This window comes from Phaseolus vulgaris, chromosome 8, assembly GCF_000499845.2.
Source record: "Phaseolus vulgaris cultivar G19833 chromosome 8, P. vulgaris v2.0, whole genome shotgun sequence".
Lineage (NCBI taxonomy): Eukaryota > Viridiplantae > Streptophyta > Magnoliopsida > Fabales > Fabaceae > Phaseolus > Phaseolus vulgaris.
Genome location: NC_023752.2, coordinates 51,748,583 through 51,820,671, shown reverse-complemented (window position 1 = coordinate 51,820,671; position 72,089 = coordinate 51,748,583). Strand labels below are relative to the sequence as shown.

At 32.0% G+C, this 72,089-nt stretch overlaps 4 protein-coding genes across 6 annotated transcripts; 3 read left to right on the top strand and 1 right to left on the bottom strand.

The window, feature by feature from the left end:
• Positions 1–3,008: 3,008 nt before the first annotated feature.
• LOC137826545 (uncharacterized) lies at positions 3,009–12,460 on the top strand. Its single transcript, XM_068632543.1, has 15 exons — positions 3,009–3,202; positions 3,285–3,406; positions 3,515–3,574; positions 4,584–4,703; positions 4,785–4,904; positions 5,004–5,145; positions 6,698–6,880; positions 8,161–8,316; positions 8,773–8,879; positions 9,045–9,135; positions 9,440–9,581; positions 10,684–10,840; positions 10,918–11,034; positions 11,854–11,980; positions 12,079–12,460. The coding sequence occupies exons 1-15, from the start codon at positions 3,158–3,160 to the stop codon at positions 12,331–12,333; spliced, it is 1,944 nt and encodes a 647-aa protein (XP_068488644.1). The 5' UTR covers positions 3,009–3,157; the 3' UTR covers positions 12,334–12,460.
• Positions 8,652–13,032, bottom strand: LOC137826546 (uncharacterized). Of its 2 annotated transcripts, none has more exons than XM_068632544.1 (3): positions 12,829–13,032; positions 12,625–12,746; positions 8,652–8,865 (listed from the first exon to the last, which is right to left on the bottom strand). In XM_068632544.1, the coding sequence occupies exons 1-3, from the start codon at positions 12,961–12,963 to the stop codon at positions 8,826–8,828; spliced, it is 297 nt and encodes a 98-aa protein (XP_068488645.1). In that variant the 5' UTR covers positions 12,964–13,032; the 3' UTR covers positions 8,652–8,825. The 2 variants fall into 2 exon arrangements, with proteins under 2 accessions (XP_068488645.1, XP_068488646.1); XM_068632545.1 differs by lacking the exon at positions 8,652–8,865 and adding an exon at positions 10,621–10,848 and having other exon boundaries at positions 12,829–13,029.
• Positions 13,033–34,555: 21,523 nt separating this feature from the next.
• LOC137824418 (transcription initiation factor IIA subunit 2) lies at positions 34,556–39,423 on the top strand. The gene is made up of 4 exons (XM_068630059.1): positions 34,556–34,693; positions 34,857–35,005; positions 35,113–35,163; positions 39,038–39,423. Exons 2-4 carry the CDS (start codon positions 34,877–34,879, stop codon positions 39,176–39,178), a joined length of 321 nt encoding a protein of 106 aa, XP_068486160.1. The 5' UTR covers positions 34,556–34,693; positions 34,857–34,876; the 3' UTR covers positions 39,179–39,423.
• A 13,465-nt stretch (positions 39,424–52,888) lies between these two features.
• LOC137825634 (E3 ubiquitin-protein ligase UPL1-like) lies at positions 52,889–69,803 on the top strand. Of its 2 annotated transcripts, none has more exons than XM_068631354.1 (17): positions 52,889–53,188; positions 53,393–53,517; positions 55,867–55,962; positions 56,047–56,250; positions 56,398–62,926; positions 63,063–64,117; positions 64,193–64,495; positions 64,574–64,778; positions 65,065–65,330; positions 65,435–65,721; positions 65,986–67,081; positions 67,166–67,312; positions 67,416–67,496; positions 67,573–67,798; positions 67,921–68,060; positions 69,299–69,405; positions 69,526–69,803. In XM_068631354.1, exons 2-17 carry the CDS (start codon positions 53,422–53,424, stop codon positions 69,626–69,628), a joined length of 10,941 nt encoding a protein of 3,646 aa, XP_068487455.1. In that variant the 5' UTR covers positions 52,889–53,188; positions 53,393–53,421; the 3' UTR covers positions 69,629–69,803. The 2 variants fall into 2 exon arrangements, with proteins under 2 accessions (XP_068487455.1, XP_068487456.1); XM_068631355.1 differs by having other exon boundaries at positions 52,987–53,268.
• The last annotated feature ends 2,286 nt before the right edge of the window (positions 69,804–72,089 follow it).

Genomic DNA, 72,089 nt, shown 5'->3' with positions numbered 1-72,089 from the left:
TTAATTAGAGTTGTAGCTGACACAAATATTTTAATTGAAAGGAGCATAACAAGGTATCTACAATTCATCTTTTCTAAGATTAGGCTTATTTTAATATATATAATAATTATTTTATGGTCAAGATGTATGAAATTAAATTTTTTTCACTACTTTTACATTTTAGTATAATAGGCAAGCAAACTCATTTGAATCTAACTATTACATTTTGGATGAGAATCACTATTTAAAAGTCTATTTTGCACTAGTCGTATAACGGTTAAGTGAAAAGGGTGAGATTCATGTGAAAAAAAAAAAAGTGCTTATATCCTTTTCAATTAGTAAGTATTGCAATAAAAACTTATGTGATGTGGCATGGAATCTAGTATTTTTTATTAGATGTTGAAACAATAACTTCTAGAAGATTATTTAGGATGACACTCATCCACTATCTCCTCCCAAATGTCATGAGAAGTAAATGAGAATCACACAAAGACCAATAGGTGACATGAGTTCTGAGACCCAATAAGCGAAGAAGATTATAAATTTAACTTTTTATTTGAACTAAAGACACATAGTACAACTACTACTAAACTACTACTTTGACAAATAAGTAATCTATCTTATTTAACATAATGGTTCCAATTTCTTTGAAGAATGTCTCGAATGAGCAATGCAGCCAAGGATATTTTTTCCTCATGGTCATTTAGATAGATTAATGACTACCATTAAGCACCTAGAATGCCATCAATGTGTTTGTGCAATTATATATAGTTTATGTGGGTATTATATAGTACTTTGGGAAACCAACATGTCATATCCACACATGAGCATTACTGAGTTAGGAAGATCTTGCTCAATTGGGGATGGATACCTTGATAAAAAAGTTGGCATTCTCCATTAATGTTAGGTTCAAGACCAATTCATGCATATATATCTAAATTACCTTTTATATGTATCTCATAAAGAGGGTCTCCATAATTGGTGTAGATGATTTATTAAATACATGACTTAATTGTATTAGTATAATATGAAAATTACAAGTATTATTATTTTCACATGTTTTTATGTAAGTAAACAAAGTCACTTTCGGTTATCTCTTTTACTTCCCTCTAAAATAAAGAATATAAATATTATTTAACATTAAGTCACTTTTAGCTTTCAGAAAAGACTGTTTCAAATAAGATTAAAAACTACGAGAATGAAAACTAATAAAAAATAATTATTTACAAATAAATAACTTTACGAGCTTTAATTTAATTATATTATTTAACATTTCTAACAATATTAATTCTAGATATTACATATCAAGAATGTATAAATAATGTATATATCGTTTGTTAGCTTTTTAGTGGAATGACTTGTTATCTATAATTTTTGTAAAGATTATGTTGTTAAAAGATATCTTAGTCATGTGTTAAGATATCTTAGTCATGTGTTATAGTTACATATGCATAAATCTTATGCTTATATTTTAAAGTTTTAAATTAAATATCATCAAAATTTGGGACTAACATTAAAAAAAAATACAAAAAACCAAAGCAATTCATAAAAGAAATAGAAACAAATAAAGTAATTATTATAATTTAGAAACAACTAAACTAATTTTCCACTCCTAAATAAAAAATAAACGAAATAAATTAAATATATGCCAAAGTAGAACACCAAATATTTTTATTTTAAAATAAATAAAAAATAGAAAGTTAATAAAAAAATATCAAAATTGTATTTAAGATGAACGTTATAAAATTGTAGTCACATGTTATGGTGGGTGTGATCATTGGGTAGCCTGGGTTACATATTATAGTTTGAAATTGAGAGTTGCAAGAAGTATTTACTTAAACTTTTCTATGAAAAAAAATTATTAAATAAAAGTTACTTTTAAAAAAATATATTATATTAATTAAATTAAATATTATTTTAAAAATCGAAATAAATTGTTAATATTTAAAATTAGTTGATAATTAAAACTTTATTAAGTAATTAAATATCAATTTAAAAATTATTTATTAATAATAAAAACTATTTAATATATTAATAATATTTTAAATTTTAAAATAATATTTAATTTAATTAATAGTAACTAATTATTTTTTATTTATAAAATTATTATTTTTTAATAATTTTCTTATAGTAGTGTAAAATTGGGTTTTTTGACCATGATGGGTTTTTTTTTTTTTTTAACCAAAATGGGGTCCGTTTAAAAAAAATTACAAATTTATGCAAATCGTGCCTAATTGGGACGACTTCATGAAGTCGTCCCAATTAGGCACGACTTCTGCCATGTCATACTAAAGTCGTGCCAACTTGGTACAACTTCTGCCCTGTCATACTGAAGTTGTGCCAAGTTGGCACGACTTCTGCCACGTCATAATTTTTTATTTTATTTTTAATTTTATTGTTTATATATTGGGTAGTAACTTATGTAATGTTAAAAATTAATTTTTTCTCATCATTACGTGTTCTGTAAAATCATTACTTCTCAAGCTATTTATTTTGCAAATTCACAATAATAATTCTCTATTTATTTTCCAAATATAATAATTTTGCATATGAAGTCGTGTCGAATTGGCACGATTTGCCTAAATTTGTAATTTTTTTTAAACGGACCTCATTTTAGTAAAAACAAAAAAAAATAACCCCATCTTGATAAAAAAACCGTAAAATTGAGATACCCAATATTTATAGGATGGTGATACTTTAACACCACCAAATAAAAAAAAATACTTACTTGACAACTCTGAATAATAATATTCTAACAATGTTTATTTTATTTTTTAATTTAAAATTTTAATATCCATTATTATATTATTAAAGTAAGTTGCTAAGTGGTATAACTTTTAAAGAACGTTAAAGAAGTATTTTTCTATTCATATTATTTGAAATGTAACTGGGACACGGAAGATTACAAATTTTGCAAGTAACACACATTTTACTTGTGTATCACACAAATTCCGAAGATACGAATTTTCTCTTGAGTATGGAATCTCGTGACATCGAACATGTCTAGTGTGATGTTTGTTGAGTGTTTTACGTATACGACAAACCATGAAACCGAACAAATAAAAGTAGACAGAAGAAAATGCTTGCCCTATAGCTGAAGCAAAACCTGACCAAACTCACCATCATCAAGAACTTGCATATCAGCTAAAACTCTGCACCAACTGGGAAGATCATCACCATGGCCTCACCAGCTGCAGTGAAATTGTATATGGAAGACGATCAAGTGAGACATTAATTGTTTTCTTACTTTTCTGCTCGAATGAAGCATTGCATAACAAATGAAAAATATTCTGAGATTATTGCAGGTGGTTATGGACAATGGCATAGTGCAGGTGTATTTATCCAACCCTGGTGGATTTGTTACTAGAATTCAGTATAATGGCATTGATAATCTGCTTGAAACTCGTAACAAAAGTGGAGATAGAGGGTATGAATCTGCACACTCGCATTCACGTTTGATGTGTGTGCTTCACAACTTTTTCTCACTGTTCATGCAACTTTTATGGTTATTTTTATTTGAATGATGAATTCATAGGTACTGGGACGTTGTTTGGAGTGTAGCTGGAAGTACAGGAACAACTGGGACATTCCAAAGGTACGTGATCTTGTTATAATTTTCTCTTGAAATTTGGATTTTAAAAAGAATTATCATGTATTTATTTATTGCTTCAAACCAAGTTATGTGTAAGGATCTAGTGAATCTAACATTGTATGTTAGATTTTCTGTTAATTACTGTTCTTTCCCCGTTGAATTTTCCATCTGATGATTGTTTTGTAAAAGGAAAAGGAGTTCAGAGAAAATCAAGGCTTTTGATTTACTTGTCTAGCCTTTTTTCTTTTGGTGAAAACATTATATTTAAAAAATGTTATTTATATAAAGATTAATTATAAGTATTTTAAATTAGAGACGACATGTGCTTTGTTCAATAAGTCACTGGTCCACCAAAAGAGGTATAGGGTATGCTAATTTGTGAAATTAGTAATCTGTTTTGTCATATTGCTAATTTGTGAAATTGGTAACCTGTTTTGTCATATGATAGATTTATGAGTTGGACTTTCACTCTTAAAAAAAAATCAATATTTTTAATAATTTTTTATTTTAAATCTATTTATTTAGTGGTAATAATTGATATATTTTTTAGAATAAAAATTAAGTAAAAATAAATAAAATTTTAATATTCTAATTAAAGAAGATTTAATATCTGATAAAGGAAATATCAATAGTACTTCAATAAATTAAATAATGTATTAAAAAATTAATGTAAATAAAGTTTTATATAAAATATTGATCACCATCAATTCTAATTTTAAAAAAAGAGATTCCCTTTAGAAGTACTAAAAATAAAAATAAAAATAAAAGAAAGACAGATTGATAGTCTAACTCGCCCCACCTTACTTATCCGTTGTATTGACGAATTAGACAAATCAGATTAATACAAATTGAGTCATTTAATAAATGATGGTAGGCTTGAGGGTCAGGTTGGTTGACATCCCTATTTTAAATCCTTGAGGATTTCAAATTAAGATTATATTGTTGTTAGTTAGAAATATTTCATATGTGTAAATAATAATGATGAGGGTAGTTTTCAATTAATGGTGTGCAGGATTGTGGGAGAAAGTTTCAGAGTTATAATGGAAAATGAAGAAGAGGTTGAAATCTCATTCACAAGTAAGTGGGAACCATCTCTGGAGGGAGAGAGAGCACCTCTTAATATTGATAAGAGGTAGGTTACAAATTTAGGATTGATTAATTAATATTAATTAATAATTAAGTAAATAATCTTATTAATTAATGAGATGTGCAGGTATGTGATGCTTTGTAACTCCTCAGGATTCTACTCATACACCATCTTTGAACACCTACAGGAGTGGCCTGCTTTCAACATACCTCAAATAAGGACTGTTTACAAGCTTAGTAAAGACAAGTAAGTGCTAATTAACCTTTATTAGCACTAATCTCATACTTGGATTAATATTGTGTTGTTTGTGAATGATTATGATTTTGAGAAATGATATTTGTGTAGGTTTCATTACATGGTGGCTTCGGATAATAGACAAAGATTTATGCCTCTCCCTGACGACAGATTACCTGGAAGAGGAGAAGTTCTTGTTCCGCCGGAAGCAGTTTTGCTAGTTAATCCTTTGGAGCCAGAGTTTAAAGGAGAGGTAACTTATGAGACTCGAATATTTCTCTAAAATAACGTGTCTATGTCGGATATACGTATTTGATATTGTTATATTGTCACTAGTATAACACTCATAAGACATGTATTGATAAAGTATCGAATCTAAAAAATATTTGTTGGATTTCTGACTATTCTAGCACGGTTCTAACACAATTTTAAAAAGCAGAAATACATTAATTTTTAAAAAATTTAAACTAATTCTATAAATTTTTAGTTTGATTATAAAAATAAGGAACAAATCATTTTGAATTAATCTTGAAAAACATCTTTATGCTCCAAACAAAACATTGAAATATACTTGTGCACATAAATTTTTATTATCAATTTATATAATTCATAATTATATAATATATATAGATATGTGTCTCATGTCCTACATTTTAGAGATTATACGTATCTCCATATTCGTGTTCGTGTCCATGTTTGTATCTGTGTCCCTGTCCATGTCGTGTAAGTGTTTGTGCTACATAGGAAGTAACTGTCAATAAAATAACCAAATAATACTTCATTTTTTTTATAATTTATAAAGTCTTATTTTTAATTGATTTTCTATTAAAAAATATTATTTTTTAAGTACTTAAAATATTTTTTCATCTTTGTCTAAGTAGCTTATTAATTGATTTTTTGTTATCATATAATGTGGTTGTTGTTACTTTTATCTTCTACTTTTAATTTGTCAATAAAAAAAATATCTTTTCTTTTTAATATCTTTGTGCTTTTGAAAAGGAAATAAGTGAGTAAACCAATTAATTAAAAAAAATAACAAATTGATCAGTAAGTTAAAAATAATAAAACAGACAAAAATAACAGTTAACTAAAAAAAAATAACAAAATACTTAAATAAAAATAATAAATATTTTTGTAAACTCAACAAAACAATTTTTTTAATAAAAAATCAATTAAAAATGCCAACATTTATAACTAATTAATCGGCAAAATAATACACTCTAAACCTTTATACTAATAATTTTCTGTGTGCACAGTATCCACCTATATATCTTTGAATTCTGCATTCAACTTTGATCTCTCTTTTCTTAGTGTTGAATATCGATAATTTGAACTTTAAATTTCTTATACATTTACTCAATATTCCTACCACCTGAATTACCTATTTGTGGCTTCATTTTTTCTAGTTCATTCACTCGGAAATTAATCTCATTCCTAACATTTAAAATTTTCTAGAAGTATTAAAAATCATGTTAAGTAATTATTGAAATACTAAAAAAAAAAATCTCCAGATTAACCTTTAAATTTTCTTGAAATACTTCATCTTAGAGACTAAAATGATAGATATACAATACTTCAAATATATTATTTTATACTAAGACGATACAAATGTAATACTTCAAAATTACCAACATTATTTAATTACTTTAGGGACCATTCGGGAAAGAGGATAATAGCTCAAAGTTGAAATTAGTGACTATTTTGAATTGTTAAAATGATTTGTAATTAAAAAATATCTTAAAGAATACATAGAGAAATTAATAACAATATAGATGGTTAATGAAAATGATTATTTATTGATTAAGGTGGATGACAAGTACCAATACTCAAGTGAGAACAAAGATCTTAATGTTCACGGGTGGATAAGTTCTGAATCTCAAACCGATCCATTTATAGGGTTTTGGGTAATCATACCAAGCAATGAGTTTCGATCCGGTGGTCCACTAAAACAGAATCTTACTTCCCATGTCGGCCCAATAAGCCTAGCTGTAAGTTTTTTCTTTTTCAACTCAATTATACATTTCAGATTGTTTCTTTCTGCACTTCCATAGATTCTTCTGTCACTTCATACAAAATGTGAAAATATCTTTTTATCTTTTTTGTGCCACCCTATAGAGTAGCTTTCGGATTATGTAATCCGGACACGTATTTGAAAAAATACTTCCAGATTATATAATCCGGAAACTAATCATGCATCTGAAAAAGAGCTTCCGGATTATGTAATCCAGAAGCTAATTACAAATTTGAAAAAAGTCTTTGTACAGAGGGATATTTTTGAAAATACAAAAATTTATGAAAGTAAGAGAGGGGTATTTTTGGAAATACAAATTTTATGGAGGTGAGAGAAGAATATATGTTTCATCATTGCCAAATTCTTCTCCACCAAATCAATTTGAGCTGCACCCAATTTATAAGTGGAATGAAGAAAATGTTTCTGCAAAATAATGAAAATGACCTTAAATAAAAGGAGATATAGATAAAATCTCTTTTCTAAAATATATTTCTGATTTGGATTTTCAGAATACATTTCTGAATTTTGGAAATTTTTTACTGGGATTCATTTTCAAATTTTGTGTTTTAAATTTTCTTTTTCCAAATGTATTTTTTGCATTTCATATTTACATTTTCAGAATAAAATTGTAATTTTCGAATTGTATTTTTTGAATCCCAGATTTTCTAATCTGAAATAAAGAGTAATTTTGAAAAATTTAAAAGATGATAGGATGTAGATTCAAATTGGTATGGTGCAGTAAGAATCTACCTTCATCATTTAATTAAGGTTAGTTGTTAGGCAATTGCTTCTTGCACCCATGTTTTTAAACCTGCACCCATTGTCTTGTGTAAAATGATAAAAATATCTTTCTTATTTTTTGAATAAGTAGGGGTGCGGTTAAAAATACATTTTGAATTTGATATTCCATAATACAGGATTTAGATTTCCATCACACTTTTCAGGATTAGAAAATATCTTTTCCAGAATTTCTATATATTTTTTTCCAAATTTTTTTTAGAATATATTTTATATTAGAAAATTGATTTTCTAGAATGTGATTTTGATTTTCCAATTTTATTTGCAGAAAAAAAACTCATTCTAGATTTTCAATTCTAAAGTCAATTTTGAAAATTCAGAAGTTGATTGGATCGAGTACAGCATCAATTGCCTAGTTGTTAATGAGGGCTATGTTTTCCAGTGAAACATTGTTAGATTTATCGGTATTGATGTGGTAAATAAAAAATAACATATAATATTGTTTGATGCATGTGTCAGATGTTTCTGAGTGCTCATTACGCAGGAGAAGATATAGTTCTGAAACTCCAACCAAACGAGCCATGGAAGAAAGTTTTTGGACCGACTTTTGTTTATCTTAACACTTTATTAGAGGGTGATGACCCGCTTCTGCTATGGGAAGATGCTAAATACAAGGTCTTTTCACTCTCATTATCAACTTCTTAAACTTCTACACTTTTTCTTTCATGTAGGAAAACTACACAACAATTGCTATTAGAACGTGACACTATTCTCACAAAATATTTTACAGAACTTTATACAATCTATAAGAAAATTTGTAGGAAACACTTTGTACGAAAAAAGTTATAAAAAAATTGTAAGAAGATGAAAAGAAGAAAGAATATTCTCAGTGAGTGTATTTACCTCATGTATAGTAAATCTATATTAGTGGAACAAGTTTTATTTCCAAATTACAATTTAATTAGATAGGATCCTATCATTATTAAATTAATAATATATAATAATTAGTATGATTTGATAATTATTATTTTTTTAATAAAAGTTAAGTTTCTTAAAACATGAAAATGAAAAAAAATGTAAATGAATTAACACTATACGATTCTGTCCCTCACCACCAAAACTGGGTTTTAGACGAACGCAGAGGTTCAAAGTTGGCCCTATGATTTTCCAGCCTCCGAAGATTTTCAGAAGTCTAGCCAACGGGGCAGTGTCTGCGGCACATTACTAGTCAAAGACAGGTAAAAGAAATTATGAATTAAATTAACATTTAACTTATAATTTGTGCAGGTTAAAAATTAGCTTTGAAGATTAAGGGAATTTTTATAGTTTTTTAAATGTTTTTATAAGAAACACCTATTTAAATTTAGACAAAGGGTTTCAATACTCTGACAATTTTTTATCAGGTTTTTAAGTGATGAGAAGATAATAGCAGAAGGCGCTTATATAGGACTGGCACCACCAGGAGAAACTGGATCCTGGCAAAGAGAATGCAAGGTTTTACCAATAATTTTATAGATTAATTCGAAATAGATAAATTGTGTCACATTAATATGATTTTATTATAATCATAACTTTTTCATAATGATTTCATCTCAACTTTTATCCATTTTGATAATTTTTGTAATTTTACTTATTTTATTAATTAACCATGAAATTGTCCTAGTTTGGTGAAAAGAATCTCTTAAATAACCCTAGATTTGAGTTTGATTTTCTTTTTCTGTGAGCCAAATAATCAAACAGTTGAAGATATAGTTTGTGCTAAGCAATCTTATCTTTGAAGGGCGTTTTGTTTGGTCAGGGATACCAATTTTGGAGCAAAGCAAACGAGAAAGGGTACTTCTCAATCAACAACGTACGCAGTGGGGATTACAATCTCTATGCATGGGTTCCAGGTTTCATTGGAGACTATTGGAGCAATGTTCTCCTCACCATAACACCAGGTTCTGTTCTCTGTTTAGTGTCTCTAATTCTTATGAATTTATTCTCATATACTGGTTCATATAATGGAAACTAAAAAAGAATCAACATTATCTAAATAGAAAGAGTCATAAATCTTTTACATCATGGTATAGTATTTTTAAATAGATTCCAAGAATTCCACAATTGGCATCTTCACTAACCTTAACCAAATTTAGAAGCTGAGAGTTTATATAAATCAAATAATGTGTTTAACCAGAATGCCACCACTCAATGTTGGTATATTTAATTTAATGTACATCATAATTCGAAAATAAAAAAATAAAAAAAAATATTCACTTTATAAGATAAGGATATGTGAAAGTACATGAAAAATGTTGTTTGAAATGTCACCTTAATCACATATAAGATGAGCTTGTAGTAATATACTATTTGTAGTAATATACTAGTAGAGATAAACTTATCTTGTAAGTGAGTTAACAAGTTAACAAATTAACTAATTAAGTTTAAATAAAAAAAGAAGTTTAAATAAAAAAATTGTTGGATATTTAATATCAATTGAAAATAAGATCTTATAATAGTTCGTGAAAACAAATATTATATTAAGTGAAAATCTCTATCTTAAGAGTCCATTACATAAATGAATACATAATGAAGATAAACTTCATCTTACAATTGAGTACATCAATTAAGAAAAACTTCATCATCTTACAAGTCAATATATTAATATATAAATGAAGAAAAACTTAATCTTAAAAAAAGTTTCATCTTACAAGTCATTACATAAGTGAAGATCTTACAAGTCAGTATATAAGTGAAGACAAACATCATCTTATAAGTCAGTATATAAGTTTCACTCTTCTTATAAGTCATTATATAAGTGAAGACACTCTTTTTATAAGTCATTATATAAGTGAAGACAGATTTCATCTTAGAAGTCTTCATCTTCTAAGTTTCACTCTTCTTATAAGTCTTTATATAAATGAAGACACTCTTCTTATAAGTCATTATATAAGTGAAGACAGATTTCATCTTAGAAGACTTCATAAATGAAAAGAAAAATCATCTGAACTGAGTTTGTTTTTATATGATGAAGAAGTATGATTAAAGTAGTAGAATATCCAGGTTGTAAAATTGAAGTTGGAGAGGTGATTTACGAGGCTCCAAGAGATGGACCAACACTATGGGAGATAGGCATTCCAGATCGTTCTGCTGCTGAATTCTATGTACCTGATCCCAATCCCAACTACATCAACAAGCTTTTTCTCCATCATCTAGACAAGTCAGCTCCTATTTACACAAATAACAATTCATTCAACATTTTTACCTCTTTTCTTAAATTCTCTTCACTCTTCACAGGTATAGGCAATATGGGTTGTGGGAAAGGTATGCAGAATTATACCCAACTCAAGATTTAATTTACACAGTGGGTGTAAGTGACTATACAAAAGATTGGTTTTTTGCACAGGTCACAAGGTACGTTGCTGTGTTACAACAACAACTTTTTTTAAAACACAAATCTAAAATAAATGCAATTCTTTATTACCTTCATCCTATGTTCATTCTAGAAAACAAAAACAATTAAAAGTTCAATATGTCTCTCAGTAGTCAACAAAACAAAGTACTATGGAATGTTTGTTTCAAAGCGTTGTAAAGAATTCACACAAGAAAATAGATTGTAAATATTATATATGTACATATATTGATGTTTGCTATTTCAAAGACATTTTTAAACATTTCTAAGAATTAAGAATTTTCAAGAAAATAAAATCTTCAATTGCATTTCCATGATAAAAAATGGTATCTTATATTATATTACGATGGAAATAAAAGTTAAGGATAAACTAATTCTTCCCATTTTCATTTTTCAAACTGCCTTTTCCTATATTTTTCTTCAATTTTTAACTAGTTTTTTGGAATTACTAAATCTCAATCATATATGTTCATGTTAATATTTTTAGATACATCAAATATGTTTTTTTCCAATTTTTTATCAAATACTTTTTTAATTATTAAATCTCAACCAAACATGTTCATAAAAACTATTTTAAAATATACTATTTCCTGAAAATGTAGTTCTTAAAAATACAGTGTTGCACCTTAAAACAAACATTCTTTTGAATCAATCTCTAATCAAAATTTTAAATTTCGCTTTATAAACACATGATTTTTTTCTTCCTTACAAACACCTTTTTGATCCATGAAAAAAACTTAATTAATGCAAACTATTAAGATGAAACTCTACCAAACACTTATTTCACCCATGAAACCTTACATTAGTTCAAAAAAACACAGGAAGAAAGAAGATGGCAGTTACCAAGGAACTACATGGCAAATTAAGTTCAACCTCGATGATACAGAGGCAAGTAAAATCTACAAGTTGCGATTGGCCCTTGCAAGTGCAAATGTGTCAGAATTACAGGTTCAGAACCTCATAAAAAACCTATATTTCCTCAACAATTTATTATCCTGTTTTCACTTTTTTGTCTCATCCCATGATGTTTTGGATTGGATATTCAGGTTAGAGTGAATGATCCAAAACAAGATCCTCCTCTGTTGACTACAGGGGTGTTTGGGAAGGACTTTGCAATAGCTAGACATGGAATTCATGGACTCTATTGGCTATTCAACATTGATGTGCCTGGTTTTCTGCTAGAAAAAGGTGTCAACACTGTGTTCTTAACTCAGACTGTGGCTACTGGTCCCTTGGCAACCTTTCAGGGAATAATGTATGACTATATACGCCTAGAAGGTCCTAATCCTTCTTCTCCATAAAAGAATATGAAGTTATATGCTCCTACTTTTTATGTCACCTTGTTTGTTTTGGATATGTGGTATTTGAAGATGTTCATCATTGGACTTAATTACAAGTTGCAGACAAGTTTGTTCTGCTTTCTTCTTATTTGCCAATTTAGTATGAGTTAAATCTTGTTTTATGATAAATAATCCACAATTAATCTTACATGGAAAATTCAGCTATTTCAAAAACAGATCAAACCAAGTACACTTTTCCCTTGTAGATAAAAGCACAAGTTTGGTAGTAACTTGTGAAAAAGAAAAAATTACTGAGATTTTCTGAGTCTGTTCTTGATATCTTCAGCAGCATCCGTGGCATCAACCTGCATCTTGGTAGCCTTAAGTTCAGCTTCACTTGCCTCTTGCTCATTACTTGCAGTAATTGTCTTTACCTGCTTTTCAAAAAACCAACTCTTGCATCAGACAAAACTATTTCAATACAGAAAAAATAAAGGGCATGTTTGGATTTCCAACCTGACCCACAAAAAAGGCTTTTACATAGCGAAAGCCTTCTTGTACAGAAGCTGCAAAAGATAAGCAACTTCTCCTCAAACCAGATCCAAACGAGGTCTTCTTGTGATCTGAAGATGAATTATCAGTGTCTTCCATTCTACTTGAAATGTTCTTGATAATTTTACCTGCAAAATTCTCCACATATGAATAACAGATTGAACCAGTTTTTTGTTTAAGAAACACAATGAGATGAGTTTCACTCACGTTTCTGGAATCTCATTTTTTTCTTATTACGTGGCAGCTATATACACTATCCACGTTACTTAGTGATTCATTTATTGTTTGACGTGTGTCGATGAAGTATGATTTTCCAGATATAATATGTGATATGTTAAAAACTTGCACGCATTATGATTGAAAAAAAGAAGATTGAAGATTTTTTTTTAATTGAAAATATAATATTTTACTAAAGTGAAATAGTTTTAAAATTATATTCTATGATATAACAGTTATAAATACGTGTCTTTCTACTGTTAATGTATTATTTTTTAATACAAAAAAATATTTATATGTAAAAAAAATCTATATTTATAAATAAATTTTAGGTGACTCAATTGATTGGGAACCAATTTGCAGTAATGTCCATGTATCCATGCAGTTTACTTAATTATTTTGAATACGTAACCTGAGTATTATATATTTTCATTTTCATTCTGCAAATGATATTTAATTTAATTTTTGTAAACTTTTATTGTGTTACATTGTTTTTATAATTTTTACTCTAATATAAACATCTTATGAAATTTACAATTATATTAATATTTTGTTTAATCATTAATATATATTTTTAAATAAAATAATTTTTTTTATTTTTATAATTCAAGATCTTGTTTAAAATTATATTTTTTTATGTTATATTACTATACCCTAATAAAAGAGTTTTATAACACACAAATTTTGACCCTGTTTTCAATAAGTTGGTCTAAGAATAGAGTTAGCAAATCTGATAGATTTCAAGTTGAGTGTAATTCTTTCATGATTTAGATTTAGAAACTACTATTTTGGAATTTTCTGGTAATAAAATTTTAATTTTTTTCTGAAAAAAAATTAACATTATAAATTATTTTAGATTTAATTAATTGGAATATTTATATTACAAAGTTAAAAACTCAGTGTTTGCATTTTATTCATATAAATATGTAAATGGCTCATAGAAACAAAACAAAAGTTAAAATCACAATGAAACTTCAAATATGAGTACTGAAATGTACAATCTTCTATTGAATAAATTATGAGAATAACTGTAAATTTAGTAGCATTCTTTTTTGTTTATATTTTTTCTCTCCTTTTCGTTTCAGTGAAAATTTTCCCTACAAATTTTTTACAGTAAAAAATCATTTTACTTTTATTACATGAAGTATTTGTGACCTAATTTATTTTGAATATTTTTTTCACTTATTTTTCGAACTAAAAATAACTAAATCATTTATTTTCTTCTTAACCTCAAGTGAGTAAGGATTTAGCCTTGAGTGCAGTGTTTGAAACTATAGTCTGACAATAAATCAGTTCTGGATAATTTAAAATAAACTAAATTTGTTGTTTTTATGATCCAATAGTTCCAATAATAAGCCAATGACAAAATTATAATTGTAATAGTTTTTTTTTTGACTGATTTTTTTCACTATAAATTATTGAAAATTTTATTTAGTTCCTCATATTTATTCTCTCATTTGTTTGTTTCTAAATTTTAAAATATTTCATATTTAGTTACCGAACAATTACAAAAAATTTATTACCATAATTCATTAAATTAATTATGAAATTACTAGTTTTTTTTAATAGTAATAATATTCATTCATACATTAAAATTTTATTAATTATAAAATTATATAACATAGAAATTAAAATAATAGAAAACTTGCATATATATATTTTTAACTCTCAAATTATTAGTTTTTTTATGCCATGAATACAAGAAAAAAAATAAGAGATGGTGGAGGATTAATTACTATGACCCATCAAGATGAAATAATACAATATTAGTAACAATCAAATTTTATATAGATGTATATTGACTAATGTAAAATTATGATTTTATGACGACTTATTATTTTGATGGTTATAATTCATCCATCATAATAAATGAGATGATGGTAAATTATAAATATAAATTATTTATTATGTCTATTATTTTTTTATTTTTCATAATAAATAAGATAATGAAAGATTATAAATATAAAATATTTACTATGTCAGTTAATTTTTAGTTGAAATAATAAATCGTTGGTTCAACAAATAATCATCATAATAAAAAAAACCATGCATCTTAGTCTCACAACAGAATCCTTCACTTCTTTTTGTTAATAATTTTTTAATGTTAATTTAGGACAAATATAATTATTAATTGGACATTGATGTTTATTAAATTAAAAAAAATACAAAATATTAAAAAGGATTACACTAATAAACAGGTAAATGATAGATAAATATATTACATTAGTATTATGGTTGACTCATTTATTGGTTGGGTAAACAAATATAGTTGAGTAGTGCGAACAAATTATAGGTTTTATTATTAATTAAAAATAATATTATAAGAACTAAAAAAATAATTTTAAAATAAAACTAAAGATAAAGTTTTCTTGCACGACTAAATGATAACTAATAATAATAGTATAAATACTTACAGAGATGAATGAAAATCTAGACTAATTCATGTATATCATTCTAGTTTAATTAATCATTAGATCTAAGAGTTTCTTCTATTTGAGCAATGGGTCTCAGTTTGAAACAAGTCAAGTGTAAGTTCTTTTGTGTGCATAGTTGATGAAGGGTTTCAAATTCTAATGTTTCTAATAACAAAGCACAATAAATCATATAATATAAGAATATATAATGGTGGCTTGAGAAACTCAGAAAATAAGGGCAAAAAATGTTTGGAAAATATTTTGGTGACACCCAAAAATTAAAACACCTATACAATCATAATAATATAATAATATTTTAAATTAAAAATATATATAATTAAAATATTAATTTATTGGTATGAAGTGAATGTTTAGTATTATTTAAGGTGTTAAGATATCACACTAAAAAAAAACTTTTATCAGAAAGGGTCAAAGGCGGACACTAATCACAAAAAGTCCACACAAAGATGCAATTAACGTGGGATTTGCCTTCACACAACTTTGAAACTAATATCCTTGTCGCAAAAAAAATTGTCGTGGCGTCGCAATAAGTTGGCTTGTGTGGGTTTTGCCTACAAGTTGTCAACACAAAAAATTACAAATGTTAACTTAAGGGGGGCTTAGCCTTGGACAGAAAGTGAGGGCTTAGGCTTAGCTAGGGGAACAATAAAATTAGCGTGAACTTAGTCTTGCATAAGGGGATAATAAAATTAAAAATAAAGCGTGGGCTTAGCCTTGGATAGTGGGACAATAAAATTATAATAAAGCGGGCTTGACCTTGGTAAAGTGACAATGAAATTAGAATGGGCTTAACCTTGGATATGTGGACACATAATTTTTTTTTTGTATGCACTATTTTTGGCAGCTATTGAACTCCACTTTTAAATAAAAGTTTGGATTTTAAATATTAAATATTAACATTTTTTAATTTGCTTTTTTTTTTTGCAATAGCATTAAAAAGAAAAAAACATCAATGAATTGATAAGTTAAAAACTAAAAAAAAAAGTAATGAATAAATTATTATATTGATGAATAAAAAGTGTTTAAGCACTGGAAGATGGGCATTAATTAGTTAGCTTGGTTATCTTAGTGATTCCATTCTTCTTCTTCTTAGGTTTAGGCTTTGTTGAAATGCCTTCCATTTGCGCTGCTTACTAGTTATGTTTTATCGAAACATATGCAATGAAAAAACTATCATTTTAATACATTTAAGAAACTTTGTTCTATAATAAATATTTTTATTATAGAAAGTTATGCACCCAACGGCTGGTTCTCTAGCTTAAGTTAGTAATTTAACTGGATGACCACAGTTGTGAATGAGTAGTTTGATAGGCTGGTTCTCTAGCTTCCATGATCATCTTCTCTAGATTCCATGAATATATTGCTTATCTAGTTTCTTTGGACACATAACATAGTATCTAAAATTGGGGATCGTACAACAACAACAAAGGTTTAAGGATAACTACATACACAAACATTTAAATCATATGGTATAACATCTTGGCTCTTATATGTTAAAGAGAGAATTATATTCAAAATTGTATATTGATCACATAGAATCCTCTATGGAGTTACTAATTAAATTGCAGATGTCACTGCATATACCCTAAAAGAGAATAGCCACATTTACAAACTTTTTCTGTTTCACTGTAGATGAAAGAAGCCTTAGGATAGCTCCATATACAAACTTTTAATGTTTTATGTAGATGAAAGAGGCACAGGCCCAAGTCAAAAACCTGTTCAGTTTTAAATTCTAATCAATATCAAAACTAGCTGAAAAGGTATGGATTATCCTGCACACACTATATTGGCCATATCATTGGTCAACATGAAGTTTTCATCATGCATGATGTATGTATATTACATAAGGAATAAGAGAAAACAGTGCTGAATTGATGACATAGTGCAGGAGGCCAATATAAAACAATAACTCTTGAACAACAAAACAGATCCATGCATAATCCAAATATAAAACAATACCATTTCTAATTTTTGGATTGATTTCCACAGTGAATCTAATTACACCAAAATGAAGAAGTTTGTGATTGAACATTGAAAGGCAATGACACTTGCCAAATGTTTTGAGCAAAGATAGATGTCACAACCCAGTGTGTCTGTCTTCAAAGAGGATGAGAAGAGAACACATATATCTACGTACCTCACAAAATTGCAATATTTTCCCAAAACAGAAAAATGAGAGATACTGTATGAACACACTTCCAATAAGATACTTACCCAAAATTGCAATCCTTTTTCCCTTGCTTATATCACGAACTTTTACTGCATGAACACACTCACTCATCACAACACTACCAAGAAGATAAAAACATGCTCATCACAACACTGCCAAGAAGATAAAAACATGTAAAGAGTCATGCATGCAATGTGAGTAATACATAAATGACTCAACCTCTCCATGTCTTTCTATTGCATTGCATAAATTCTTGTCAAGGAAACTACAAACCAAACTTAAGAAATGTTTTAAGAAAACTTACAAAATGATGAACTCAAGGCAGGGGTTGATCATCAAGTTTCCGAGCATAGTGAGGGTGAACCTGACTTGTGCATGTTGAGGTGTCAACTTGTTGTCGCTCCATCATCATGATTAATTTTTGCTCCATGAACTTTATTTTATCCTCTAACATTGCACACTTTTGATTTGCTTGAGCAGCTATTTGAGTTGCTTGATCGGCTCTTTGAGTTGCTTGATCGGCTTTTTCATTTGCTTGCATCACTTGTTGATGAAGTTGTTCATTAAGAGAAAAGTAATCACTAGAAGGAGCAAATATTGAAGGTTGGGTTAGGGAAGACACTCCATGGCGAATGTTGGAAGCCAAGTCTGCAGTGCCATAACATCGACCTCTACTCTTGCCTCCAGCAACATCCTTCCAGCATTGAAGTTTTGTTGTTGGATTGATCGGTTGGCAGTTGGAAGATGATCCTTCAGTGTTGTCTGATTGGAGGGTTTTCAATCGCTCATGGTAGGTTTCCTAGTTCATTGTGAAAATTGTAAGTGGGGCAATACTAAAGAATATAAATCATGTATAGAAAAGTAAAGCAATAACTTACGTAAGTCCATCCACAATGATTAGGTGCCCATCTACAAAACATGCAAACCAAAATGTTAAACATGAAGTATAGCAAACAATTCATAATAAAGTTCAATGTGATCATAAACTTACCCTTTACCCACTGGTCGAATGATGACTTTCCCACTACCATCATGTTCTTCATCAGGGATATCATGGTGCGTATTAGGCGTGGGTTGTACTGGCGTATCAGATGAGGGTTGCACTGATGCCTGAGTGGGCTGAACTGATGTATGAGTGGGCTGAACTGATGTATAAGTGGGCTGAACTAGAATTTGAGGAGTCATAGGAACGGATGGAGCACTAGAGAAATGAACTGATGAGGGAGTAGGTGTGGACTGTAATGGGGGACCCCAAGTGGGAAAGAGTGTTGGAGTAGACAAATATTGAACTGCTGGAGCCACGGGTGACAAGACTGGTATAATACGGGAGGTAGAAGGAGGAACATTGTCATGTCGCACTGCAGAACGAAAGGATGAGGAGGAGGTTGAGGAAGAAGGGGTCGAAGAAGAATAAGGGGTCAAAGAAGAAGAAGGGGTGGAGGAAGAGGGTGTGAAGGATTGAGGAAAACGAGATTGGTTTGATGGGCCAGAATAAGGGATGGACCCTAGTTCTATTGCAAGACGACCATGCATAGATGTGTGAACTCCACGCCTAGCATTGTTATGTCTGATAACAGAACCATCCCTTCCTATGGTCCTCGACATTTCTCCTGGAAAAAAAAATGACATCATCAATTAAGTAAGGTACATTTTCGTATTAGTTGTCAAATAATAAAAAATATTATACATTAGTCATCAGTGTTTTCAAAGTCCCAATTGTCCATGTCATTGTCATCATGTTCTTCATCATCTTGACTTGATTCATTGACCTCATCTTCATCATCATCATCATCACATACGGTTTCGATAACATCATCATTGACGAGTTCAACAATTAATGTGTCAGCTAAGCCTTCTACTTCCTCAATTATTGTAATTGGTAACACGTTAGGCATTTCATCAAACTGATAAGGTAAATCATCTTGTATGTTATCAACTTCAACATGACCTCGGGGCTTTGTTGTGATTGTCACGCTCCAACCATGCAAGTTCCTACATATCTTTGGATAAGGCACAAAGTAAACTTGTCTTACTTTTTGTGGAAGAATGAAGGGATCATATGGAATATATCTTCCACTCATCTTGATTTCCACAATGTTATATTCTGAATGAACTTTGGTGCCTCTATTTTAGGTTGGATCAAACCAATCACAAAAGAAAAGAGGAATCTTCTTACTCAAACCAAGATATTCTAATTCATAAATATGTTTGATGACGCCAAAGAAGTCATCTTGTCCTCCTTCTGTTACACCATTTACATGCACCCCACAATTTGTGGTTTTCTTGCCTTCACTCCATGACTTTGTATGGAACTTGTATCCATTAACGAAGTACATGTTCCACGATGTTGTAGATGAATTAGGTCCCCAAGCTAATGCTTTTATGTTTGGGTCAATCACCCCATTCCTCTCATCATAAACCTATGAAATAGTTAGTTACATAATTGTTAAATTAAGTAACACTTACTTAGTAGTTAAAATAAATAATACTTACGTAGTTTTTAAACCATTCTGGAAAATGTCTATGTATATTCACTGAACCCTCTTTGTTGTTGTTGTTAACTTGTAAGAACAATCTTGAAATAAATAAGTAATTAGTCATACACTACAATTTAAACATAATCAATACAAATTGTGTTATATTTAACTTACTCAAGTATTGGTTTAACTTCATTGCAATTGATGAGGATATGTACATGGGCAGAACGATATTCATCATGATTTAGCCAATATTCTTTGCATGATCCACTAGGACGACCACATTTGTTGAGAACAGACAATGTTGATTCAACTCCCTCATTTGAACTAGTCCGAGGATCATTTCTCAAACTTGTATTTGACAACAAGCTTACATGTTGGAAATAATGAGAACAAAAATAAGTTATTTCACAGTGTAAGTAGAATGCACATATTGAACCTTCTACCCTTGCTAAATTAGCCATTGATCGTTTTGCATCTCTCATCAACATACACCTCATGTGAAGTTTTAAATATTCAACAATAATTATGAACAATAAAACTGAGGATTGGGTGATTACCTTTCAAATGGATACATCGATCTATATTGGACAGGACCACCAAGTATTGCCTCACTAGGAAGATGAATAACCAAGTGTTCCATTGAATCAAAGAAACCTGGTGGGAAGATTCTTTCCAATTTACATATAATGATAGATATATTGGCCTTCATTCGAATTAAATCACCCCTCCTCAAAGAGTTACAACATAAATCTCCGAAAAATCGACTTATTTCAGCTATCGCATTCCAAACAAATTCTGGTAATGAACGAAATGCAATTGGTAGTAAACACTCCATGAAGACATGACAATCATGAATTTTCACTCAATATACTATTATTTGTGTCTGCAGAAACAGTGAACCTTTGAGTCTCTTATATTACATAAAGATCCTCTCTAACCCCCTACTTCGCACCCTATATCCTTTCCTCTCTATTGCTTTCTTTCCCATACTACTTACTCCATATTCATTATAGAAACCACTACCAGCTACAAAATACCAAAAACCAAACAGTATTCAAAATGCCTAAAAGAAGGCATAACCAGTGACTAACTTTAATAACCCAGCAACCAGAAACACAGTGTTAGGGCACAATCGAGATGGATTGAAAACGAAAGGAAATGCGAAACTTACGGTGTTAGGGCGCAATCAAGAACACGGTCGTACTCCGGTCGCAATGCTTGAATGCTCAACAGAGAGAGTACTCCGGTCGCAATGCTTGAATGCTCAACAGAGAGAGAGAGATTCGAATGGAGGGAAGATGTGAGAATGTTGCTGATGCTGAGGAAAAATGGAGTGAAGTGAGTATTGCGTGGAGAGAATTGCTTCAGAATTGAAAAATGAAAGAAGAAAAAGAAAAGAAAAATAAAAGAAGAAAAAGAAAATAAGGGATTAAAGTAAAGCAAAAATAAAAATTAATTATTTGTGTGTAATTTGCGTGGGCTTAACCTTTATATTATTTAAATTTAATTTTAAAACTTTTAGCGTGGGCTTAACCTTCAAATATTTAAATTTTAATTATTTTTATAATTTTAGTAGTTGCCATTTCAGCAACGCAACCATTATTTTTTTTTTTTTTTTAAGTTTACGTGAGAATAACTCACGCTTTCCTCACACCTTATTTAATTTATTTTAATAATGAAGGTTTAATGGACACTATTTAGTGTCCACTTATGGCCTTCAATATTTATTTGCAGCTAAATTAAGATTTCCTTGTAGTGTCATCACCTAAAAGTTTTTTAAATATAGTTGTTCACCATAATACTATAACAACTCCATTATGCTAAGATTTATTAGATTAGAACTATAACAACTCCTCTCTCTTTCATTTTAGTTATTATTTTTATCATTTTTGTTTTTGAATGTTCCATGGGATGCATTAAAAATCTGTACAACTTTTATTTGTTTTATGTGATATTTTTGTTCACCGAAATGAATTTTTTTGTGTGTTTCATACTTCACCTTTCAGCATGCTCCTTTTGCCAATTTTTTTTCCATCTTGTTATAAAATGTTTGTTTTATTTTGATGCTAGTGGATCCCACATATTTGACTTTAATTATTTGACTTTAATTGATGAGTGAGGATTTGCATGCAAATTAGGAGATGTGAACCAGCCTATATAAAAGAAAACCAAATTATTTTCTTTTATTTGCTTTATGTACTATTTTTCTGTGAGAGAATGAATAAAGAAATTGAAAATTTAATGAACAAATGGATTAATCATGCATGTCAATTGATTCCTAGCTTAATAAATTGATTACTATAATAGTGGATTAACACTTTCATTTCCAAATAAAACAAATTAAAAGGAGTTGTAAATCAATCACCAGCTACAATAACAATTAGTTGGTCTTTGATTTTCCATATGATCGAGAAGAAACCAAAATCATGATTATCGCAAATATATTGGTAAAATTGGTATAAAATCAAATAAAATAAAAACAAAATCGCATTTTGATAGTTGTTCTCTTGAAAGCTTTTTAGTTATTCTCAAATTTGATAATTAGAGATATGATGATTCTATTATTTAGTGCTAATATTACACGATTTATTTGGTTAAAAATCATTTTTATGACTTTATTTGTATTTGTTTAAGTAAAAGTGTCCTTCATTATTTTAGGCATTTATATTTTTCAGTGAGTTCATATCTAATTTTTATCAAATATCTTTTAATTCAATCAGCAAGCAAACTCAACCATTTTCACCAACTAACTCTCAGTAAAAAAAACTATTGATATAATACCAAAAGACTGAAGAAGAAGAAGGATTTAGGGTATCAGAGGAAGGGAAAAGTCTAAAAAGATAAAATTGGAATTAACTCTCCCCTTCTCTATTTCATAGAATTGTCTTATAAAGCCTACATAAATTATTGTAAGCCAATCCCTATAAGACAATTGTTTCCTCTACTAACAGAAAAATATAACCATAAAATATTCCCTTAGATATGACAGCTCATGCTTCTAGATGTAATCTTTAAACTTTGTTGGCTTTGTTGTTTTCCTGATGGACCTTGAAGATGTGGGCCTAGTATCAATTGCCTCCTCTTGGGAAACAACCTTGTCCTCAAGGTTGGTAAGTATTGGCTGGGTTAGGTTAACTGGGAGTGAAACCAAAAGAAATGCATGTTGGGCTTTGGGGTAGGAGAGTTGGATCGTGGGAATTGTGTGTGGGACTTTAGTTGGACCGAGAGTGGATTTTTAATATTTGGGTTGTTGTGACTGACTTGAAAAAGGAAGGTTCTGGAGGGTAGGAGTAGGTGAGAGAGTGGAGACAATCGGTGCTATTATTGAGGTAGGTGTAAAGTTGGGGGCAACTGGCGTTTTTAATGAGGTAGGTGAAAAGTGAGGGGTTCCTGATGGTAATAATGAATATGTGTGGGTAGTTGAAGACTTATGCACGTTTGGGGTTACTAATGAGGGTGGCGAGGTAGGTGAAAAATTAGGGATAGTGGGTTGTATTAATGATGGGGCGGGTCCACGTGGGTGAGTGTTAATGGGAGGGCAATGCAGTTTAATTAGAGTCGTTGATGGTGGACACGTGGTTTTAACTGAAGTGTGTTGAGTTGGGTTGGATATTTCATGTTGGTTTGAAAGTGTGGAGTGAGAAATAGTGTTTGTTGAGTGAGGAAAAAGTGTTGGGAGTGTGCGGGAGTGTTGGGCATCGTCTTCTTAGGGAAAATGGAAGGAAGAGGGTGGTTTGGGACCATGATAGGGTTTAAGTAAAGAGATATGGAAGACAGGGTGGATCTTGGATGAGGGTGGAAGCAGGAGTTCATAGGCAACCTCACCAATGCGGTGACTTATGGGCTAAGGACCATAGAATTTCCGAGAGAGCTTGTGGTGACTCCTTGCGGAAAGGGACGTTTGACGGTAAGCTTGGCGGCAGAGGAGAACCCAATCGCCAATGTCGAAAGTATGGTGGCGACGAGTCTTGTTTGTTGTGAGTGCCATGCGCTGTTGTGTTTTCGCGAGGGTAACTTTCAACAGATGAAGCATTTGGGTACGTTCGTGGAACGTGGTGTCAAGGGTGGACTATGTGGTTGTTCCTGGAACGTATTCGAGAATTGTTGGTGGGGGTTGTCCGTATAGAGCCTAGAACATAGTGGTCTTGATGACAAAGTGATATGATGAGTTGTACCAGAACTTCACTGGGTGTAGAAATTTGTACCACATTCATGGATTATCATTGGTAAAACATCTCAGGTATACTTCTAAACTCCTATTGACCACCTTTGTTTAACCATCAATTTGTGGATGGTAAGTTGTGCTAAATTTTAATTTTGTGCCTTGTATGTAAAACAGTTCTTTCCAGAAATTGCTGAGGAACATAGGATCCCAATCAGAAATGATAGACTTTGGAACTCCATGTAACCTGTAAATCTCAATAGAAAAACAGTTAGCTAACTGGGTGGCATTGAAGGAGGTGGGTAGGGCAATGAAATGGGCAGATTTGGACAGTCTATCACAGACTACCCATATGACGGTGTGGCCAAAAGATGAAGGTAAGTGGGTGATAAAATTTGTGGTTAATTCTTCCCAAAGCTTGGCTGGTATGGGTATTGGTTGGAGTAATCCTGAAGGTTTTTGATTACTGGATTGTTTTGTGGAGAGGGAAGACACTCCTTGATGTATGTTTTTGTATCATGGTACATTCCGGGCCAGTAGAAGGATTTTGCTAGTCGTGCCATGGTAGCTTTGAGACCTGAGTGGTCTGCTGATGGAGTGGCGTGAAATTCATGCAACATTGTAGAATGAAGGGCACCCCTGGCTAGCAAATAAAGGCGTTGACGGTGGTAAAGGATACCTCATTGAAGACTGTATGTTGAGGTAGGTGATGAAATTAATTGTTTCATTTCTTTTGTTCCCTCTTCTGATGCGTAATAATTATATAATTTTGTGAAGACTCTGCTAAAAAAAGGGATGATGGTGGTCTGGAGAGAAAGTCAGCAGCTTGATTGTGGTGTCCCGGCCGATATATGATTTCAAAACTGTACCCCAAGAGCTTGGTGGCCCATTTTTGTTGCTCAGGCGTGTTGCAAACATTGGTAAATAATCCCTTCAAACTCTGCTGATCGGTTATGATTTTGAAATGTGTTCCAATAAGGTAGTGACAGCATTCTTTTACTGCCTCTGTAATGGCTAGCATTTCTCGAATATAAACTAAGCTATTTTGCATCTTTTGACAAAGCTTTTTGCTGAAAAACGCAAGGGGATGACCTTTTTGAGAGAGCACTACCCCAATGGCGACGTTCGACGCATTAGTTTCAACGACAAAGGGTAAAGAAAAATTCTGAAGATGCAACAATGGCATCGTAGTTAGAATGTTTTTTAATTGTACAAAGGCCTCTTGAGTCGCTGTAGTCCATGTAAAATTCGACAATCGTAGTAAATCCGTGAGTGGAGAGGCAAGAGTGGCATATCCGCGAATGAATTTTCTATAAAATTCCGTAATGCCCAAAAATGCACGGAGAGTGGTGAGGGATGTGGGTTTGGGCCAAAGTAGAATGACCTGTATTTTCTCTGTGTCTGGGGTGACTATGCCTTCTTGAATAAGATGGCCTAAATATGAAACTTGGGTAGTGACATTTAGACTCTTTAACAAAGAATTTGTGGTTTTCCAACAACTGGAGAATGAGAGTTAGGTGTTGGATGTGTTCGGGCATAGACTGGCTATAAATGAAGATGTCATAAAAAAACACTAGGACAAAACGGCGTAGATGTGGCCTTAAAAGCTCATTCATGGTTGCTTGAAAGGTAGAGGGTGCATTTGAGAGGCCAAAAGGCATAACTAGAAACTCGTAATGCCCATCAAAAGTTCTAAAAGTTGTTTTGTGGCAATGCTTGGGGTATACTCTTACTTGATGGTACCCTGAGCGAAGATATAATTTGGTGAACATTTTAGCCACAGTTAATTCATCCAATAACTCATCAATTGTGGGAATAGGAAAATGATCCTTCACTGTGATAGCGTTTAGGGCTCTGTAGTCTACGCAAAAACATCAAGTTCCATCTTTTTTATTATTAACATGACTGGAGATGGAAGGGGCTGGTGTTAGGACGAATGATGCCTTCGGTTAGCATTTCATGAATGAGGGATGTCATAATGTGTTTATGAGCGTGTGAATAGCGGTATGGCTTGATATTAACAGGGGAGGACTAGGGAAGAAGGGGAATGCGATGGTTGTGGGGTCGGTGAGGGGGTAGGCCATGGGGATGTGAAAAAATCGTGGTGTACCTTTGTAACAACTGGGTAATATCTGGATGGGGGGAAAATGGTGGTGTACCTTTGTAACAACTAGGCAATCTTGCTTTCTTGAATCCAAAATTTCACAAAATCTTTTATAGCTCATCAAACTAGTCGTTTTAATCAGTTAAATTTGAGCCAAAACAGTTTATAAATAATTGAAAACAGATTTAACAATTTTATGAAAAACTGTTAAGAAATTCAAAAATCAACCGGTTGAAATGTCGATTTAACTGGTTGAATTGGTTTTGACAGTTAAGTCAACCAAAACCAAAACATTTCAAAAGACCCTTCACAGACTAAGGAAAAACAACCGATTAAAACGAGAAATCAACAGGTTGTTTTTCACTTAGCTTTGAAAAACATTTTTCCTTTTTAAAACCAGATTGATTCAGTTGTGAATTGATTAGGAGTGGATCTAGCAAATTCTAAACTACCTATAACTAAACCTTAAACACAACAACAAAGTCTACAAGTTGTCTTCATGGATTTTGAGGCATCAAAGCTTCATTTTCAACATATATATGTATATATATATACATATATAAACATAGTTCATGACCTGTGTTGTTAGTGATTTACAACTTACCTTTGTGGTTGTGCATGAAGTTCAAATATGTGATGTTATCTTTGATAATCTTTGGTCCAAGACAACCAGGAAATGATTTTGATGTTTATTTGAGCCCGTTGAAGATTTGAAGATTTTATGGGAGGAAGGTGTTGTTGTGTTTGATGAGTACACAGTTGACTCCTTTAAGTTGCATGCCATGTTATTTTGTACAATCAATGACTTTCCAGCATATGGTAATTTGAGTGGGTACATCACCAAAGCCCACAAAGCATGCCTTATATGTGAAGAAGACACATGTCATCATCAACTACAACATGGAAGAAAAATAGTGTACCTTAGACATCGGAGAATTCTTAAATCAAACCATCCATATCGTAAATTAAAGAAAGCATTTAATGGGTGTCAAGAAAATGAATTAGCTCCAACATCTTTAAGTGGATCACAAGTATATGAGTGCGTGAAGGACATCCAAGTTGTGTTTCGAAAGACACATAAAAGAAACACAAGAAGCAACATATGGAAGAAAAGGTCAATATTCTTTGATCTCCCATATTGGAGGGTTCTTGATGTGAGACATTATATAGATGCCATGCATGTAGAGAAAAATGTGTGTGACAATATTATCAGAACACTCCTCAATATTCAAGGGAAGACAAAAGATGGTGTCAATGCTTGTTTGGACATGATTGAAATGGGTATAAGAGAATAATTAGCTCCACAGTCTCATGGTAAGAGCACATACTTGCCTCCAGCATGTCATATGTTGTCTAAACAAGAGAAGAAAGTTTTTGTGAGTTTTTACGAGGTGTGAAAGTTCCACTAGGTTACTCTTCCAATTTCAAGAGACTTGTATCCATTAAAAAAATTAGATTAATTGGCTTAAAGTCTCATGATTGTCATGTTTTGATGCAACAATTATTACTCGTGGCTATTCAAGATATATTACCTAAGAATATCATATATGCCTTAACTAGATTATGCTTCTTTTTTAATGCAATATGTAATAAGTTTTGGACCCTGAGAAGTTGGAATAGTTAGAAAATGATGTTGTAGTCATAATGTGACAATTGGAGATGTACTTTCCTCCATCATTTTTTTGATATTATGGTTCACTTGATTATTCATTTAGTAAGAGAAATTAGAATATGTGGTTCAGTATTCTTACGATGGATGTACCCCATTGACCGATACATGAAGATATTAAAAGGGTATGTAAAGAATCAACCTTGTTCTGAAGCATCAATTGTTAAAAGATATATTGTAGAGGAAGCCATTGAGTTTTGTACGGAATACTTATCAGAAGTTGAAGTTATAGGGGTACCTAAATCTCGATACCATGGAAGAGGTGATGGTAAGGGTATTCGAAGTGCAAAAGTTATTGTTGATCAAGAATGATCAAGTGCTTTGAAGAATCCAAATCCTATGTGTTTGATGCAAGGCTTGTGTTGCTGCTGTGTTTAGGGAGGGATCTGGGTAGAATAGAATGTGATCCACTCCTTTGTTGAATCTAAAACTAATGTGATTTAAAACCTTTTAGAAAATAAAGTATTTTTCCAACTAAGTGAAAAACAACCTGTTGTTTTTGTCGAATCAACTGCTTGTTTTACTCTTAGGAGTTTTTGAAAAGGTTGAAAATTGTTTTAGTTTGGTTGACTTAACTACCAAACCAAACAATCGATTGTTCGTGGTTTCAGCCGATTGTTTCTTTGAAAATCCTAACAGAATTTTGTTTTGGTTGTTGAATGTGCTTTAAATGATTTCCAACTGAATACGCTCCTTCATTAATTGCTTTGACCAAACTTTGGAAAATATAAATGGCTTGTTTATGTTTTCAAACAAAAAAAAGAGAAAACAGATTTGAGTTTTTCAGTTGTGAAGAAGTTGATTCTAAGATTTGAACATTCACATTAAGCTTTGGGTTTTCAAAGAGAGTGGAATAGGATTACAATTGTATTAATTTCAGTTTGTACTGTAAACAAGTGTAATCCCTTCTCAACCTATTGTATTTCTGGTGTTGTGTTGCCAAGGAATGTTGTGTGCTCTTGAGGTGGTCAAGATCAATACTCTTGGTGGGTTGTTTGTTGTAATCTGGTTTGATTACTTAGTGGATTACCTAGTGGTTTTCTGGGGACTAGATGTAGCTCTTGGCTTAAGAGTGAACCAATATAAATTGTTGGTGTATCTCTCTCTTACCCAAAACTCATTTAAATTCTGATTTAAGCTTTACTGGTATAGACAACTGATTGTTTCGAAGAAACAACCGATTGTTTTGAAGAAACAACCGATTGTTTTTCTGTTGCTTTGTTGTTTTATTGCTTATATTCTTGGCTAACTTGATTTCTGTTCTGGATTCACACAAAGAATTTTGTTAAACATTGAAAAGTTTTCGAAAACCTCTCTTAAATAATTCACCCCCCCCCCTCTCGTTTAAGGTGATATATTCTAACAGTTATAACATTGACACGAGATGAAGTTCTTCAAGCACATTTTTATATATTGAATAACACTAAAGAAGTCATTCCCTACTTAAATGCTCACAAAGACATTGTGAAGAGAAATAATCTACGAATGTCTGAGAAGTTGGTGATTAATGAGCACAACAAACTTCTTGAAGTGGTTCAAACAACAAGTTCAAAATGACAATACAAATTCTGATACATTAAATTGGCTTGTATTTGAGCCAAAATTTGATGTCATAAGTTGGAGTGGATATGATATAAACAATTATTCATTTTATACAAAAATTGAAGATGAAAAAGGCACCATGCAAAATAGTGGAGTAATGGTGGTGATCGAATCAATACATTTCTCGAGTTCAAAGGATAAATATCTTGTTATGGCGTTAATGAGCTACTTTGTAATTGAAGACATATGGGTGATAGATTGCACGAGTTTTAGAGTGTTTGTTTTTAAATGTAAGTGGGTTGATAGTAATAGTGGCTTGAAGAATGATGATCTAGGTTTTACCTTGGTTGATCTAGAAAATGTAGGTTATATTGAAGAGTCATTCATCATGGCATATCAGGCAAAACAAGTGCTTTATGTTACTGATCCCACTAACAAACAGTGGTCAGTGGTTCTCCATGGAAGAATCATGCATGGTACTCATGAGAATGATGATTTAATACTTAATATCAGTGAGATTCCATCTTTCACCACAAACATGTCATTGTCCTAGAGGTTTTTCATATGGGTGTTGCATTTCATCTTAGAGGTGCGATGGCGAGAATGGGAGATAAAAAAATGTGAAAGAGATTGCAGATTAGGGAAAAAGGAGGGAACATTTATCTAGTGGAAGGTTGTGTGTGGCTGCAACTTTAGTGAGTGAAGTGTTGTATGATGGGAGCCAAAAAAAATGAGGGTGCCCCTCAGAATAAAAGTGAGTGTATTGATTATGATTTTAGGTGCAAAGAATTGAGGGAGTAGCGTGGGGGACAAAGAGGCAATGCATTGTGTGGTTGTTATTGTGTTTTTTTTTTCATTTTAGCTTCTTTTTTTTTTGTTGTGTGTCCAACAAAAGTGGAACGGTTCGTGAGAGGGTGTAGCATCAATGAGGGAAAAAAGTGTAGTGTGTGTGGTGTTTGGTGTCGCGTGAGAGAGTGAGAAGGTGCAGTGTTAGACGTGAGTGTGGTCCCCCGGGAGAGAGAGGTAGAGGAAAGAAAGAAGAGAGGGGCGGGTGCAGTGAATGAAAAAAATGGAAATGTGAGTGCAAAAGGAGAGAGGGCACATGATAAGGAGAGAGGGCACATGATCTGAGAGTGAGTAAAAAAAGTGGGAAGATGAGAGAAAGGTGAAAGTGAGATAGGGGTGCATAAAGTGACAATAGGGGGTGTGAGTTGAAAATTTGTGAAGGTTGTGTAGTAATTGAGGCTTTAAAAACGAACAAAATTGATTTCCTGAGGCGTGAGCGATCACTGTCCATAAGGACTTATCCGCGGTATATTGCGCAAGTCCCCCAAGATACAACAAGAACTTCCCAGAGATTTTCGAGGATCAGAACTAGCAAGTTACTCTTAAAAGAGTAAGAACCCAATATAATAGTAAAATAAAATAAATTAAATGAGGAAAGAGAAAGTGGAAAAAGGTGAGAGGAAGAAGAAGTAGCTTCACGGTGGTGGGGGAAGAAGATGAAGAGAGCGAGTGAGAGATGTGATTTTGAAGAGGATGGAACCTCTCTTTATATAGGGAGAGGAACCAAGAAATCTGTTGCATTTTCACAACCAATTTGCATTTCCACAAACAGCATTTGAACGTTTCAAATTCCAGCTGCAACAACTTCTTCAACCTCCAAAAATCCAGTAGTGTGGAGGTGTGCAACTTCCAAGTCATGCGGCCACGATTCAAGGTGGGGAGAGCAACGTTTGCTTTTCAAACTTGGAGTCAGTCTCCGCTTCACTCCTGCTTCCGAGATTTCCTCTAACAGAAGCATCGAAAGACTAGGGTTTATGCTCATATATATTTTTCGGTTTTTTATTTTGTAAAACTGATTCTATTTACAACAGGTTGACTGTGAGGGTCAATAATGTTGATATATGTGAATGTTGGGAGGTAAAGATAGGAAAAGGATGAGCAATTACGAAAGAAAGAGGTAAATAATTCTTCAAAAACTTTATTGTCCCTGGAGATTTTTGTGAACCATCCAACTTTTTTCTATTGTGACATCCAGATTTTTATAGATATATTTATAAGCACACTTTTTCTTATACATTTAACTAATAAAAAATATATAATTATAATTATCAACAAATTATTATATATGTCAGTATTTAATAATATTCACAAATTACTTTTTAAGTATAAAAAATATAATGTCTCTGGATGTGATTACATGACATTGTCAATAAATTTTAATTTAATTATAATAGTTAATTAAAATAAAACACATAAATTATTAAAAGCTTAATTGTAATTATTGTTCAGAATTTACGACAATGAATATATTTTAAACTATAAATGTTATTTATAGATTTTATACTTTTAAACGAATCCATCTAATTTTAAGTTAAGAAAAATTAGAATAATTACCTTTCACAAATTTTGTACGGTGGAAATGAACAAGGAAAATTGCTACATTTTTCTTTTAAAAAACATTTATGATTAATATATGAAAAGTGAATAATTAACATTACGAAAATTATTGACAAAAGAAAAGAAAGTGAAGGATTTTTTTGTGAGAGTGAGATGCGTGAATTTTTTTTATTAAGATGGTTATGTTGAACCAACATAATAAATATTTATTATGTGATCTAAATATTAATTTACATAGTAAATAATTTTGTATTTATAATTTTGTCATTATCTTATTTATTATGACGAGTAAAAGAATAACAAACATAATAAATAATGTATATTTACAATTTTTTTCATCATCTCATTTATTATGACGGGTGAATTATAGTCATCATAATAAGTTGTCATAAAATCATAATTTTACATTAGTGTTATAAGAGATTTTGTTTCCATTTATGATCATAAGAATTAACACAATCAGATTAATGAATATAAAATATCATTATATATAACATCATCATCGTGTATGTATCATCATTATACATATGAATATTAATGAATTCATATTTAGCTACATCATGTCAAGAATAAATTTAAAACATAATTTAAAAGACCATAAAACCATGATAAACAAGTCACACCTAAAACTAACACTAAAACTCACCAAACCCCTGTTTGCATGTTCTCGATGAAAGGTGACACAAAATATTTGTTATTGAGTCTCTTTTAGTTTCTTACCACCCGAAGTTTTGTTTACGTAACTAGAACATCATCAGTGAAATCAAAATACCTCTATTAAGTGTCATGTTTATTAAAGTCATCTAAGGCATACTATACATAATCCATCAAACGATCATACGCAAATCACTCATCCCAAGTCAACACACACAATTTATTAATGTCACATAAGACATATTATACATTATCCATCAAGTGATCATATGCAAATCACTCATCTCAAGTCAACACACACACATATCATGCATATCCAACTAGAATCCACCATCCCAAAGAGTCACCTAAAAAAGACATATACGTCATGTCATGCATCTCATAATTAATCATATATTTTTCATAGCATATACAATTAATTGTACCATCAATTAAACGTTGTGCATAAAAGCATCCAACATAATATAAAAAATTTATACCATTATATGGTCACTTGAGAAAAAAATTCTCGTTTGAACAACCACTTAAACATGAACAAGATATCAACAAACTTTCTATAAGATAAAATTTCACCTAATTATATTTTATTCTTATTTTTTAAGCCATGTCTAGGAACAATTTTACAATGAAAAAGAAATTAATTTTTATTAATACTTATGGAACAACAAATCCATAATCCATAAGCACTCATTTGAGTTATTGTGGCAACAAGAATACATATATAAAACTACATGGGAAACTAAGATACCCCCAAAACTTGGCTTTTGTATATAGAGAATGGTAAGGAAATAATTACTAACAAGGGATTAATTGAGAAAAAGAAATATTTTGCAAGAATAAATATTAATTATATATATATATATGTATATATTTGGTACTAAAGTCTGTTAAATATTGAAAAGATTCAGGTTATTGAAAGCATTTAGGTTATCTTTGAAGTGGTCTAATCTACTGTGTATTTTTTTTATTGAGGAAATATGGTAAATAGTCTAATTTTCTTGTAAGTTCAAGGTATATTAACAATTTCAATAAGGTGTAATGAGATTTGTTTTAATGACATGTATAATTATGTCTTGTTAACCTTTTTTTTTTGTTACTTCTTTTATTTCCTTTTACATGTAAGTGTATATATATATATGCTTTATTGCTTAAAAAATATAATCATAATTGTTTACCCTTGTTCTATTTTGACTCTTTCATTAATAATATATAATATAAAAATATATTTTTTACATTAGTTTCTCATGTTGTTAGCATAAAATTGAATAAGGAGAGTTAACCACAAGATCAACATAGTTTATGAGAATCACAAAACCGCCTCCAATGGACATGTTCTAAAGTATTACAATAACTTGATTTTTTTGTGTGTCTATTGAATGTTAAAAACTTATAAAATATATTATCAAGGTATGATATTATACTTTTGTAATTTTATTTTATATATTATTTAGTATTTAATTATTAATATTATTTGATTAATACCGATTCAGTTACAATTCCATCACCGACTAGTTAATCTAAAGCGATTTAATTAAGTATTTAATTTTCAGAACATAATTATTTGAACATTAATCTATTCATTCACGTTCCTATAATATAAGATGCAAACGTAAAATATAAAGCATAAAATATAAAATCTAACATTTTATTTTTAATTGAAATATAAGTTGTTTTTCTAAAAAATGATCAATATGTAATGTTTCCAACTCCCAAAAAAAAATATTACACATATGCTATTTTTTAATTTGCGAATGTGGCTTCTCACATGACAAAAACGTGAGTGAGGGTATGATGGTAATTACATACTGTACTCCAACCTTCACTATATATACCCTGACCTCCAAATTCTAGGGTATAAAAAGCCCCAAATTTCTCCGCTCCCAAACGCTATCGAGCCAAACCCAAACGTTAACTCAGAAGCACCAGCAGAAGACGAAGAAGAAGACGAAACAAAAGCGAACCACTCTCAACTGTCTAACGTCGCCACCCGATTCGTAATACAAATTCCATCCCTTAGATCTCCGTTTTTCCGCTTCCGCCTTTTCTCGCTTCACCGCAATCGCTGTTAGCGTTGTTGTTCTTTCTATTATTGCTTTCTATTCTATGAATTCCTTCGAATTATTTCCGTTTTCGACGCGTGCGTTTCAATCGACGCAGATCACGTTTCGCGAGCTGCAATGGCGACGTTCGAACTGTACCGCAGGTCGACGATCGGAATGTGCCTGACGGAGACGTTGGACGAGATGGTTCAGAATGGCACTCTCAGCCCTGAGCTCGCGATTCAGGTTCTGGTCCAGTTCGATAAGGTGTGGTTTTGAATTGCTTGTGACAGTTAGGTTTCTGTTTCTGGATCTGTTTTAACGTGTTATTATTATTATTATTTTATTTCATTTGCGTCTGGATGATATTTTAGTCCATGACTGAGGCTCTGGAAACGCAAGTTAAGAGCAAGGTCTCCATCAAGGTAACAATACACCATTTTTTCCACTTCTAATTATATTTACACACGCGTATATACATATACATACACATATATACACACACATATGTGTATGTATATATTAGTTTTGTTGTTGAGCTTAGGATATGGTATGTATTGGCCTTTATTTACTCTTCTGATGTTGATTGTGGTTAGGGTTAGAAGTGACTCGAGGGGTTCGAATCTAACTGAATTGAATAACTTTTTGTTGTTGATCAATGTGTTAAGCTTGACTCTCTGTTCTGTATGAGTATAATTTGTAAAGACAATTTAGTCGGAATTAAATCAAATTCTAGTTTGATTGAATTTAAGCCTTGTTTTATTATTGTGGTTCAAAAAATTTATGTTAAAGCCAGTTCACACGTAAAGGAACTAAAACATGAAAGTTGAAATTTGTCTTTAGGTCTGTTTGTGCAATTTGATGTGTTAGGTGTGCACATGAGAAAAGACAACCTAATGTTGTCTCTTTCTTTCTTATTATCCTTGGGCCAAACATTTATTAGCCCACATAATTTTTTTCCCCATTTAACAAAGGAGTTTGGTCATACAACCCAGCCCATTTTGAATGTGGTTGTGATTATTAATTATATCTTTAAATGTTTATCTCTTATATGTTACATTTTTAAATGTTTATGAATTGTAAGATTCACAATTCAAAATATAAGCTCTCCTCTACATAATTTGTATAGTGATTCAACTACCATGGTTAGGACATGCTTATACTTTTTATCCTTTTTATTTGTCAATGTTAGGGAATAGATAAGGCATGGATTATTTTTCTAACACTATCCCTAATATTAATTCTGCTAGTCAATAGCAGATAGTGGCATATAATGGCCGTTCTCAAAAACCTTATCCTTGATATTTGATGTTACATTGAGAACAGTAGGTGACAGCTCTGCTCTGCCACCCTGTGATTGTGGCATTATAGCAGGTAATTGGCAACTTGCAATTAATAAATGAATAAAGTAACAAAAATAATTCGAGGAATTTTGAAGGGCAGTTTTGTTAAATGGTGGTGCCGTTGCTGCTGTGGTGGAATGGCATTGTGGATATTTTGCCAACCACCATATGCAATTTTTTTGAAGGGAGGCCTGCTATGAAAGCACCATAAGTCACAGTGGTGTGTTTATATAGTGAAATTTTGGCCATCTGCCACTGCTGAACACTTGTTAAAGGGTAATTCATTCAAAGTTGTTTTTTAGTTCATAATTGAAGCTATTTAATAGTTCAATAACGCATCTAACTAGGGTTCAAATTCTTGCTAGAAATGTGTCTTCAAAGGAGAATAACTGTAGGGAGCCAAATATCTAATGAATGTCTTTATTCTTTTACAACTACATTAAATAACATATAAAAGGCTCATGCTTTACAACTACCTTAAAGACTTGAACAACTTTCAAAAGGGAATAGAACAAGTAAACAAATCAAGTAGATAAGAAAAAGTACATGAGGATAAGTTGATCTTGATGCTTGTTTGTTTATTTCTGTTAATGGCTTAAAAGGATCTAATTGTTTCATAGTGTCAGTCTGTAGATTTGCTGAAGATATTTTGTTGTTACCTTTACATTGTTCTCTTTTCCCTTTTGCTATGAGTTATGTAGTGTCAAGCTATGACTATAAGGTATAGCTATGAGCATCAGAGCATGCATGAACATTAACACAAGTAGAAAATCAGGTAGAATATTTAAGACTTGAGTGTGTGCATATATATATATATATATATATATTATGGGATCTTGATGTTACAGCGTTGCCAATAATGATTAAAGTTGCAATAGGAGTATTTTTATTCGTATATCTTTTGATTTTTAGTTTATATTTTTCTTCTGATTTTTAGTTTATAGTTTTCTTTTGATTTTTAGTTTATATTTTTTTTTCACTTTGGATTTGTAGAATCTTTTTATGGATGTATCCTACACTTGTAAGGAAGCCTCACTGTTTGTTTGTTTGTTTGTTTCTCCTTTTTTGTTTTTTTTTTCTTGGTTTTCTTCATCTATTCTTTTAAAGTCCCTTGCACTTTTTTGGAGTTACCTATGCACATTGAATATAATAAACTTAAGGCTTGGTCGAGTCTTTCACTCAAATTAGTTGCGACTTAGAATTGGTTCTAAAGTTTTCCCCTGTTGATAGGAGAGACATGAATCCTCATTGAGGTTAGTGGTATGCCTGTGCCTTCCCCTAATCTAAACTTTTGCTCACAAAAAAAAGCTTGATATTTGCTATTTTGTCAAAGTTGGTGTTGAATTATGGAAATTTCATTCATTTGTGATTCCCCCACTGGAGGATAATATAACCACTGTACCAGCTTTATTTCTCTTTCTATGACATTTCTTTTGCTATTTTCATGATTGAGTATATTTATCAAGTGATAAAGTATGCTCATGAAAATTTAAACTCACGGTTGAATGGAGTATGCTGTCATTTGTTATTGGACTTAATAACAAGACATTGATATTCCTATTTGAAAAACTATTAATACCTACCCACATGATTCAAACTGAGAATGCTTGCTTGGTTAGCCATTTATAAATACCTTTTCACTTAATTTTATGGCTTTAAACATTTGAAATTCGTTATCAGGTATGAAGTCTATTGATTATATAATCTGCTTATGGCTGATTTCTGGAAATGAAGCTAAATAAGTGTTATTTTGTTTGTCATGGATTACTATTATTTTTGTCATTGCAACTGCCATTGCAGTCAGATTATTTGATTATGACTGTTAAGGTTTGCTTATGCAGTCTTTTAGACTACAATCTATCTTCATTCTGTTTTCTTCCTTTTTTATTTCTTATTTTGGGTTAGGAGGGGGAAGCGGGCTGAAAACTAGGCATATGGTATGTACATGTAGCATTTTTCTTTGTGCAGATGCTTGGTTGGAAGAAGTTTGATTTGTTTCTTCTGGTGAATCTTTACGTTGGGAAAGGGAAATATAAAAGCTTTTTCGTTTATCAGACTGGATTCTTCATAAAATTTAAACCATTTATCAATATTTTCAAATTGAAGTCTGAAAGGCTCTACAAGGAAACTAAAATGTAAAATTTTTGTAGATTTAGTATCACTCTTTTCTCTGCTTGTTATAAAATCAATAAAGCAGCCTAAATTTTGGTTTTCAAATTATATAGTTCTTATTCTGTTTTGAATAAAAATGGGTAGAGCAAAAGGCCCAATCTTCTCATGTAAGCTCTGCTATATTCTTGAGGCTGATCCTATTAAATAGAATGTTATTATTAATTGTTTTTCCATTTAGCCTTATTATTAGCGTATGTGATAAAAACGGGTGGATCAAAAGTAGAGCAAAAAAATGTTTCACTATCTGAAAATTGTTTCCGCTCACTAAACGAAATAGTTTTTATTTTTGTGAATGGATATGATTATGATCTTCCCTGTTCATCTAGCTCTAAAGAATAAATGTTCATGACTTAAAAGTTCGCAAGCTTAGCTATGCGTGAGGATTTTGTTTTCTGTTACTGATGCGGAGCATATTATCAACATATGGAATTAGCTAAGTTTCAGTCTTAATCTTTTGGGATGCCCAACCACTATTGATCATTCAAGGCCTTTTTTTGTAGTACTATTAACCTCTCCTCTCTATATGCATTCTTTTGAATGTGTTGAAATGGTACTGTTTCTTGTCTGACGGAATATTAATTTGGCTATGGGCTTTTGTGATTTCATGTTGCTAGTGTGTTTAGCAGCTGTACCTTTTAAACAATATGTGGCAGAAATCCTCCAATACCTCCTTTCAACATTTACGCATTCTGTGTTCGATACCGAATGTCTTGGATATGTAATTCTTGAATTATGCTAAACCTCGATGAAATCAATTATTATTTTTTTCATTTTTCAATAACAGGGACATCTCCATACGTATAGATTTTGCGACAATGTCTGGACCTTCATCTTACAAGATGCATTGTTTAAGAACGAAGACAGCCAAGAGAATGTTGGACGGGTTAAAATAGTGGCTTGTGACTCGAAGTTGCTCACACAATAATATGCCCAATTTCTGCCACCTTGTGATGAAGGGGAAATTGTTGCATCTGCTGCTGGTACTATGGGAATGATGGCCAGACCATAGTGACGGACCATATTAACTGGTCTTAAAATTCATGCAGGAACTAGCAACTATTGTATGTTATTATAGATTTAAATGCCATCAGTCTTCATATTTTTAGGTAATTAATGCTACAATGAGAATACCGCTTGGGAATTAGATGAATCCACTCTTCTTTAACTGTATTTTGATCTATTCATCTGTGAGTAAGCAAACTGGGTTATTCTTCTCCGGCAAACTATTATGGTTCACTGGCTAGTTCCCTCACTCTAGCAATCTCTGTCGATTACATCGTAAAATCTGGAATGGAAATAATTTAACTTCTATTATTTTTTACTATAAATTAATATAAAGTAAGGTTGCATAAATGAAAAATACACATGGATAATATGAGAACTAAAGTGTTCAAAATGCCATCTGGCCTTTCCCTCGGATTGAAGCTTAAAGGGAGTAAAAAACGTTTTCTAAGATTCTAACAACACTCGATGGAACTTTGTGATCAAATGCAGTTATTGTTAAAATAAGTGTTAAATAGTTAGTAAGTAGTTGTATTGGAAAATTGTGATATGTTGTACACCATTGAGCTGTACCTATCTCTTTACTTAGGTCTCTACTTTCGGCTCTTCCCTCTATTCATTATATTAAAATTAGTAGGGTCTAGGGTAAGAGAAATGTAATTAAACCCTCTAAAATATATTGTTCTCGGTCTTTTTTTATAAAGTATTCATTATTTGTTGTTTTAATCATTGAATTTGGAACGTCTTATAGGAAACGACTAACTTTGTCAGTCTCTGAAGCATATTTTGTTTCTCGTGTTTTCACACACCCTTTTTTCGTTGCTGCTTGGGGCATGACATCCACACACCACCTTCCTCTCTCTAGAGCAACATCGTGCCTCCTTCACAGGACTCGTCATCTTTGTTTTGATTGTTGGTTCATTTTCGATATATGGTCAAACTTTGGATTTCTTAATTTGTTGTCTTTATTCGCTGTTTTTATTGTCTCTTTCGACCCTAACGAAAATGTCTTCTGGAACATGTTGTCTTCTTCTCTAAAATTTCTAGCATTACCTCTGAAAAACTGAATGAAAAAATTATCTCTCTTGGTTTTCTCAATTGAACTTTGGTTTACTGGCCAATGTTTCCACGATCACCTTGAACAAGATGGGAGTAATGTGCCCTTTGATCAAGTTGAATAGTGGAAGCGAATTCGTTTTCACCTTTGTGCTTTACTGTGACAATTTGTGGAACCAAAATTGTAGGGTACTTTTAAATCGTTTAAAACTTGTAACTTTTTTTAGAAAAATGACTCCATATTTTTCAATCGATATTCAACGCCTTTACGACTCTACCAATAGGCTTGTCTCTCATAAACAAATAGATCATGATAAGATGTCTTTCACGAGTGAAGCTCAATTTGCTGCTGAGGAATTAAAGGTGTTCTTAGAGGCTGAGTCATTAAACGAGATCAAGAAAAATTGGACAAATTTTATATGGTGTTGATCCTCCGTGCCATACATCCAAACAACTTTTAACAGGTGATGAAGTTCCATCCATGGACAACAAGACAACACGACTCCTTGGGGTTCCAACCCTTCAAAGAAGGAATGTTCAAGAACCCGCAAAATATTTGGTTTTCACAAGTGGAAGAGGAGGACACAATGCTAAAGGAGGGTGTGGTGGTGGGGGACGTCCTCAATACTCCTATTGTAAGAGAATGATCACATTAAAAGAAACTAAATCCTAAATCTTAAACATTAAACATGATTAATTATTTTGCAAATCCTAGCTTGTGAACAACTTGGATCTCAAAATCTATAGAAAGTCAAAAACCCATGGAGAATTGACTCATGTGCTTCTAACAACATGGTTCTAAAGTTTTCTCAAAGGAGGTTGATCAAGTTTTTCTTTCCCCTTTCTTACATATAAAATTTGTTTCTTTTTTTAGTTTTGTCCTATTTCTTTAAGTCAATTAACTAAGTCTTTAAGATGTTCAATAACCTTTTTTCAAAATAATTCTTTTGTTATTTACGAACGTGATATGGGACGACTAATTGAGAAGGACATGAATATAGATATCTATGTTATTTTGGAATTAGTCCACATGTGTGTTGTTTTACATTTTTATCTTTTAAACTTTTACATGATCATTTGGGACATCCTCATTTGTTAAAATTAAAAAAAAAATGGTTATGAATTTAGTAGTATTTAGATGTTAGAATTGTGAGTCATGTTAGCCAGGAAACAATTTAGATCTTCTTGGCCTAAAAGGTCTTAATCAAGATGCACTTTTTTTTTCTATTATCCATTCATATATTTGGGATTGAGTGTCTCCTCTATTAGTTTTAGGTATTTTGTTACTTTCATTGATGATTATTCCATATGTACTTAGATATATCTTATGAAAAATAGTTTTTGAACTGTTTTCTATATTTACATCCTTTTTTAGTAAAATTAAAATTCAACTTCGCCAACTAATTAAAATTTTAAGAAGTGACAATACCAAATAATACTTCTTTAATTTCTCTACATTTTTTCAAGTTCACATGACATGTTACACTAGTCTACTTGTCATCACAACCTCAACAAAATGGTATTGAGGTTTCTCGTACCTTATTGGTTGGTGCCAATATACCAGTTTATCATTGAGACGATGTTATCCTAACTATTTGTTTTCTTATTATCAGGGTCGCCTTTTTCTCTCAAGAATAAGGTTTCTTATTCCATGTTTTTTTTTTCAAATGATCCTTTCTTTTGTATTTCCCTCATGTTTGGTTGTGTATGTTTTTTTCATGATTGTCTCTAGGATGAATGAACTTTTTCCCTCTGTTGTTAAACATGTCTTCTTAGGTTATTCTTGGCTTCAAAAAGGGTATCATTGTTACTTTCCTTAAACCAAGAAGTATTGCAGGTCTACTAATGTCACCTTTTTTTAGCAAAATATTTTTCTTTGTTTTGTTTGTCTAAGATGTTTATTCCATCTAGCAAGTTCTCCTTATATCATTAGTTGAGTTTGTTGTTCCTCGTGCTTCTGAAAATTTCAATCATGTTCAACATTCTCTTAAACCCCATCACTTCCTCTTATTACCTACCAATGTGCAAAACCCAAATAATCAATCCAATCTTTCAAGTGAATATTCTTATTCAAGTTTTTCTCAATCGTCACTCAATAGCATGACTTCTAGTAATGATGATTCAGACTAATTCATTGCTCTTTGAAAATGTACTTATTTTACTTGTAATCCACATCTTACTTATAATGTTTTTAGTTATCACATGTTTTCTCTTTCCTATTGTTCTTTTATACCTTATGTATCTTATATTATTATTTATTTCTAAAAATATAAATGAAGCACTTGATCCTCCTGGATGAAGTCAAGTCATGATTGTAGAGGTGCAAGCTCTTGACCATAATAGCATATGGGAGTTAGGTCCCCTTCCACCTAGGAAGAAGAAAATTGAATGTTGATGGTTTTATGTCATTAAAGTTGTACTGAATGGTAAAGTTGATAGTCTTAAATGATTAGTTGTCAAAGGATACACTCATATCTATGACCTTGATTGTAGTGATACTTTTTCTCCAATGACCATTGTTTGTCTTCTCTTTGTCATAATAACTATTCATCATTTATTACTTCATCAATTGGGTATTAAGTGATTTTCTTCATGAATATCTATAGAGAGGAAGTCTACATGGAGCAACATTCTGATTTTGTTTCTCAAGGGGAGTTTAATTTGGTTTGTAAGTCACGTCACTCTCTCTATGGTCTCAAGCAATCCTCATGTGTTTGGTTTGGAAAATGTAGCTACATTGTTCAAACCTTTGGGCTAAATCTTAGGGATGCAAATAATTTTTTACTGTTTTACCTCTTCTAAAAAATGTTTTTACTTAATATATATGTTGATAATATAGTCACTACATAGAATGATGTTGCTAGAATATCTCAATTAAAGGAACACTTGTATAAACATTTTAAAATCAAGGATAATACTTCTTGGATATTGAAGTAGCTCAGTCAAAAGAAGGTGTTGTGATTCTAAAAGAAAATATGCTATAGATATCCTAAAAAAGATAGGTATTATAGACTAGTGGATAGTCCTATGGACCCAAATCAAGAATTAATGACAAACCAAGGTGAATATTCCTTTGATCCAAAAAGATATAAATGACTAGTTTGAAAACTTATTTATCTTACCATTACTAGACTTGATATGCTTTTTGTAGTTGCTATTGTTAGTCAGTTCATGCAGGTTCCTTGTATTGACTATTGGAATGTTATCATTCATATCCTAATATACCTCAAAAGGCTCCAAGACAATATCTACTATATGAAGATAAAGGAAACCCCCAGATCTCTGAGTCTTGCAATGTTGATTGGGTCGGATCCCTTAGAGAAAATATTATTTATAAGAAAAGTAAGGAACAAAATGTAATTGCTCGATCCACTACTAAAGTTATATATAAGGTAATGATGTGCTTTTATTTTGAACTTGTATGGGTGAAATGATTTGTTCAATAACTTAACTTTTATGGGATTCAACAAATAAAGATATATTGTGATAACCAAACTTCTCTCTACATTGCTTCCAATTTAGTGTTATATGAGAGGATTAAACACATGAAAATTGATTGTCATTTTATTTAGAAAATTTGTACTGAGGTTATCGATCTAATTATCAACTTGAAGTTGTGTTAAAAAAGTATTGAAGGAACCTCATATTGAATTTATTTGTTCCAAGTTTAATACATACAATTTGTATGCTACAACTTGAAGGGAATGTTAGAATAAATATTAAATATAGGTAATAAATAGTTGTATGGGAAAACTACTATATGTTGTACTTATAAATTGTACATATCTTTGTACCTAGGTCTCTTGTTTTGACTTTTGATCTTTGATCTTTCCTCTACTTGTTGTATAAGAATTCTATAAACATGAGAACATAAAAGAGGCGTAAAAAAGCCTTCTAGATATATTGTCTCTCTTATTTATCTTAAGTGTTATGAAATCATGTGATTGTAATATTAATGAGTTCTTGCTATCAAATTTTGTAAGATAAAACTAGATAATTGACTACTAATTTATTTGTATATAAGTATTTTTAAAATGAAACAATGATTAATTTACTAATTATGTGAATTACAAACTCATTTTCGAGTTTAAGTTACATCATTAGATAATTTTTTAATTTTTAAATGATTACTTAACTAGATTTATGATAATTTCTAATGTATGTTGTTAAGAAAGTTTTATTAACTTTAGTTAAATTTTGACTATCGTTGAGAGAAAATTTTAAAAGGATTAAATAACTTGAGACATTATAAAAATTTTAACTTATGACATTATCCTTTTTATGACAACTTTAGTTCAAATTCCTTCTTCATGTACCTTGGTCATGACAGCTTGACCATGTTTTATTAGACTTCTTCTCTAATCCTATATCAAAAAGGCTTCATCCTCACCAACACTCTTGCCTTTTGGTTGGTTCTCTTTTGTCTATATTATGGTGGGGTTCATGGTTTTCACCATTCAACAACGAGAGAAGCCAAATTTTGATTTTGATTTTTGTTTTCATTTTTTTGTTTTTTGTTTTTTGTTTTTTGTTTTTTGCTCCATGTTTTGTATGTGTAACTAAATCCATTACAAGTGGAGCTTTGAACATAGTTGTCCTTCCTAGATCATATTCTCGTTGTTAATGACAAACCCCACGGTCTTGATAACATTAAAGGAGGCACCACTCACGTCTGCCTCTCGTTTATTTTTCTTAACTTGACTTTGAAGTACAATGCAAAACAAAATTGTTTGTTATATAGAAAAATGAGACAATGTTTGTTTTTTTCTTCCTCTACAACATTTTTAGTTTTCACTACTTGTGATGCTCTCGTATCTTATTCTTCTGCATTAATATTTTGTGTGTTAAGAGTCCTTGGAAAATATTGCAAAAATAAGGCTTACTAGGAATAAACCAGACCAAACCATGATTAAAAATGTTTCACTAATTGTGATCTTGTCATGGTTTTCGTCTTAGCCCTCTCTTATGATTAGAAATGATAAAAAAAAATTGCACCAAAGATATCCATGGTAAATTCACAATAAATATTACATATGTACCTATAATGGATACTCATGGATAACGAGTATAGATATTTTAGTTACATACTTATTAAGGCGATGTGTATGGGTATTATGATATTAACCGTACACATACTCATTATCCTTATTTGTGTTTTTATGTGGATATTTTTTTTTTAAATCAAACAATCAAAGTAAAGTTATTAATACGAAAAACATTAACAATTAATTTTTTTTAGAATTTGGTTTTATATTTTTATTTAGAATAATGAAATTAAATTTGTTTTTTAAAAATATTAATTTTATTTAAACTTAGACTTTATGGTTTGTTAGAGCATTTGTGATATATCTTATCCATTATTTTGGACTTCTTTAGCCTTTAATAGCGTTGTTTATTGATATATTGACTAGGATTGATTTTAGTGAATTTTATTAGTCTTAATTATTAATTCTTTATTTTACATATTTTATTTTCTACTTTAATAATCCCTCATGTTTATGTACCCCTATAAATTTTGTCTTACGTTGTTTCTGGTATTTCTTTGAAAAATTGTGGTTAATACTATAATAAATGAATAATTTTATAACAAAACCTTGTAGATGAATTTAATTTCATCACTAAATTCGTATTACTAATGGATATGTAAATTCATTATTGATTTTTTCACATCGGTAAATATTTTAATAAAATTGGCACAAAAAGAGGGAAAATTTTCAAAGGTCAATTATCGTGAATATGATTGTTTAAAAAAATGTCAGGTTATGATATTATTTATTTCATAAAAAAAGTTGGTGCAATGTAGGAGGAAATATTTGAAGGACAATTATTAATAAATTATGTCATTATAAAAATATGTCAATTGATAAGACTATAATCCATCGAAAAATTTGGCATCACATAAGTAGAAAATTTTCAAAATCTAATTATAAATAGATGTTGCCATCAGAAAATATTGTTCATTGATGACACTATAGGATTATTCGGTAGGTTTAATAAAGGAAATTAAAACAAAACTATCTTATAATAGATTTGTTTTTGTTTTCGTTGCATGTCAAACTTGATCAATCACTCCAAACCCCAAAGTGAGGAGGAGAACTCATAAATGGAGAAGCAGATACACTTATCACGAATGGATAGGCATGAATATATATATATATATATATATATATATATATATATATATATATATATATATCGTGCTAGGTGAGTATTCATGCCTTTGTTTAATCTAAGTTAGGGCTCAAAAATAAAATGATGAATTGTGAGAACCATATAGTTGGGATTGAACATTGTCACCGTTCTAATTCTTTATAATTTTTTATGAAAACAATTTGTGCTCATAAGCTTTTACAAATCGAAGATTTTGGTTTAGAGTTTCTTATTCTTGTTAGTAAATTAATATGTATGTGAAAAAAATATGTATAGTATTTATGTTTTGTTGTTACTTGTAGAACTAATATGATGTGTTTAGGAGTTGTTTTCTTTTTATTTTTTAAGTGCAACTTGTAATTTGTATAGTTGGATTTAATTAGGTTATTCAAGACCAAATAAGAGTTAGTTAGTGTGACCAAGAGAAATGAGTGCAAATAAAGTTTTATGGGTGCAAAGAGAAGGCAAGAGAAACATGTGTTACAATAAGGCAAGGAAAGCATGATCAAGCACATCTATGCCATTTGATTAGGGATTTGAATTTCAAATTCAAATTTCCCTCTCACTCTCTCTTTAATTTTTTACCAACAAACTTGGTTTGTTCTAGAATAGGAGTTTGCATTTGATTTCATTGTAATTAGTATTTGCATTTGATGATGCCTTGTCCTTTAAATAACTTTTCATAATCTTGTAAAAACACTTTTAAGATATATGAGAACTTGAGCATTTTCAGAACATTACTGTGTGAATAATTTTCTTAGAGTCTTATTTTGATTTCTAGGATTCAAATGGTGATTCAATATTTGGAGCTTATCTTGGAGGATCATAAAGTCATCTTCTTGTTCTTCTTCAAGTGGAACATAATTTTACTTCCAATCCCAGTCTTCTCAATCTTTTCTTATTTTATTTCATTCAGTCAATCATAATTCTTTAGTTCTTCTCATTGTTTAAGTTCCTTTCTTATTTTTATTGTTCTGATTTCATCTTTAATTTGAGATTTGAATCATTTGACTCAAAGTTGATCATGAAACTATTCCATGATAGAAACACATAAGAAGACTTTGATTTTACTTCTATTATATGTTCATATGTTGTTTATATTTAAATTTAGTTTTTCTCAAAATTGATGTCATTTAAATTTAAATGTTATTTGATATGATTTTAAGGTTGACAATATTTGTGTGATTTGAGCCAAAATTATTGTTGGTTGTTAATAATATTTCACTGAAGCTTATTGTTGATAATATTTCAATGATTTGGAGAAAAAAACTAGTTCTTTAATTATAATACAATAGGGATTTGGATCAACTTGATATTAGTAAAACATTTTACTAGACAATAATACCAACTATAATGTTTTTTGGTAATTTTAGTTCACACTTTTAATATGTATTGACAAATGAGTAAATTTGATTGCATATTTAGAACTTAGTTATGCAAGATATATATGTTGATAATTACATATAGATGTATTTTTTGGTAATTTTATCTATAGTTAAGAACGTATTCAAAATTGACCTCATTTATAACTTTATTTAGATGGGTCTCATTCATAATCTATCAACACATTTATTTGTTAGTAACTTTTTATGAATGTGTTTTTCAATATTTATTGATAAATATTCGTTCATCAATAATTTGCTACAGTGTTTTCCAACTAAAATGTTGTCAATAATTACTAACAAAACTATTAATCGTTGGTAATTTTTATCGACAAATTTATGTCTTTTATATTACTAAATTTTTAAACTTATCGACAAAAAATGGCCATCAACCATCAATTATAAGCAAATTTCTTATAGTGATTAGTATATACTTACGTGCTCATATATATATATATATATATATGTGTGTGTGTGAATACCTTGTAATAAACACTTTAATATAAATAATATAGTTTGAAACAAAAGGTCAATAATTGCGTTGAAAAGTGGAAAAGTACATGAGTGAGTAATAATAATATGCAATGTTCAATTTTAGTGTGAATATATATATATATATATGGATAATAATTCATATGTAATGTTTAATTTACCTACGAATGTAGATTTGTTAGTAGTAATTCATATGTAATATTGAGTTACCTATGAATGCACTTATGTGAGTAATAATCGTATGTAATGTTCAATTTACCGATGAATATAATATATGTGGATAATAATCCAATGTAATGTTAAATTTACCTATGAATATACATTTGTGGGTAGTAATCCATATGTAATGAATTACATACATATACAAATATGTGGGTAAAATTCGTTTGTAATGTTGAATTTATCTACGAATATCAGATTTGTGAGTAATAATTTGTGGATAAATCTGAAATTTTTTATAGTGTTATTTATTAATTTCTTTAATATAATTTCCCTTTAAATAGCATGTGGATTCTAAATATTGTAAATTGATAGTAAGTTTTCGGATTTGTAAACAATGGGTATTTTGTGGTGTTACTAGTGGAAAGTCAAATAAGTTGTAACACATCTAACAATAAATTAAAATTGAAAATAATAATCATTAAATAGATTTATTTTTATATATATTATTTATTTTTACATTTTAAAGTTATATTAGTATAACTAAACACAATTGTAATTGTTATAAGATTTTGATCATTATACATGAATTCACTCCCACAATCTTTAGTTGACTTATGTAATATCTCATAAGTCAAAATTTTGTCTGATGAATCAAGTATTCAAATATCATTTTGTAAATTTCCATATGAAACTTATGGTTGTCAAATCCTAACTTATTTTCACTAGTTCATTGTAATATAAGTATGTTAATTTCACTATCAATTTATTATTCACAAATTTTATAGTTGAATTTTAATTTGAAGGGATTTAAATCATGTATGAAAAATAAATATTTTGTTTTATGTTTGTGATTTTGTATTTGGATTGGATGACCGCCTTTTCCTTGTAATCTTAATAAGTGCAAAGTTATTTTTTAAATAGTTTAATTTTTTATTTTTTTTAGGTTGTTTTTCAAAATATGAAAATATTTTGGATAAAGTAAGTGCGTAAAAAAAAATATTAGTAAGGGTGTTGATATGTTTACATTGTCAAAGTAAAAACATACATTTCACATTTTAATAAATTAATATTTTGTTTATTTTTATTTTATTTTTTAATTAAAAATATTATTATAATTTTTTTAAAATGTATGTTTTTTTACAAACATTCTAAAATTTTAGAAAATTAGTAAGGTTTAAAATTTAAACTATTTCAAAAAAAATTTAAAAAAAAATCAGTTATGTAAAATTATATGAAAAATAAATTTATTTAAAATTTAAAATTTAAAATTTTAATATTAACTTAATATAAAAAAAATTATCTATTTAGTACTTATTACATCAATATTAAAAAGATAAAAGAGATAAAAAATAAATTCAGAGAGACAAGATGGGAGGGAGAAACATACAAAAATAAATAAATGGAGAGATAATAAAGAAACAAGTAGTCATATCTAGGTAAATGAAAAAAGATGTACAAATTTTTAATTTTTATTTTTTAAGATTTGAAATAAATACTTCTAATACTTTTAAAGTTCTAATTCCTTCTAAAATTTATATACAAACATATTTTACCACTATATATTTTATTTTTCCAAAAAAAGGTTTTCTTATAATTTCTCATTCAAACACAATATAAGTGAAAAGTAAAGAAGATTGAGGTTTTCTGAATGGAGTTTAAAATCATTCCATTTAATATTTCATATAAATAAAATTCACCTTATAATTGTAATGTTTGTGAGTAAAAAATACAAAAATTTATTATAAATGAAGTAATCAACAATGTTGAATTTTTTTATTTTATCATTAGATAATCCTTTGTTTTTATATTAAATAAGACTATTATTTTTATATTAAATCAAGACTAAAAGACAATGTCAAATTCAACTTTTTTTCAAAAATTTTTTTAAATGGTATTTGCTAAGACCTTGTAATGGGTCTTGTCTTGTTAAACACTTTAATTTTTTTTTATATTTGGGACTCCGACTTCAAATTTTAATTGTGCATAGGGTTTTCTTGAACTCCCTAATACAAAATAACCTATTACTCTCCCCTCTGTCTTTTTGGAAAAATGTGTATAGTCAAAGTTTTAATTTAAGGAGTGAAAGATTTCGTAATTATCACTATTTATTGCAACTTTGTTGTACAAACACACATTTGAATGTAAGGAGAAGTGAGTCATCTTCCTCGTGGGTACAATTATCGTCGAGAGCAATAAGGTTAACCCTAAATCCTAAATTAATTATGCGTGTGTATGTTTTTATTTCTCGTAATGATGTTTTAATTTGATTAAACGAGGGATAATTATTCCAAAACAGATTAATTGCTATCATGAATTGATAATTAAAGTTCTATAGTAGTATCTTTTGTTGGTGTTTTTTCTTTCTCGTGAAATCGAAACTTTAGAATTTGTGCATAATTGGTAATAAAACACTAATTGAAAAAATTTTAGTGTTAAGAAGATTATGAATTGTTAAGTGAGACTAAAAAACCTTTGATACAGTCTTAAATTTGTAAAAATTCAAAATCGCATTTGGCGACTAAGTAACTCATATTAGGAAATTAAGCTTGAATGCTCTCTTTAAGAGAAGATGGTAACAAACTACCAATTTCAATTTCACTCAACAATAATATCTACAACTTAATATATAATCATTTTAGTAAAACACATATTAACTTCTTATTATTATGTGATGCTTTCATGTGTCTTTCCTAATTTTAGTAATAGAAAATCCATAAACTAGGTTTGAAGGTCAACATTTTAGTTATCTCTTTGATTTTTAATTAAGATAAAAATAAACTTCGTGAAATGAGTATAACTTAAAAACCATACTTGTAGTTGGTTGAGGTGAGAATTGCGTATATTATATGTAAACTAGAGATAAACTAGAACTGGATAATTTTTTGTGAGTGATTTACTATGCTAGCAAGTATATTGTTAAACAAAAATGAATAGAGTAAGGAATTGATATTGAATGAATTTCTCCAAAAATTCTAATATTCACAAAATATATGAAAATTATCATAATAATATTTGAATTATTGAATAAGAATTGATTTATTGTATGTTTGTAATGAGAATTATGACTATCATGGTAATCCAAACTCGATATAAGAAATACATGTTATATAGTAAGTATGACATTTAAGTGGTATACTTTTAGACTATTTATTTATTATATTAAAGTTCAAATATGTTCTTAACATTGTTATACTCAAATATTAACCAACATAAGGTATCATATAACATAAATTATGTGAGAACACACTAAAAATGATGATATTTAAAATACATATATCATTCACATTGAAACAATCAACAATATTATTGTTAGTCATGATGTTCTTTATATAATATTTTGTTAGATCTTAGCTATTGATTAGTTAATGATTTATTTTAAGATATTTTGTTAAACAAAGGAAATAGAAATTCAAGATATTAAAAATTATGTGATACTAATTTATTTTTTATCAACTTCTATGATTATCATACAAAAGTATTATACTATACATACATTACTACTAGGTGAATATACATTCAAATCATTAGTATATTTAAATTAGATTATATTTAGATAATGAAAGACTAAAAGAAAAGTGCATATAATATTTTTAGAGGATCAAATGACCACTACTTAATTTATAATTTTGATAATCTATAATATTGCTGTATGTCATAGATTTAAAGTTTTCATTTTTTACAATAATAATGTATTCATTTTCATTTTACTTACATGTAAGTGTGTATATGTGTCAGAGAAATCTCAAAGTTACTTGTTATCATTGTCATTTAGTTTTAAAAAATCTAACAGTTAAAATTTATGAGACATACCATTAAATCTAAAGGAAATATTTTTTTATTAAAAATAACCCTGTCAAATTTTATATCAAGTAATTTGATTTGGCCATTTTTCTATATAAAGCATTAAATTATTTAAAAAAAACTAAAAGTATTACTTATCAACTATATGATTTTTCAATCTAACATTAGAGAAATAAAATGAAATAAAATATATGATTTTTTATAATTTAGTAACAAATTGAACAAATTTGAACAATAAAAGAAATAAAAAATATATAATATCTTTAATATTTATATCCTCATTATATTTATATATGTGTTATTAAACCAGCAAACAATTTATATCATCAGACAAAAAAATATTTTCCTACCATCAATCTAATATGTTCATTTTTCTTTTCCAAAGACAAAAATATTAGAATGATACTGATTTTTTTTGTTTGGTGTGACATCAACTAAAGTAAAAAAAATTAAATAAAAATGTTTTTGAATAACATTTATTTTTTATATATAAAATGTGATGGTTCAAAGGCAAAAAAAAGTCAACAAGACTAAAGAAACAAAGCAAAGAAGAGAAACAAAGCAATAAACCTAAGGGCAGAAAGGGAAATAAAAGGTACGTTTAGAAGACCCATAGTGTAAGCAAGGAAATGAAGGACTGAACCAGCCTCAGTCATCAGTCTATAAAATGCTCTCTCGCCCCCTCAGAGGGCAGCAAAAATTGTGTTGAAAGTAAATCAAAATTTCTTCTCACTGCTCAGACACAAAGCAACGATCCTAATCCCTTTCTTTCTCTCTCTCCCTCTGATTGGGGTTTCGCGCTTCTCTTCTTATCGCTTCCTTTCTCTTCTTATATCGCAGTACTTCTTCGGATGTGTTTGCGTCTCTCTCCTTTCTCTCTCATCTCTCTGGTACCTTATCACTCTCTCTGACTCACTCTTTGTTTAGGGATACCAACTTGATCTGGTTTTTCACGCCAATTGCTGATTTGGTACCAGCTGATAGCTTTGGTGCAATCGCGGATTGCTATATACCTAATCTGTTTTTCAAACTTTTAATTTGATCGGTTCCATTAGGAGGATTGTGATTTGGTTTTGCTTTTGGTTTGATTTCAGGTGGTGTTTCAGTGTACTGTTGAGGTGAGATGACAACCCTAAGATCGAGTTGGCCTTCGAGGCTGCGTCAGCTTCTGTCCAACGAGGGTGCAATTGGTCCTTCTGTTAAGTTGGACACTGAGCCTGTGAGTGTATCTCTTGTTTGTTCTCTCTCTAATGCGGCCGGTTTATTAATAGGGTTTAAGGGGGAGGAAACCCATAGTTAGGATTCTTATTGCTTGACAGTGATATATAATGTGATGGAAAAAAAAATTTAGTTTTTTTTTTTACTATTTTTTTTTGCATTTTCAAGGATAGAAGTTTGTGTTTTAGGTTTAGGTGGATTTTGTCTTTCTGACTTCATTTATCTGATAGTGATAACCAAAAGTTTTTTTTTTTTGTGTTTGTTATTATGAGGATTGTTTTGTGAAGAAAGTTTTTTTTTGTATGTTTTTATGTAGAAGGGAAATTAGAGAAACACATTTTGTTTATGATATTTAATAATTGAGATAACCTGGTATATGCATTGTACCTGTTTTTGTTAATTGAAATTTTCTATTGCTTGTATTTGTAATTGAAATTTTCTATTGCTTGTATTTGTGATTGATTTTTTTTTAATTGTCTCAACTCTTAGAGGAAGAAATGATCTTTTCTTTGCTTCAACCACAAGATCCAATCTTAATTTTAGATAACCCTGATAAGCTTTTATTCTAGCTAAGAAAACTGGGTCTGTCACTAGAAGTGACTTGTTTAATTTAATTAGCAAAGCATATTACTGAGTTTATTTTTTCTTCAAATTGGTATATAGCTAGGAGAAATAGTGCTACATAATATTAAATCAATAATCATTTATGCGAAGTTCATTCATTGCTGCATTACTGTTTCTGTAGTTTATATTTTTTTGTTTACTGGGTTTGAAAGGCAACCTGAGTTATTTCAGTTCAGTCTTATATTGACTGAATTTGGATTTGTCTCAACTATTTACCACAAACTTGAAAAGTTAGAATAAGCAACTCAGTTTTGAACTTGTTTTGATTTTGGGTGTTTATTTGATTTTTTGAAATCATTTTAACGGGTACTTTCTCCCATTATAATATACAGTATGTATGATGCCTTTGCTACAAGTTTATGTAAAATATTATGTAAAATATTGACAAACGAAGCATAATTAGTTTCTTTGTTTTAAATTTATAAGTTGTTGTATTCATCACTGGACTAAATAATATATAGTTAAGATAATGGAATATTTATTAGTTTGTTATCTCAAAATTTGAGTATATTAAACTGTTAGGTTTACCCTAGTTGCTGATTTCACCAGTCATTTACTATAGCTGATTTAATAATCCGCATGTGATCATCTGTTCTTTCTAAGTATTGATAGATCTCAGGCCTACTGGATACATTTTTGTTGTTGTGTCCATTAAACACTGAATATTAAAATCTGAATGATAAGCGGCAATTCTACTCTATATTACTTGCAAGTAGTTGAAATTTTATCATTATTTACTACTCATTCTATGTTTAGCCTAGTTTATTTGCATTTCAGGCACTACGCATGTAGTAGAATTGATATTTTATCCTTATTTACTGCCCATTCTATGTTTAGTGTAGTTTATTTGCATTTCAGGTAGTCGAGACTACTAGAGGTTATAGCTTCTGTCCCCTCTTAACTTCCTTAGAGTTAGTTAGACAGTTATAGTGTAGGGACTTATTATGGATGATGGAGTTTATTCAGAATTGAGAGAACTCTAGTTTGTTTACTCTATTTTTTAGCTTATATTTTGTTGCATTCTCTTCATTTTAGCACTGAAGCATAATATGGTTTTGTATTCATAGTTTCTGTTAGAGCACTAATGGACTTAGGTAGTTAGACAGTTATCACCAAGAGAGCCCATCAACATGTTCTTTCAGAATGTTACAAATTTGAGAGAGTTCTCCCCAGTTTATTCTTCTCTCCAATTTTCTCTGTTTCTCATATTTTCATGTACTTTCTCTTATTTTCTCACTAATGTAGATATTCTAATGCACTAATTTCGTGTTGTGTACTGTAATCTTAGGTTGTGGTAGGTTACATGAGTTTAATTTCCAGTATACAGAATACAGAAGTGTGAATATACCCTGTTACCCATAAAGAAAAAATAGCAGTTTCTGGCTTTTGAACAGCTTTAGGTTTCGGTACTTCTTTGTGTATGCCTTGTTTACAGTGACAATTACCAGGGCTCTTCATTTAAATTGTTGCTGCTCCATTTTTATTCATTCCTTAATGTTATTTGGTGTCAATTTCCTTTTTCTAAACAGTTGAGTAATACTGTTATTCCTCAGTCAACACTGATTGTTGCAGACAAATTTATGGAGTTGAATATGTTTGCGTACTTGCTTCAACTGCATTTATTCCTTTGTATTTATCATGTTTTTATATTTTTACACATGATCATTCATTTCCTTCCCCAACGTCCATGTTATGTCATTTTATTTTGGTGATTGATTGGTTTCAGCCTCCTAAGATCAAAGGGTTCATTGAGAAGATTATCAAATGTCCATTACAAGATATTGCCATACCGCTTTCTGGCTTTCGCTGGGAGTACAATAAGGTATTGCCATTTTAGTCTGATAGTTTGTTGCATTGAGTAATTAATTTTATTTTCCCGGGGCTTAAGCCTTCCTTTTTGCATCAGGGGAATTTTCATCACTGGAGACCATTGTTGCTTCATTTTGATACATACTTCAAGACTTATTTGTCATGTAGAAATGATTTGACTTTGTTAGACAATCTAGAAGATGACAGCCCATTACCAAAACATGCAATTCTGCAAATATTACGAGTCTTGCAAATAATTTTAGAGAACTGTGCAAACAAGAGTTCCTTTGATGGATTAGAGGTTAGTTGGTCAATTGTGTATTATCTATGGCTGGTCTTAATTTATTATATTTTCCTTAATTCCTTCCCCTGTTTAGTCAAGTGGTTTTGTTTTTTTATATTTTAAACTTTTATTTCTGATATTTCATCTTTACCTCTTCCTCTTCAGCATTTCAAGCTTTTACTTGCATCGACAGATCCTGAGATTCTTATTGCTGCATTGGAAACTCTTTCTGCTCTTGTAAAAATTAATCCCTCTAAGCTTCATGGAAGTACAAAGATGATTTGCAGTGGTTCGGTTAACAGCTATCTTTTGTCTCTAGCTCAGGGCTGGGGAAGCAAGGAGGAGGGTCTGGGATTGTACGCATGTGTTATGGCAAATGAGGATGCCCAAGATGAAGCACTGAGCTTATTTCCTTCTGATGTTGAAAAGATTGGTCATGACCAATCAAATTACCGCATAGGTACTACCCTTTATTTTGAATTGCATGGTTCCAGTGCCCAGAGCAAGGAACAAAATGCAGAGGCAGTTTCCCCTGGCACAACAGTTATACACATGCCAGATTTGCATCTGCGCAAAGAAGATGATCTGTCATTGATGAAGCAGTGCATTGAGCAATATAGCATTCCTTCTGAGCTTAGGTTTTCCTTGCTCACTAGAATCAGATATGCTCGGGCCTTCCGGTCTCCTAGAATATGCAGGCTTTACAGCAGGATTTGCCTACTTGCTTTCATTGTTCTTGTGCAGTCAGGTGATGCCCAGGATGAACTTGTCTCCTTTTTTGCTAATGAACCAGAATATACAAATGAATTGATTAGAATTGTCCGATCAGAGGAAGTTGTATCTGGATCGATTAGAACACTTGCAATGCTTGCTTTAGGAGCTCAATTAGCAGCATGTACATCATCACATAATCGAGCACGGATACTCAGTGGATCTACTTTAACTTTTGCTGGTGGGAACCGCATGATACTCCTGAATGTACTCCAAAGGGCTATTTTGTCGTTGAAGAGTTCCAATGATCCATCATCTCTTGCCTTTGTTGAAGCACTTCTTCAGTTCTATCTGCTCCATGTGGTTTCAACATCGACCTCTGCAAATAATATCAGAGGTTCTGGTATGGTGCCTACTTTCTTGCCATTGCTGGAGGATTTTGATCCTACACATATTCATCTAGTCTGTTTTGCTGTGAAAACTCTTCAGAAGCTTATGGATTATAGCAGCTCATCTGTATCATTGTTTAGAGAATTGGGGGGCATTGAACTTTTGGCTCAGAGATTACAGAAAGAGGTACACAGAGTCATTGGTTTAGTTGGAGAAACTGATAGCACGATGCTTACTGGTGAAAGCTTGAGACAGAATACTGATCAATTGCAGTCCCAGAAGAGGCTTATAAAGGTATCCCTTAAGGCGCTTGGTTGTGCAACATATGCCCCTGCGAACTCTACCAGATCTCAACATTCTCATGACAGTTCATTACCTACAACTCTCAGCTTGATTTTTCAGAATGTAGATAAGTTTGGAGGTGACATTTATTATTCAGCTGTTACTGTTATGAGTGAAATAATCCACAAAGATCCTACATGTTTTTCTGCTCTGCATGAAATGGGTCTTCCTGATGCGTTTTTATTGTCAGTTGGATCTGACATACTTCCTTCATCAAAGGCTTTGACATGCATTCCAAATGGTATTGGGGCTATTTGTCTTAATGCCAAAGGGTTAGAGGCCGTTAGAGAATCTTCATCACTACGGTTCCTTGTTGACATTTTCACTAGCAAGAAGTATGTTTTAGCCATGAATGAGGCTATTGTTCCTTTGGCAAATGCTGTGGAGGAACTTCTACGTCATGTATCTTCACTCAGAAGCACTGGTGTTGATATTATCATTGAAATCATCCATAAGATTGGATCCTCTGGGGATGGAAATAATACAGGATTTTCTGGGAAAGCTGAGAGCACTGCAATGGAAACAGATTCTAAAAACAAAGAAAATGAAGGGCACTGCTGCATTGTAGGTACATCAAATTCAGCTGTAGAAGGGATAAGTGATGAGCAGTTTATTCAGCTATCTGTGTTTCATTTGATGGTATTGGTTCATAGGACTATAGAAAATGCTGAGACATGCAGGTTGTTTGTGGAAAAATCAGGAATTGAAGCTTTATTGAAGTTGTTGTTACGTCCCACCATTGCACAATCCTCAGATGGCATGTCTATTGCTTTACATAGCACCATGGTATTTAAAGGGTTTGCTCAACAACATTCCATTCCTCTGGCACGGGCCTTCTGTTCTTCCCTTAGGGAGCACTTGAAGAAAGCTTTAGCGGGATTCCGTGCAGCATCTGAACCTTTATTGCTGGATCCCAGGATGAAGTCTGATGGTGGCTTCTTTTCTTCACTTTTCCTGGTTGAGTTCCTTCTATTTCTCGCTACATCGAAAGACAATCGTTGGTTGACTGCATTGCTTACGGAATTTGGAAATGGGAGTAAGGATGTTCTTGAAGACATCGGGCTTGTACATCGTGAAGTTCTTTGGCAAATTGCTTTACTTGAAAATAGAAAGCCTGAGAGTGATGAAGATGGTATTTGTTCTTCTAATTCACAACAGGCAGAAGGGGATGCAAGTGAAACTGAAGAGCAAAGATTCAATTCTTTCAGGCAGTTTCTTGATCCATTATTAAGAAGGAGAACACCAGGATGGAGCATTGAATCTCAGTTTTTTAACCTTATAAATCTGTATCGAGATTTGGGCCGTTTCCCTGGTTCTCAACATAGATCAATGTCAGTTGGGCCTTCTAACATGCTGTCAAGTTCTAGTAGTCAGGTCCAGCATTCTGGGTCAGATGATACTTCTGGGACTGCTAATAAGAAGGAATCTGACAAGCAGAGACCATATTATACCTCTTGTTGTGACATGGTCAGATCGCTTTCATTTCACATTACCCATTTATTCCAAGAGTTAGGAAAAGTAATGTTGTTACCTTCACGTCGACGTGATGATGTTGTGAATGTTAGTCCTGCTTCAAAATCTGTGGCTTCTACTTTTGCATCCATTGCTTTTGATCACATGAATTATGGTGGTCGTTGTGTAAATCTTTCTGGAACAGAAGAATCCATTTCAACAAAATGTCGATACTTTGGGAAGGTGATTGACTTTATGGATAACATTCTAATGGAGAGGCTAGATTCATGCAACCCTATTGTGCTGAATTGCTTGTATGGACGTGGTGTTATTGAAATTGTATTAACTACCTTTGAAGCTACCAGTCAGCTGCTCTTTACAGTTAATCGGACCCCTGCTTCACCCATGGATACTGATGATGCAAATGCAAAGCAAGATGACAAGGAAGATTCAGATAGGTGTTGGATTTATGGCTCTTTAGCTAGTTATGGGAAATTGATGGACCATCTAGTGACTTCTTCTTTTATATTGTCATCATTCACAAAGCATTTGCTTGCACAGCCCCTCACTAATGGGGATACACCTTTCCCAAGGGATGCTGAGACTTTTGTGAAGGTCCTTCAATCCAGAGTAATGAAGACTGTGCTTCCTGTTTGGTCTCATCCCCAGTTTGTTGACTGTAGTTTCGAATTTATCTCTACAGTTATTTCTATAATTAAGCATGTGTACACAGGCATTGAAATTAAGAATGTGAATGGTAATGGTGGTGCTCGCATGACTGGGCCACCTCCTAATGAAACAACTATTTCAACCATTGTAGAGATGGGTTTTTCCAGGTCTAGAGCAGAAGAAGCTTTGAGGCAAGTTGGGTCAAATAGTGTGGAGTTGGCAATGGAGTGGTTGTTCTCTCACCCAGAGGAGACACAAGAAGATGATGAACTTGCCCGCGCACTTGCCATGTCCCTTGGAAACTCTGAATCAGATGCAAAGGATGCAGCTGCTAATGACAATACCCAACATCTTGAGGAAGAGATGGTCCAACTTCCCCCTATTGATGAGTTGCTATCTACTTGCACAAAACTTTTGTCAAAGGAACCACTTGCTTTTCCAGTCCGGGACTTGCTTGTGATGATATGCTCTCAGGATGACGGTCAACATAGAACTAATGTGGTCTCTTTTATTGTGGAACGGATCAAAGAATGTGGTTTGGTTTCTAGCAATGGAAATTATGCTATGCTGGCTCCCCTTTTTCATGTTCTTGCTTTAATGCTTAATGAAGATTCTGTAGCTAGGGAAGCTGCATCTAAGAGTGGTTTGATCAAAGTTGCCTCTGATCTACTGTTCCAGTGGGATTCTAGTCTAGATAGCAGGGAGAAGCAGCAGGTACCAAAATGGGTCACTGCTGCTTTCCTTGCACTGGACAGGTTGTTGCAAGTGGATCAAAAATTGAATTCTGAAATTACTGAGCAGCTGAAGAGGGAACCTGTAAATAGCCAGCAGGTATCAATTACCATTGATGAAGACAGGCAAAACAGGTTGCATTCTGCATTTGGACTCTGTATGAAGTATGCAGATATTCATGAACAGAAGAGATTAGTTGAGATTGCTTGTAGTTGCATGAAGAATCAGCTTCCATCCGATACAATGCATGCTGTTCTGTTACTGTGTTCGAATGTTACTAGGAATTATTCTGTAGCTCTTACCTTCTTGGATGCTGGTGGTCTAAGTCTACTTCTTTCTTTGCCAACCCGCAGCCTCTTCCCTGGGTTTGATAATGTTGCTGCCAGTATCGTTCGTAATGTTCTTGCAGATCCACAAACACTCCAACAAGCAATGGAATCTGAGATAAAACATAGTCTTATAGTTGCATCCAACCGGCATCCAAATGGTGGAAGGGTCAATCCTCATAATTTCCTTTCAAATTTAGCTGCTGTGATTTCTCGGGATCCAGCAACTTTTATGCTAGCTGCTCAATCTGTGTGCCAAGTTGAAATGGTAGGTGAGAGGCCATACATTGTCTTGTTGAAAGATAGGGATAAAGACAAAACTAAGGAGAAAGATAAAGTACAGAACAGTGATGGGAAGGTTAGTTTGGGAAATACAAACACTTCACCTTCTGGCAATGGTAAAATTCATGATTCAAATACCAAGAGTGCCAAAGGTCATAAAAAGCCTACTCAAAGCTTTATTAATGTAATAGAACTTCTTCTTGAATCTATTTGCACTTTTGTTCCCCCGTTGAAGGATGAGATTGCTTCAAATGCTCTTCCTGGAACTGCAGCATCAACTGATATGGAAATTGATGTCTCCTTGGCTAAAGGAAAAGGAAAAGCAGTTGCCACCGGGTCTGAAGACAATGAAACTGATAGTCAGGAAGCTTCTGCATCACTTGCAAAGATTGTCTTCATTCTAAGGCTTCTTTCTGAGATATTATTGATGTATTCATCATCTGTTCATGTTCTACTTCGACGAGATGCTGAAGTGAGCAGCATTAGGGGTTCTTATCAAAAGAGTCCTGCAGGTTTAAGCATGGGTGGGATATTCGGTCATATTCTTCATAATTTTCTTCCATATTCTCGAATCTCAAAGAAGGACAAGAAAGTTGATGGAGATTGGAGGCAGAAACTAGCAACCAGGGCCAACCAGTTTTTGGTGGCTGCTTGTGTTCGGTCTACAGAGGCAAGGAAAAGGGTTTTTAGTGAGATTGGTTATATCATCAATGAATTTGTTGGTTTATGTCATGGTATTAAGAGTCCAAGCAATGAAATTCATGTTTTTGTTGATCTAGTAAATGATGTTTTGGCTGCTCGTACACCTGTTGGTTCATCTATCTCAGCTGAGGCCACCACTACTTTTATAGATGCTGGTTTGGTTAAATCATTCACTTGTACTCTACAAGTTTTGGACCTTGACCATCCTGATTCAGCTGAAGTTGCTACTGGTATTGTTAAAGCTCTTGAATTGGTAACCAAGGAGCATGTCCATTCAGTTGACTCTAGTACATTGAAGGGTGATATTTCAGCAAAACCTTCGGTTCTAAGTCAACCTGGAAGAACAAATAATATTGGTGAGATCTCTCAGTCCATGGAAATGACCTCACAAGCCAATCCTGATTCCCTTCAAGTTGACCATGTGGGGTCTTATGCAGTTCGCTCCTATGGTGGTGGGTCTGAAGCTGTTACTGATGATATGGAACATGATCAAGATCTTGATGGGAGTTTTGCTCCTGCTAATGAGGATGATTACATGCATGAAAATTCTGAGGATGCAAGAGATCTTGAAAATGGAATGGAAAATGTGGGTTTACAGTTTGAAATTCAACCTCGTGGCCAAGAAAATCTTGATGAAGATGATGATGATATGTCTGGTGATGAAGGTGAGGATGTAGATGAAGATGAGGAAGATGATGAGGAACATAATGATTTGGAAGAAGTCCATCATTTGCCACATCCTGACACAGATCAAGATGAACATGAGATTGATGATGAAGATTTTGATGATGAAGTGATGGAGGAAGAGGACGAGGATGATGAGGAGGATGAAGATGGTGTTATACTACGACTTGAGGAGGGAATTAATGGGATTAATGTTTTTGACCATATTGAGGTATTTGGCAGAGATAATAGTTTTGCAAATGAGGCTTTTCATGTGATGCCACTTGAAGTTTTTGGGTCTAGACGTCCAGGACGGACAACATCTATTTATAGTCTTTTGGGCAGAACTGGTGATACCACTGTGCCTTCTCGTCATCCACTCTTGCTTGAACCTTCTTCATTCCCTCCACCTACAGGGCAATCAGGTTAGTTCCTCTGAATATTCTTGTTATTTATATTCTATTTCAACAGCGGTTTTTTCTTAACTTATCAGTTGTTTCTTAAAGACTTGATTTTTTTAATGACATTTGGGCTTTTTGGTATCTTGTTTAAATATTTCAGATAGTTCATTGGAGAACAACTCTGTGAGTTTGGATAATGTATTCCGATCTCTGAGAAGTGGACGTCATGGACAACGTTTGCACTTGTGGACTGATAATTACCAGCAAAGTGGTGGGACAAGCACTGTTGTTGTACCACAAGGGCTTGAGGAGTTGCTTGTCACACAATTGAGACGACCGACCACTGATAAGTCATCCAATCAGAACATAGCAGAAACAGGCTCTCATGGTGAAGTTCTAACCACCCAGGCACAAGATGCAGGAGGTGCTAGGCCAGATGTGCCAGTTGAAAGTAATCCTATTCTGGAAGTCAGTACAATAACTCCTTCTGTCATTGATAATAGTAACGTGGATGCCAGACCAACAAGGACTGGTCCTTCACAAGCAAATGTTTTAAGCACGCAATCTCAGGCAGTTGAGATGCAATTTGAACATAATGATGGGGCTGTGAGAGATGTTGAAGCTGTCAGCCAGGAGAGTAGTGGTAGTGGAGCAACTTTTGGTGAAAGTCTTAGGAGCTTAGATGTTGAGATTGGAAGTGCTGATGGCCATGATGATGGCGGTGAAAGGCAGGTTTCTGCGGATAGGATAGCAGGTGATTCACAGGCTGCACGCACAAGAAGAGCAAATACACCTTTGACTCAATTTTCTCCTGTGGTTGGAAGAGATGCATCCCTTCACAGTGTTACTGAAGTTTCTGAAAATTCAAGCCGTGATGCAGATCAAGATGGTCCAGCAGCAGAGCAGCCGGTGAACAGTGATGCAGGATCAGGAGCTATTGATCCTGCTTTTCTTGATGCTCTTCCCGAGGAGCTGCGTGCCGAAGTTCTTTCAGCTCAGCAGGGTCAAGCGGCTGAGCCATCAAATGTCGAGTCTCAAAACTCTGGGGATATTGACCCAGAGTTCCTTGCAGCTCTTCCAGCTGATATTCGAGCAGAAGTTCTAGCTCAGCAGCAAGCCCAGAGATTGCATCAGTCTCAGGAGCTGGAAGGGCAACCTGTGGAAATGGATACAGTCTCAATAATTGCAACCTTTCCATCAGACTTACGAGAAGAGGCAAGTTTGTATGTTCACTGTTATATAAAAGTGAGATTGTCAGTAAGTGATTTTAAATTCCCTCCCCCTTTTCAGGTTCTGTTAACATCACCAGATACTATCCTTGCCAATCTTACACCTGCTCTTGTTGCTGAGGCAAATATGTTGCGGGAGAGGTTTGCTCATCGTTACAGTCGTACTGTGTTTGGTATGTATCCGAGAAATCGTAGAGGGGATACTTCAAGACGAGAAGGTATTGGTTCTGGTCTGGATGCAGCAGGGGGGACCATTTCTTCTCGCTGGTCTGGTGGAGCTAAGGTTCTTGTTGAAGCTGATGGAGCACCTCTTGTTGATACAGAAGCTTTGCATGCTATGATTCGGTTATTTCGCGTAGTCCAGGTTTTTATTTTATTGGAAGAAGTCTTTCAACAAGAGTCATTCTTTATTCTCTATAATTTGTTGTTTAATTTTTTGCAGCCACTCTACAAGGGCCAACTCCAGAGACTTCTTTTAAATCTCTGTGCTCATAGTGAAACAAGAACCTCTCTAGTGAAAATTCTGATGGACTTACTAATGCTTGATGTGAAAAGGCCTGTCAGTTATTTTAGTAAACTTGAACCACCATATAGATTATATGGTTGTCAGAGAAATGTAATGTATTCACGTCCACAGTCTTTTGATGGTAAGAATACTTGATTAATGTTATTGATGTGTCGTGATTTGTCTTGATTATGCAACATAAATACAATTTGTCGTTGGTGTTTATGGTTTTGAATCTTCCCAATAATGGTTTTTCTGAAATGTCTTTCATTTTCTTATTTTATGAGCTTTTTTTTGAAATGTCTTATTTTCTTATTTTTACGTACAAATTATGTTTAATTTTTTGGCAATGAATTTAATTACATAGGAGTCCCCCCATTTTTTTTGAAATGTCTTATTAATACATTTCTTTTTATTTAATTACATAGGAGTCCCCCCATTGCTGTCTCGTAGAATACTTGAAACTCTCACTTATCTTGCTCGCAATCATCTGTACGTGGCTAAAATTTTGCTCCAGTTCAGACTACCTCATCCTGCAATAAAAGAACCAGATGACACACGTGGCAAAACTGTGATAGTTGTTGAAGGTGAAGAAAATATAAGTGAAACTAATGAAGGGTACATCTCCATTGCAATGCTTTTGGGCCTCTTGAACCAACCACTTTATTTGCGTAGCATAGCGCATCTTGAGCAGGTGATGCTTTGGTTTTATTGGCAACTTTGTCATTTAATTTCATTTGCCATCTGAGTTTTAGTCAGTGCTGACATATTTATCTTGTATCTCTGGTGTCTCTTCAGCTGCTAAATTTACTGGATGTTATCATAGATAGTGCTGGAAACAAGTCATCCCACAAATCCCTGATATCTACTAACCTGTCATCAGGTCCCCAAATTTCTGCTATGGTGGCAGATGTGAATGCAGATTCTAATATTATGCCATCTGGGGATGATGCATCTACTAATGTTGAGGGTTCCTCCAAACCAAAATCCTCTGGTAATAACGTTGAATGTGATTCACATGGGGTGTTGAGTAATCTTCGAAAAACAGAACTCCGGCTCCTGTGCTCCCTGCTTGCACAAGAAGGGTATGTGTTGGGCCTATGCTTGTTGTCAACATATCTACTTTTTGTGTATCTATTCAGCATGCCTAGGAGCTTGTGTGTTTTTATGCAGAGGGGTGGGGGTGGTAAAACTCGTGACTTAGAGCATCAAAGTACTTTAAATTAGTCAGTTTTATTGATATGTTCATTTCCTAGCATTTTTGTATGTAATGCCACATTTGAAATAATCACCAATCAGAGCTTCTAGCTAGAAGTTTGTTGATCTGACATTTTGTGCATTCCTTTCAGTTTGTCAGATAATGCATACACTCTTGTTGCGGAGGTAATGAGGAAATTAGTGGCCATTGCTCCAACTCATTGTGAGCTTTTTGTCTCTGAGCTGGCAGAAGCAATTCAAAAGTTGACTTCATCTGCATTGAATGAGTTACATGTCTTTGGTGAAGCAATGAAATCACTGCTCAGTACTACTTCTACGGATGGAGCTTCAATTTTGAGAGTTTTGCAAGCCTTGAGTTCCCTTGTCACTGTACTGACTGGGAAGGAGAACGATAAAGGTGCGGCTGCTCTTTCCGAGGTTTGGGAAATCAATTTAGCATTAGAGCCTTTGTGGTATCAGCTGAGTTCTTGCATAAGTAAGATAGAATTCTACTCAGAGGTTGCATCCGAGTCTTTGACATCCTCTAGTACATTTGTGTCTAAACCGTCTGGTGTAATGTCTCCACTACCAGCTGGTTCTCAAAATATCTTACCATACATTGAATCCTTCTTTGTTGTCTGTGAGAAATTGCATCCTGCTCAGTTAGGTGCTTGTCATGAGTCAAGTAGTCCTGTTATTTCTGATATTGAGTATGCTAGCACATCTGCTCCCCAGAAAGCAGCTGGAACTTATTTAAAAGTAGATGAGAAACATGCAGCTTTTGTACGGTTCTCAGAGAAGCATAGGAAGCTACTGAATGCTTTTATAAGGCAAAACCCTGGTTTGCTTGAGAAATCTTTCTCACTCATGCTGAAGGTTCCAAGATTTATTGACTTTGATAACAAACGAGCCCACTTCAGATCAAAAATTAAGCATCAGCATGACCATCACCATAGCCCCTTAAGAATATCAGTGAGAAGGGCATATGTTCTAGAAGATTCTTATAACCAGCTTCGCATGAGATCAACTCAAGATTTGAAGGGAAGGTTGACTGTTCACTTCCAAGGGGAGGAAGGTATTGATGCAGGTGGGCTTACAAGGGAATGGTATCAACTGTTGTCCAGAGTTATTTTTGATAAAGGAGCACTGCTTTTTACTACAGTGGGAAATGAATCAACATTTCAGCCAAACCCTAACTCTGTTTACCAAACAGAACATTTATCTTATTTCAAATTTGTTGGTAGAGTGGTAGGTCCCTATTCAACTGTTTTTGAATATTTTCTTTTAGTCGTCTATGATTATATTTGATACCCCTATTTTTTCTTTATCCAGGTTGGAAAAGCGTTATTTGATGGCCAACTCTTGGATGTTCATTTTACTCGGTCATTTTACAAGCACATTCTTGGGGTCAAAGTCACATATCATGATATTGAAGCCATTGACCCTGATTATTTCAAAAATTTGAAATGGATGCTTGAGGCAAGTGCATTTATTTAATTTCTCTCCCTCTCTTTGTATTCTAATCACACTTGGTTTATTGTTCAATTTGTAATGTTTGTCTGTGTTTCTGGTATGATCGCAGAATGATATCAGTGATGTTCTGGATCTTACTTTTAGCATTGACGCGGATGAGGAAAAATTGATCTTATATGAACGAACAGAGGTATTTACCATGCTCTTAAAACTGAAAGGGAATATTGGATTATCCATTGTTGTGGTCTAATCATGAACATATCTAGGTGACTGATTATGAGCTGATTCCCGGTGGACGGAATATCAAAGTTACCGAGGAGAACAAACATCAATATGTTGATTTGGTTGCTGAGCATCGGTTGACAACAGCTATTCGACCTCAAATAAATTCTTTCTTGGAAGGGTTCAATGAATTGATTCCGAGGGAGTTGATATCAATATTCAATGACAAAGAGTTGGAATTATTGATCAGTGGACTTCCTGATATTGATTGTGAGACTCAGTCCTTTATATTAGCTTTTAACCGATGTGATTAATTTTCAATTGCTCTCCCTACAATCTATATAATTTGCATGGAAGGGAAAATTTAACTGTTCTGTTTTATTTTATTTCAGTGGATGACTTGAGAGCAAACACTGAATATTCTGGATATAGTGCTGCATCGCCAGTTATCCAATGGTTTTGGGAGGTTGTTCAAGGTTTAAGCAAAGAAGACAAGGCTAGGCTATTGCAGTTTGTGACAGGCACATCAAAGGTATATTACTATCCAGGAATATTTTAAATTTTAATAGGATACTCTTATTCCGGTTATATTACATGTGAACACAATCTATACCATCTACTTGAAATTGCACATGTTCATCTATTCAATTTATTTCTGTAGCATTTTAGTCAGGAGGAGTGTGTCTCGTTTGTGATATCTAAAATTGGAGTGATCTGAGATCAGTGTGATCGAGTTTTATTCCTGAATGCATACAATGATCTAAGTAGTAGTGTATCCAAATTGTGATGAATATCATAGAATTCTAAGGTCTTACACATTTTGTAAGCCTCTCTCCTGGATCATGAGTAGGATCAGAGTGAAATTGCTGATCACACTTGTAGGGCCGTGGAATCTGTGGTTTTTAATTTGTTTGATGCAACTGGCCTTTTGTGGGTTTGGGTGACTTGAAAGCCAAACTCATTTTTTGTTGTTTTTTCCCTAGATCCTTTCTTTGCTGCAAGTGATTGAATTTTTAAGCCTTCTCAAACACCACCATTCAAAATCCTTTCCTCAGACTTTTAGATCTTGTTCTATGTCATCTCTCCCATTTATTCTCAGCTCTCTTGACCTTGACCGGACTTGTCTATTATGTGTTGGGGACATCATCATCGGTTCTTTCTTTGGCAAGATGATGATGCATCAGTGTGTCTCTTTTCTTTTTGGTCTGTTAGTGTTCTACTAGAGCTGACTGAACTGCTGAAGAAGCTCTTACGGATTTTTGTTCCTGAAACCGATAAATTTGGCTTTTGTGGCCTTCATTGAATCATTTGAAATAAAAGATATCCAAACTGTTTTTCTTGTCTGTTCTCTTTCTGCTTGTTTATTTTCTTTTAGTAATTGCCATTGAATATAAAATAATTTAAATATTCAAATCAATATTTACAGCATTTCTTAAAATTCAAAGATTATATATCAGTTGATCATTTTATAATAAAATGTATGTTCTTACTTTTGATAAGATCTTAAGATCAGGGTTCTAATTGCATGAGATTATTCATACTTCTCCCCTTAAGATTTTTATTTTTACAACCTTGGATCTAGGTTTCTCTGTCCATGGAAAAACATAAGATTCACATATTTTTAGGGACTCTTTATTATGATATGGTAATGATGTGAAAACGTTATTTTTTCTAACTTGAAGCCATAAAAACATTAACAATGTGCAATATGGGGGTCTTCTGATTTTTACAACTAATGTTGTCTTCTGATTTTTACAACTAATGTTTCAGGTGCCTTTGGAAGGCTTTAGCGCTCTTCAAGGAATTTCAGGCTCCCAGAAGTTTCAGATACACAAAGCATATGGAAGTTCTAGTCACTTGCCTTCTGCTCATACTTGGTATGTCTTTCCCCTTTTCAACATTCCTTATACGCCTTTGCTTTCAGTTGTGATTATCTGTGATGGATAATTGTAGTCGTGTGATTTGAAATAATCTAAAACGGAATTTTCTTCACGCAGTTTCAATCAATTAGATTTGCCGGAGTATCCATCTAAACAACATTTGGAAGAGAGGTTACTGCTTGCAATTCACGAGGGAAATGAGGGTTTTGGATTTGGATAAGAAAATTTGATTGGGGAGGGTACAAAATACAATGTCTTACATTTTTAGGTTAGGAGCTATTTCAAAATAGAATCCAGTGGTACAGGGAATTGAAGTTTTTAAGTTCATATCATGTTAATATGTTGTACAGTCGTATATTTGCAATGCGAAATGCCGTTGGCAGTTTTCTAATTCACCACTTTGCACTGCAATCATGTCTTGTTTATTCCAGTTACTGGCTTCTGGTGCTCTGCGTAATTAGGTATTTTTAATAGCAAAAATTGGGGGCACAAAGAAATGACCAAATGTTTTATCCTTTGGTCTCCATTTTTTTCAAAGATGTTCCTGCATATATATTTAGGAAACTTGGTATCCTATGAACTCTACATGTCTAGACACTCATTTGACATGTATTGGTGATGTGTTTAATTTAAAAATATTTTGAGTTTTTGATAATTTGAGTACAACACAATTTTGAAAAAAACAAAATACAATGGTTTAATTTATTGTATAAGTTTCTATTATGTTTATAGAAATAGAAAAAATTAAGTCTTAAGTCTCTATCATATTTGTTCATATAAGTTTTTTTATTTTAATTTGAATAACTCATAATGGGGATATTTTAACACTTCTCCCATGTGCATCGTTTTATATTATATTTGGAAAAATTAGTGGTTTTCATTTCCAATGGGGATATTATCACTTCACTCTCTTTTCTTATTTAAAATTTCTCCTTTTTACTCTACTGATTAGACTAAACATTACCCTTTCAGTACCTTCAAAATATGCAACTCCTAGATGAGTTTTAATGAAGGTGGATCCTATGCTTATAATTTCTCTTCCTTGTTTCTCTCTTTAAAGAAACAAATAAAATTTGACATCTCCAATTTAACATATTGTTACAGTCCGAAGAACTTTCGTATAAAAGAGTTGAGAAACAAAATAGAAAATAAAGGAAATATAGGCCTTCTATTCCCATACACCCATTTCTCAATTACAAAATATATAAATATAAATTGATTATTATAATAATCTAATAAGGAAATTGAAATCATTGCTAAAGATGTGATTTAATTCTTGATATCAATCATTAAATATAAATTAATTTTAAATAAAAAATAATTATTTAGTATATTAATTAAATTAGATATTATTTTTAACATAAAAAATATTGATATCTAAATTAATTTTTATTATTAATAAATAGTTTTTAAGTTGGTATCTAATTAGTTACTGTCAATATAACAACTAATTATTTTAATCTCAAAAATTAATTTTTATTTAATGATTTTTTAATAGTGATTTAAAAAAGATTTATGACTTAAAAGTCCACCTCGAGTAAAAATCTAAGGGCATGACTCAGATAAAAACTTGTTACGTGTAACATTAAGTTACAAAATTTGGGCAGAAAACTCCTAAAACAAAAAATAATATTCATCCTATGATCTCGCCTAAAAGCTAGAAACATGAATGTATTATTTTGTTCTATTTAACAGAGCAATAACAGAGAAAAAATAACTAATTCAACGAAAAATTACAAGAAAACTTTTAATCTAACATCTAGTCGGTTATCATGAAAAACGAAGATTTTTTCGGAATTTTTGGAGGAATAGCCTATAAAGAAGAAAAATTGAAGAAAAGAGGAGGATCAAAAATTTATTTGGGTTGGTTCAAGGAAAAAGTTCAACCATATAACACTCTAAAACCAAGAAAAGTCTTTGAGAAAGAACAAATTGGCGTCCACCATGGGATAAATAAAAAGGTTCCTACACCTACATTACGATATTAGACAAAATTAAGGCTACAACACAATGCGAAACCCCAAACCAAGTGCGATGACAAGACGGAGAATGAGACGTCATCCGTCCAACAACTCATGAAAACTATGCAAGAACTTCAATGGGATAATGCAGAGGCTAGAAGACAAGTTGAAGAATTTCGAGTGGCGCAAGAGCATATATGAAGTAATCTAGTACTGCACAAGAACTTATGCGCCTAGAGTTACAAGAAAAGCATGAGCGACGAAAGAAAGAAGCCCATGAGGAAACCCAGGGATGATGTAGAAATTTCTCGAGAGATGGAGGATGTTGTCAAGGCCCCCAAAGAGATACAAAAGGAGCACGAAGCTCTGAGGAACATGGCTCATGATCAAGCAGATGAACCGGTTGATACAAACCAAGACCCCATCAAGGATCTCATGGACCTGACCAGAGGAGATGGGCACAAACTAAAACACCAACTGTTCTTTCTTTTGGTCTTCTTAAGAGATAGAATATGTTGTAAATAATTTTGGGTTCACTTTGAGGGTTCAAATAGCAAATATAGACTAGAATAAGGTACCTTTAGCATAATAGGAGGTGTGGGAAGCATTTTAGCTTGTTTCTAGCCCTTTTGGGAGACATTTTGACCTAGTTCCTAGAAGGACAAGCCTAGGATGCGGGGTTGACTTAGTCAAACCCTAAGGCTGTCCATTTTCTTTTTC

Excerpts from the sequence above, each read along its gene's own strand:
- LOC137825634 (XM_068631354.1), top strand. The coding sequence starts at position 53,422 with ATGACAACCCTAAGATCGAGTTGGCCTTCGAGGCTGCGTCAGCTTCTG. Across the intron at positions 55,963-56,046 it reads TTCGCTGGGAGTACAATAAG|GGGAATTTTCATCACTGGAG; the intron begins GTATTGCCATTT and ends TTTTTGCATCAG. Across the intron at positions 68,061-69,298 it reads TTGTGACAGGCACATCAAAG|GTGCCTTTGGAAGGCTTTAG; the intron begins GTATATTACTAT and ends CTAATGTTTCAG.
- LOC137824418 (XM_068630059.1), top strand. The coding sequence starts at position 34,877 with ATGGCGACGTTCGAACTGTACCGCAGGTCGACGATCGGAATGTGCCTG. Across the intron at positions 35,006-35,112 it reads TTCTGGTCCAGTTCGATAAG|TCCATGACTGAGGCTCTGGA; the intron begins GTGTGGTTTTGA and ends ATGATATTTTAG. Across the intron at positions 35,164-39,037 it reads AGAGCAAGGTCTCCATCAAG|GGACATCTCCATACGTATAG; the intron begins GTAACAATACAC and ends TTTCAATAACAG.
- LOC137826546 (XM_068632544.1), bottom strand. The coding sequence starts at position 12,963 with ATGGAAGACACTGATAATTCATCTTCAGATCACAAGAAGACCTCGTTT. Across the intron at positions 12,747-12,828 it reads AAGCCTTTTTTGTGGGTCAG|GTAAAGACAATTACTGCAAG; the intron begins GTTGGAAATCCA and ends TTTGAAAAGCAG. Across the intron at positions 8,866-12,624 it reads AACAGACTCAGAAAATCTCA|TAATGTGCCGCAGACACTGC; the intron begins GTAATTTTTTCT and ends GTCTTTGACTAG.
- LOC137826545 (XM_068632543.1), top strand. The coding sequence starts at position 3,158 with ATGGCCTCACCAGCTGCAGTGAAATTGTATATGGAAGACGATCAA. Across the intron at positions 3,575-4,583 it reads ACAACTGGGACATTCCAAAG|GATTGTGGGAGAAAGTTTCA; the intron begins GTACGTGATCTT and ends AATGGTGTGCAG. Across the intron at positions 11,981-12,078 it reads CAAATGTGTCAGAATTACAG|GTTAGAGTGAATGATCCAAA; the intron begins GTTCAGAACCTC and ends TTGGATATTCAG.